Source organism: Lissotriton vulgaris, unplaced genomic scaffold (assembly GCF_964263255.1).
Source record: "Lissotriton vulgaris unplaced genomic scaffold, aLisVul1.2 SCAFFOLD_557, whole genome shotgun sequence".
NCBI lineage: Eukaryota > Metazoa > Chordata > Amphibia > Caudata > Salamandridae > Lissotriton > Lissotriton vulgaris.
Window position 1 is genome coordinate 710,884 of NW_028254212.1, and position 72,089 is coordinate 782,972.

At 47.4% G+C, this 72,089-nt stretch overlaps 1 protein-coding gene across 1 annotated transcript; it reads right to left on the bottom strand.

Annotated features, from left to right (window-relative positions):
- Positions 1 to 23,814: 23,814 nt before the first annotated feature.
- LOC147659631 (uncharacterized) lies at positions 23,815 to 51,111 on the bottom strand. The gene is made up of 2 exons (XM_086951591.1): positions 50,778 to 51,111; positions 23,815 to 26,449 (listed from the first exon to the last, which is right to left on the bottom strand). The coding sequence occupies exon 2, from the start codon at positions 25,743 to 25,745 to the stop codon at positions 24,501 to 24,503; it is 1,245 nt and encodes a 414-aa protein (XP_086807717.1). The 5' UTR covers positions 25,746 to 26,449; positions 50,778 to 51,111; the 3' UTR covers positions 23,815 to 24,500.
- Between the last annotated feature and the right edge of the window lie 20,978 nt (positions 51,112 to 72,089).

Genomic DNA, 72,089 nt, shown 5'->3' on the forward strand with positions numbered 1-72,089 from the left:
AAATATCTAAAATCTTGAAGTACGAGTCCTGCAGCCACACCTTGTTAAGTTATTTCACAAGTGCAATATAGGGATTTGCGAGATAGACCACATTAATAGGGATAATATTCTCATGGATTAGAGTTCTCTTAAGAAGATCAACATCACTTAAGACTTTGTGGTACCCATTTCACAGCAATAGCTATAAAAGTCAAGTGTGTACGCTTAGATATGACTTTACAATATGTAGTTTTGCAGATTTCAGTTCTAGTTGTAAATCCTGCTGACACCGTATCCGTGACTAGAGTTGGAATAATGTCCCTGCAGTGACTTCGGATTAAGAGCTGGTGTAAATAATGGCAGCTGTGAAATATTTCCATTATTGTATCATTTGAGGTGTTGAGACATTTGGTGAGAGTTGAAATACTGAGACTTCTGGAAATGATCAAGAAACCTGTGTGTGCGGAGAACAGTCGAACTCTGGACACCAATGACCACATCAAAAGTATAACAGAGCCAGTGAGCCTGGAGGCTTGAAAAGTTACGAACTACAAAAAACCTCTGATAAGGACTGTAGAAGAAGGCCAGAGAGACAAGACGTTACAGCATGGCAAGAAAGGAAGGTCCTGTGACCTGCTGGAATCAGAGAGCTCATCTTTGTGAAAATAAACCTGCAAAGGACCCAAGTGCAGTGCAATGAACAGGAGCAGGAAGACGTCCTGAGCAGGAAAACATACTGACCAGAACAGCTGATGACAACCAGCAGAACACTCCACCTGAGTACTCTCATGCATTAACTTGCAGGTGCAGGAGCTGGAGAAGCATTTTCTTGGGGTCTTGTGATCAGACTGTGGTGACGTGGCACTATTACAAACAGACACAGTGCTTTCAGGGACACCAATCCTACAGCACTTCATCTAAATAACCAGGTTACTTTCGTTGAGTAAATTAATCTCGAGGTAGTAAGGTCACGGAGTCAAGGAATGCTCTGGCACAGGTTAGAAATCATACACAGCACAACATAGTAAACCACACACAATACGGCCAATGTCCAACCACAGCTACAACATGAAAGAAGAATTTGACTGTCACCAAGAGGTACAAAAAAAGAGCAGCAAAAATATACAGAAGGTGCCGGGACCCTCTTGGGGAGATACAAAGTCAAAAACATTTACTGTCTGTAGGAGCACAAATTGGGGTCTCAAATAAAATTGAGTCATATGTCCAATGTTGATCTTGGGGATAGCGCTTGGATGTTCTCAATAGTCTTTAGGACTCAGTGTCTCTTCCTCCATTTTTAAACAAAACTAGTCAATAGGAAATTGTTGCCAATCAATCATGTCAATCGGTGTCTTTGTTCACCATAGGTTGGCAGGGTATGCTCAGACGTGAGTCCCTTGCTCACTTTGCCACTGGATTCAAGCTATCCTGGCTGAAGACAACTGGAATGCCAGAAACCGGTCCTAGGAAGCTTGTTTCCGGTCCAGGGAAGGCATGGCTTGGCAGTTCGGGCTGGACTGTTCCCACGAGGCACAGGGTCAGACTGATTTGCATTTGGCCATGTCTGAACTGGGGTGGCAGAGTGGGCTAAAGAACCGTGATGGATTAAACCCAAATCTGTTGACTGGGTGTGAGTGTTTGATTGTTTCAGATGTTCCGTCCATAACCACCCCCTTTTGTACCAAAGTGATAACTAGAGCAGAATGACTTTAAGCGTCTCTTGGAATCCTTCAAGTAGGCTTCTTATCCTAGCACAATCCTCATTAACACACTGTTGATGAGAGAGTGAAGCAACCCCTTGTAGCATTGTCATACAAGCAGCCCTGGGTGCTTGTGGGCAGTCACATATTTGAAAGTCGGGCTGAAGTCTCAGTCAAAGCTGCCTAATACTTCCAAACTATGGGGAAGAACTAGAACTTCACATGTGACTTTGCTCAGATATCTGCCATGTGCCGAGTAGTACCTGATTATTCTGCACAGAGCAGACCCTCTTACAGCAAGTGATCATAAAGATTTCGGTACAGACAGGAGAGGTCAAGAAGAGTGACTGACAGCCCCGCCAACATCTGCTAAGACAGACACACTTGAAAAAGACACACTGTGGATGAGCCTCATACACACACACAGAGCCTGCAAAGATAACTCTACCCTGTATTTCACTCATTTGAAACACACAAAAAAGTAATGCGTGTAGCGATGTGGGTTAACTTGTTACATCCACAAAGAGTGAATGAATGCAGGAAATAATTTGAGATGAATGTGTCTTCAGTGACTTCTTAGAGTTTCTTGTTGCTCAAATGGTTGTAATTTCTATTATTTATATGTTTTCCTATATGTTTAATTTGCTCGTGAGAAAGTGTCACTCATAGTCATTGAACTGTCACTCATAATTACACTGAAATTATGAAAATGTCACACACAGTCATATGAAACCTGTGCAGTGCACAGATCCTCTCCTTAAAACAAATGATGACACAAACAGCCCCAGGGCCGGACGGAAGGGCCCCCCCAGAGGTCCCCGGATAGAAGAGCCCGGATCCTGGCAGAGAGTTCTTTCAGGATCATTCCGTCTATTTCTACAAACACAGCACAAGGTGCTGGCAATCTCCTACCTGAGCAGAAACCTGTGCAGACATTTCCAGGCTCTCTCCTCCGTCTATGGCGGGGGTGGGGCAGGTGCAGATTTGGGGTCTGGAGAGGTGGTGGTGGGGGGGCTGTGAGGGTCTGAAGATGAAGATAACTGCACAGACAGACAGGGCGTCCTTCCTCCTCTGCAGCAGGCTGGACACAGAGGGAGAGGCAGGAAATGATGTCAAGATCCGTTTCTGGTGCTGTCTCTGCTACCGCTGACCTGGAACAGGAAACCCTTCTCCCTTTCACACAAAGTGCTCAGTGGACTTCATCAGCAGGCGAGGCGCGCCCTCTGCTGGCCACTTAAAGAACCAACACATCCAGTTGAGTGAAAATACACAAACATTTTGTGGCAGGAAATGCTTGGGTTTTTAGATGTCTCAGAAAGTATTTTACAGCTTCACTTCACATGAGTATCTTCAAAACACTGATGCAGAGGACTAAAGAGTATTTACAGAAAGTTATCAACTGGAAGTGACAGTTTATATTTCTTAAATATATGAGAATATGTGTTAGTGGTGCAATTAAACTGGACAGCTTATTAATTTTTCATGTAATTTTTTTAACACCTTATTTATCGGGTTTTTTAGAGGCACATCATGGTGCATAGCAAAGTAAATAGAAAAAAACATGCAATTTCATACACCAGACCAAATACAGTGTGGCCTTAAGTCATATGTCAAAGCGAAAATTAAAAGAACAGATTTTTTCTAATCTTCCTGTGTTTTTGGGTTATTCCTTATTAAGCATAGCTACCAAGGTTTCAGATTGCTATGAGTGACATTTCAATCACTATGAGTGACACTTTCTTGCCAGCATTCTTCATAGCTGCCAAGGTTTCAGATTGCTATGTGTGAAATTTTCATAATTTTAGAGCAATTATGAGTGGCATTTGAACGCCTATGAGTGACACTTAATCTCAAGTAAAATGAAGCAATGGGAAACCCATAAATATCATAAGCTGTATTATTTCTAAAAGACTTTTAGCTCACACTGCTAAAAATCATTAACATCTGAATGGCCGCCTAGGCCTAAAACGAGTTAGTGTGCACAAAACTACTGAGGGGGGACAATAACAAGCGAACACCGGCTCCTGGAGGGGTCGCAGTGCTCCGTAGCACGCCGGACTTACCTGCCAAAGCCACACAGCGCCGCTGGTTTCCTGACATTGTGTTCGCCCCCGATGCCGTGCAGCACCATCGCACGACCGCAGAGCGGGGCGGACCACAACTCCCAGCCTGCCTGGTTGAAACAACGCCCACTTCCTGCTCTGAGCGCCAGGAGGCGCACATAAGATGACAGCTCCCACAGTGGAGGGGGGTACAATAACAAGCGAACACCGGCTCCTGGAGGGGTCGCAGTGCTCCGTAGCACGCCGGACTTACCTGCCAAAGCCACACAGCGCCGCTGGGTTCCTGACGTTGTGGTCGCCCCCGCCGCCGTGCAGCACCATCGCACGACCGCAGAGCCGGGCGGACCACAACTCCCAGCCTGCCTGGTTGAAACAACGCCCACTTCCTGCTCTCAGCGCCAGGAGGCGCACATAAGGAGACAGCTCCCACAGTGGAGCGGGGGACAATAACAAGCGAACACCGGCTCCTGGAGGGGTCGCAGTGCTCCGTAGCACGCCAGACTTACCTGCCAAAGCCACACAGCGCCGCTGGGTTCCTGACGTTGTGGTCGCACCCGCCGCCGTGCAGCACCATCGCACGACCGCAGAGCGGGGCGGACCACAACTCCCAGCCTGCCTGGTTGAAATAACGCCCACTTCCTGCTCTCAGCGCCAGGAGGCGCACATAAGGAGACAGCTCCCACAGTGGAGCGGGGGACAATAACAAGCGAACACCGGCTCCTGGAGGGGTCGCAGTGCTCCATAGCACGCCGGACTTACCTGCCAAAGCCACACAGCGCCGCTGGGTTCCTGACGTTGTGGTCGCCCCCGCCGCCGTGCAGCACCATCGCACGACCGCAGAGCGGGGCGGACCACAACTCCCAGCCTGCCTGGTTGAAACAACGCCCACTTCCTGCTCTTAGCGCCAGGAGGCGCACATAAGGAGACAGCTTCCTCCGCGTCGCGGACGCGCGTGGACGGCGCCTGGCGGAGCCCGGGCAGAGGGCAGGCCGTCTTAGGCCGTCTAAGGACTTCGAAACGGTACACAAAATGGGTAAGCGCAAACTACAAACCTCCTCCACCGGGGGTCCAGTGAAAGCCAAAGTAGCACGCAAAACCATTGCATCAGCCAGCATTATGTCTTATTTAACTACCGCTGTGGGTAAACTGAACAAGGAAATCGCTGCGAAAGAACGTGAACTGGGCCTAGAACAGATAATTCTGGACAGCCAATTATCCCCTACAGTAAATAGTCTAAATAATCTTCCAGTTCCACTGGAGCCAGTAATACTTGTTGAAAATCGGTCTGGTAATGGCCAACAAGGCCCGACAAATATCACTGCACAAGAGGGTCCAATTAACACGAACCCGGACATCCAACAACCTGAAATTATCTGCACTCAGGTACAAACACCCCACATTGCTAAACGGACTAAACGGGTAATTCAAAGACCGAACAAACAAGGATTATATTCACGGAAAAAGGTCTCTCACCCGTTAACTGTTATTGAATCCTCATTGCAAGACATGGTGGAGAAGATACTTGTGGACAAAATTGAAGCGACACTTGTGCAGATTTCTAATGACATAATAGAAACCTTAAAGGATTGTGTGTCAGATATACTTGGGAAATGTGAAAGGATTAATACATTTTTGGCTTCTAATCTTAGTAGACCGTGTACATGCACTACAAATAATGCACCACAGCCATCTTCTAATCCAAATATACAAACACAATCCCCTATGGAACTAGGAAATGAAGTACAACAACTCCCAACACCGACTGCCCCGCTTCAAGTATCTGAGGGTAATGCTAAGCCTCAAACTGACACCAGTATAGCTAGGGGGCAGTTGTCAAGTAAAACCTGCCCTGCTCAAATTACACCTAGAGTACCTGTAACGGTAAATTCAAACTTACCAGGGCCTAGAACCCGACGTACAAGACCACCGGTACACCTTCCTCCGGAGGCAACACCTTTTGTTGCTATTCTGGTGAATGTACCAGTACTGAAAAATGGGGAATGTGAGTCAGATATTGCACAGTTAAACAATATTAAGATGTGGTGGGACGCAAACTGTACTGGCCCGAACAATATTTCGGAGTACATTCAAACAGGCAGAAGGGTCGATTGGGTGGGGTATACGCCCAAGAAACTTGAAGGTGACTGCATGATTGTCAATTTTAATAGACCCCATGAGGCCCAACGGTTATTCTGGGATGCTACCGAAGTAAGGGAAGACGGGATTAGAGTGGTACCGCTAGGCTTCTTTTATCCCCGACCTACAATACATAAGTTCCAACCTGGGAGGGTCATTCACAGTGCAATACCTAGACACACTCCCTGTCCAAGTGCCTGGGCCACACAGAAAACAGGCATGTTACCAAAAACTAGTCATATACAGGGAGATGAAGCCAGAAATGGTCTTGTGCTAACAAATAGGTTTGCTGCCCTCTCCAACCTAGAGGAAAATGATTGACTAACCTCCCCAGGTAGGACCACAAATCAGCCACAACCCCCCTCCCTAATTGTAATTGAAAAGGGACACACAGTAAATCTGATGACCATCCATGATAATGCCCTCCCTCCATCTCAACACACTCAGCCACAAATCACCGACAAGGGTAGTAGAGTGAAAATGATGAGCTGGAACATTGCAGGATTACTCTCCAAAAGGGGCGATATAAGATGGTTGGACCTGCTAAAAAAATGTGATGTGGTGGCCCTGCAGGAAACCTGGGATAGGGATTGTGATTTCTGGCTAGATGGATATACCTCTTATTTTTTAGCTGCTCAGACATCAAGCTCAGGCCGAAATAAAGGGGGCTTGTTGTTTTTAATATCTGTAAATGTGAAGGGCACTGTGAAGGTATTAAACACATCATCCCAAAACTATTTAGTTTTAGAGGTTACAATGCCTAATAGTTATAAATGTGTTTACATTAACTTTTATAATACCATACAAAGTATAGTGCCAAATGCAAACATTAACTCGTTGATGGAGTTTTTATGTAAATATAAGGAGGGTCAAACCACTTTTGTATATTTTTTCCTGATGGGAGATTTTAACACTCATTTATGTATGCAGAACTGCCACGTCATAGATACTATTAACACTGATATGTTACAGTTACCACACTTTGAGCACTCAGAAAAGGGGTCTGCCTTAGAAGAACTCCTCTTAGAGAATGACTTATATGAACCAGAGTTCTTCGATAGAAAAGAGCGGGTGCCAACTTATAGTGCTAGGGACAGCAATACAATAATTGACTATATATTTATCTCACCGGGATTGTTACAGAATGTATTGTTTTATAATGCTGTACAGACGACAATTAGCGACCACAATCCTGTAATACTAGAAGTAGATGATAACATTTTGTGTTTATTTACAAAAGGAACAAACATAGATACAAATATAGCAGGTTATAAAGAATTGACCGTTAAGGACCAGGGGAGGCGGATCAAATGGAGCAATATCATCCCTGAGGACTTTCTCTATACACTAAACTTAAAGATGGGCAAAGAAATCAACATCTGTATGGACCCAACTAGGTTTGAAGGGAACATAGTTGAGTCCTTTGAAATGATTTGCAGCCAAGTATCGGACGATTTAAAAAGTAACACGAAAAAGAAAGAGAAAAGGGCTATGGGGTGGTTTGACAAAGAATGCTCCAAATCCCATTGTGAACTATATAAAGCATTAAAAAAGATACCATGGGATAAACAGGAAGTGGCCAGCTTAAGGCAAAGGTACAAGGCAAATACTCTAAGGAGGAAAAATGAAATAAAAAGACAGGCATGGGAAGACCTATACGAGAAGGCCACGTTGAGGGACAGTGCTAAATTTTGGAAAATTGTTAATACCCCGTTATTTAACGGGATTGAAAATGCACCGCTAGAAGTAAATATTCCAGAACGAGACTGGTTGGATCATTTTCAAAACATCTATGGTAGCAATCTCATTGCAGACCCCCTAGATCAACCGCTGACTGAAACAGAAGAGGTTTTAGCCAGCTTCACTATTAAAGAGGTGCAGAAGGCAATTGAGGACACGGCAGGAAAGAAGGCTCCTGGCCCAGACGGCTTACCAGCCGACATGTTTAAATCAAACCTGGGCATGTGGGCAGTGGTCCTCACTAATGTCTTTAATGTGATTAGCCAGGAAAAGACAAAAGCCCCAACATCATGGTCACAGTCCGTTATAATCCCCATTTTTAAGAAGGGCCAAAGGGGAGACCCTAGATGCTACAGGCCCATATCCTTGTTAGATTCTTCCTTTAAAATATTGGGTAAGGTCATACTGGAAAGAATCTCAACTTGGGCAACAAAAAATGACATCCTCTGTGAAGCTCAGTATGGCTTTCGAGCCGGGAGAGGCACAGAGGATCAATGCCTAAACTTACACCTCATCCTGGGCAAATACATGGTAGCATCAAAGGGGATGATATATTTGGCTTTTATGGATTTTTCCACAGCTTTTGACCTAGTTAATAGGTCAAAGCTGTGGACAATACTTTTGGAACTGGGTTTAGACCAAGCACTAGTGAATTTTCTGGCTCGAATTCATAGTGATCTGAGGGCGACTATACACATGTCCCAAGAGGGAAATTGTATTGCCTTTTTCAAATCAGGAAGGGGGGTGCGCCAAGGGTGCATTCTGGCACCAATGCTATTCTCGCTGTATATTAATTCACTGGGAAAGACTCTGGAGTCGGCCTCCATTGATGTACCACGTATGGGTGACTCTTTAACGCCGGTTTTATTATATGCCGACGATACGGTACTGTTGTCAAAAACCCCTAATGGTCTACAACGTCTTTTAAATTCTTTTGGGGCTTTTATGCAAAGCTTGGATTTATTAGTTAATATTAAGAAATCCCATGTTATGGCAGTAGGTAAATGTAAGAACAGCATTAAAACCCTTACCTGTAATGGTGCAGTGTTATCCAAAGTGAAAGTTTTTACTTACTTAGGTGTGGTGTTCGATGAGAAGGGGACATGGGCACCACAAATTACAAGCAAAGCAGCGGCAGTAAAAAGATCGGCTGCTGCCATTCTAGGCTTTGCAAAAAGATTGGGAGGCAAACCACCTGAGGCAATATTAGCAATTTATAGAGCCAAAACCCTGTCAATTGCGAGGTATGGGGCAACGATATGGGGTTATAAAAATCTGGCCCATATACAAAGAGAGGAGAACTTATTTTTGCGATCCCTACTGGGCCTTCCTAAATCCACCCCAGCTTTCTCCGTACACATGGAATTGGGGATAGGGTACATTGAAGACTCATTGTCTTTGGCCCCACTACTGTCATGGATTAGGACATGGCTTAATCCAGCTTTAATTTTAAATCATGTGATCATTAGGGATTGTATGGGGAGGGAAAATGCGGCTAAGATTGGTTGGCTACATTACATTAAAACCATAGCAGCATACTTAGGCCGACCAGAGCTATATACAAACCCCGAGAGACTGATGAGAGAGGATATCGACTGGGTGAAGAAAAACTTCATAGGGAAGAAGGAAGCAGAGAGAGAGGCTAGCGAAATTTTAAAACCAACTGTCAGGGCCCACTATATGATTATTACTTCGTTAACAACTCAACCTTATCTGACGATAGTAAACAACCCTTTTCATAGGTGGGTCCTCACAAAATTCCGATTTAACCAAGCTCACCTTCTGCTAGGAGATTATGAAAAATGGTGTAAACCCGATGAATGTGCTCCCTGCAGATGTGATCACTTCTCAGATCAGGATATATTACATTTTGTATTCTTCTGCCCCTTTTATAAGGAGGGGAGGGAAAGATACATTAAACCAATTCTGAGAGGTTTAGATTTTATGCAGGTTAGACCAGCCTTATTGTATCTGCAGCTCATGGAAACTACAGTAGTAATGTATGGGGTAGCCAACTTCCTGACAATGTCAATCCGATCAAAACAAAAAAGATTAAGTTTGAATAATTAAAGTTGATTGATTGCTGGAACTAAATAATAGGTCAATGTTTTCTGTAATTCTGACCCGTGTTAAATATGAACTCATGATCCGCACGTTTTGCACTTTTTACCCAGGCTGCTAGCACTTTGTACATAGAACTGTATAGATATTCTTGTTTGCTAATATCTTAAACTTTGTATACAGTTAAGGCCTTATAAGATTGATATTATTGTTAATGTGATGGTAATAATGTTTTTATATATTTTTTTTTCTTTTTAATATTAACTTTTAGCACGATTTTAATAACTTGTCTGTATGATTGAAAGTGGTCCTGTAGCATACTTTTATGATTTTAAAACAATCGAATAAAGTGTTTTTGACTCTGACTCTGACTCTACTGAGGCGGACTGCAAGACTGGACAGTTCTCAGTAACACGGCTGCAGGCAGCTCCAGATCATGACTGGGCTTTTAAAAGCCATAGTGAACTTAAGTATTACAGTTAGGAGAATTAAGCACATCAACTTACTTCTATGGAGCAACAGGCGGAAACCGTTCCCGCTCACACTCGTGGACTTCCGTTGCAACCAATGCCACATCACATTCTGGCGCACAGACTGACTGGACTCAGAGAAACCACTTCTGCAGCCGCCGCGGTCCGTTCTTCATACTTCGTGACCCTCAGCCTGCTGGCCACCTGTGCCGAGTGGGTTGCGTCAATACCATTCCTTAGCATAATTAATTAATAAATACCGCCGATGTGCGAGTTGCTCTTTCATGTTGCCAGCATGAGGTACTTTCACGAGCAGTCTGCCCTGGAAAGTTCGGGATAATTATCATGCTTCAAAAGAGTTCACACTTCTGCTTCAAGCCCTTGTGGGAGCCCCCTGTTCTCGGGGCGTGCTGCACCACAGCACCCACCACACCGTTCGATTGTAGGGGCTGAGCAAAATTATCTATTTTATTTCTTTGGGCTGTCTTTGTCTGTTATCTTTAGCCATGCTGGACCTTCAATACTTTGTCCCTAGCAGACAGTCTGTAGTCTGCAAGCGCCTTAATCCACGTGGTGCCCTGAGTAGCCATCTCCAATAGGGCCCCACAAGGACTCGACACAGCTCAATGTTCAATACAGTTAGGGGGCCCCCCTGTCAGCCCCCGGCCGCCACACCATGGCCCTGTCTCGGGGGCCCTGCCAAGTCCCAGCACTCCCACCTCTCAGGTCCCATGGCCCGGTTTCAGTGCTGGTCAGACTTACTGTGGATCCGGAGCATAAAATATTTGCCCCAGTTGAGGCCTAGTGACCTGTACATGGGTCATATTCAATTGGTTTAGCCACCGTGCTTCATTCAGGCTATGTGGGACCCACCTCGGGCGGGGCACTCTCTCGCCTCCGGGTGCCGCTTTGCTGTCCTGATACTCCTTTCGACAGCCCCACCCACCCGTGCTCACAATCCATAGGAATCAGGGATCACCAGCGGCGGCCCGAGGCTCTCGTTTAACGACGGCCCGCGGTGCCTCCATCGGGCTCCACTTCCGTCCGTAACTTAGGAAGGCTCAGTCCAGCATCCTCGTGGTCCATGTGTTATTTGCGCAAAACATTCATGACGTTCAGTTTTAAAATGTCTGCGCTGCGGTGCAAGCGTTAGTGTCACACCTGATGCGTGATACTTGACAGGACTGATACATAGGCGAAGAAGAAGAGGAAAGCATATGAATATCAGAAATTACACCCATCTGAGCAACAAAAACTAAAACGTTAAGTGCTGCAAAGCACCAGAAATGAAAGGGAACTAAACTTGTGCACTTGTGCAGTCAGAGGCACAACACTACTGTTAACTGCTGCAACTATTTAAAATACCTCAAACACTCCTAAAACAATTCATAAGCAATAGCTGTGTCACCTATGTTTTCACCATTCCTTTTCGCCATGCGTGCCATGATGTAAAGCTGTTTCTGTGATATCGACTGATAGAGCAAAATCTGTCTATTTCTGTATTACACATTCAGCACAAATGGTGTAATTCATAAGGATTCATGCGGACTGCTGTGATTTCTGTCTCGAATCAGGAGGCACGCTGGACGTGAGATGAGCTCTCTGAACAGGTGGATGTCACCAGCTTCAAAGTACTAGTGTTGCCAGGAGACAGCAACAATTCCAGGGGCCCAGGCAGGTAAGAAATTGAACCAGGGACATGTTGCCACACCCTCGGATACCTGCTGGAGGATGGGCCGGTGTTCTACGGGCACAAAAAGACGGGGAGCTCAAATCAACGTTACACCCTCAGAAAAGCAATTAGTCATTCCAGCTTTCACCAGCCTTAGTACACCCACTGGGCCCTAGGCTTTTTTGCTGACAATCAATCAAGGCAAAGGAGGAACATCACTGGCAAGGCGGCTCTCTCTGTCCCACGCAGGATTCGGGTCCAGTCTTGTAGGATGTGAGAGGCCAGACACAGATTTCCGCTGCCTCACCCTTCATAATTATAGTCCACTAACAGGAGTCAGGTCACAGCCTGGCAGGCTGCTGAATTTCAAAAAACACTCACTGACAATGTACAGAAGCAAAATAAAAAAAATTCACTATAACTGAAATTCTGACTGCCACGTGAGCCGGGATACCACACCCATGACCTCAGTTTAGTTGCATCGGTATGGCCAGCCCTGCCACGTACCATGCATCAGGCATTAGACTAACGCATTTCAGTGTGGTGGTCCGCATCACCGCACTGAAATGTGAAGTCATGCATTATAGCGCCTCCTCAGTTGCTATAATATACCATGACTGAGTGGCAATGCATGTTGGCGCTGTTCCCGCTAGGTTTCAGGTGCGTGCTCATGATCTGCTCCTCGCAGCTCTCTACTTTGTTACAATGCATTGGGACTGGACACACCACGGGCTGATACCACGCCGCATCACTGAGGAGTCACTACCCAATGGCTTGGCTACTTAGACACTTAAAATATGATTGTGAAGCCTTGAGACATTTTATTAAGTGGCGGGCTGAGTCACGGGGTAACCCTGCAGTGCTGCCGGCCCTCGCTACCTGCAGCGTTGCGAGTGTGTGGCATTTCAGGAAGTGTTCACTGACACTTGTCAGTGTGTTAGGTAAATAAAAGGTAGCACAGGTCCTCTTCGCCGCTCGCACCACGGTACTGTGGATGAGGATCGATTCCCGGACCCAGAGTTGGCCACGCCTGACTTGCCATTTTGGTGAAGCTGGTCAGCATTGCCATATGCACACCAGCCCAGAGGTAGGGATTCCGTGAGTTACCATGTCACACACAGCTGAGTTCACCAGAGCTGGCAAAAGAGCTGATGCCAGTCCGAGTCAGCAGCCTGCCGCCTTGCCAGAGTGAGTACTGCCCCCGCAACACACACAAAGGAGTAGGAAAGTGGATAATAAAACTTTACACGCACTCAGTGAGAAAAAAACGCCCTCACTCACAAAAAAGTGACATGCTTCATCATTGGGCCTGCTTACTAACAACCTTGTGTTCCATGATGTCCCCTTGCCCCATGAGCATCTATCTGTGAATAAAACTAAATAAAATATGAGAAATACAAACAACTGAACATGCTGTGTGGCTATAGAAAAAACTTGATGAACAAAAACGTAGGAGAGACACAAGTTATTGCGAACCTTAGTTGAAACCACACAGAAGTACCATTAGGAACCAGAAATCAAAAAACAAAGTTTTCTACACACTACCTAGAGGAACACCACACAGTAAATGACCTATCCTCGATGGTGCTGGACTAACCCAGAATCAGACCATCTACAGAGGATAAAAAGAGATGACTCCTGATGAGGGAACAGAAGTGTGTGTACAGACTAAAAAGCCAGGTGTTGGGATTGAATGATGATATCCCTTGGAACACCCTGAATATATACAGTTGACCACTATATAGACTCCAGTTTTGATTAGTGGCCCCCTTGACTCCTACCTCCCTCACATTGCTGGAACTTTTCCCGTCTTAGGGTAGGAGGAGGACAGCAACTCGCCACCTACATAGAAAGAGTTGGAGAATGTCCAGGAAGAGTACCCACCTTGATGAAGTAAGGAGCTAGGGGTAGGATTCTGTGGGATGGAACATCTACAAGATGTGGACATAGATTACGATACTGGGTGTGTAGATGCACAGACAAAGTAAATACGTGATGGCTTACTTTGATTATGACTATGTGTGGTAGTATGCACGTGTATATCATGAACTGGAGCATTTCCACGGTAATCTAGGCATTTTTTCAGCATCATGACCCTTATGACTGTGTGAAATGACACTATGAGTTGCTTCCGAATTAATTTATTTTCCACATTTATACTGGGTGTGCAGTTACACCCACAAAGTATAAAAGTGATCACTTACTTTAATTTTGACTATGTGTGGTGGTATACACATTTATATTGTGAACTGGAGCATTTCCACTCTAATTTAGGCATTTTTTCCAAGTCATGACCCTTAGAACTGTGTCAAATGGCACTACGAGTTGCTTCCAGATTTATTGATTTTCCCCATTTAAACATATCTGAAACACACTGGTGGGCTTTTAGTAGGGTTTTTGTCACACATTAAATAAAGGCATTTTTTGCTTAAAAAACCATGAGTATTCCACCAGAATCAGGTCTGTCTATAGTTATGTGTCTGTTCATTGGTCAGCGCATTCTGCCATGTCGTCTTCCGTTAATTTCAACCTTCCTTGAAGCATGCCATGGTACTTGTGTGTCCGTCCACTGTTTGGGTTGTGGGATCTACTTTTCCCTGCTCCCTTGATGTCTGCTTACAAACACTTTTAGCCTCACAGGGATACTCTGTGTGAATGTATTTAGTTACCAGAGGCTTTATTTCTCTTTTTAATAATTCATTTCATAGTTTTCTTTTAATGATATTCATGCATATATTTTAATCTTGCCTTGTAACTAGCCCTTAGCAGATGCACATCCAGACCGCATACTTTAAATACTTTGCTCAACATTCTTTGTTTAAGTCTTAATTTCAATCACACGAACACTTTAAACTCTCCCTGTGACTAAATGTCATTGACAGATGCACATCCTGGACGCATACATTTCTGTCAACCATTTAAAATAAATGTTCCTATTATATATTTTTACGGACTTAAATTGCAACAGATTTTTACTTTTAAATATATCTACTTACACAGCTAACCAGGCTTATAATGCTACATCTTACCCCAACACCCATACTACCAACCTGCTGTACGAAAATACAGAGCTATAACGCAGCCAGTGCTTGCCACGTCAGAGCGCTTCTTTCCTAACTGTACTATTTAGTTTCGTTTTTCGTGAAATCGGTTGATGTTTGCATACATTCGATTCAACAGCGTTGTGTAATAAAAGTGTTTTTCATAAACTGATATATGGTTTCTTTGCTGCTATATGATAACTTACATTTGTTTGACGAACTCAATATATTTTCAAAAGCTCAAAAAGTATTGCAATCTGTTCTTTCACAACCTTTTCCTTTCATTATTTTAACTGACCTTACTGCTGCAAAGAACCAGAAATATAAGTAAGGGCACTCGTGAGAGGCCCCTGCGGTGAGCGGGCCTGAGCCAGCTTTATGAAACTGAACAGAAGTCAACTAGTTGTGCAGACAGTCAGTGACTGCAGAGCTCTGAGCTGTGTAACTTTCCCAATTACGTTAGGAGCTCCCAGCTGTGAAGTTACTTTGTGCAGCTGCCTGCAAGCAAGGAAATGTAGAGCAGCCTCTCAGCTAAACTAGCACTTATGGGCGGAATGAAGAAGTGGATTTGGCATCCGGTGCTGCAGGAGACAGTACGGGCTACAAATCAGGTTGAAGATGCAGTCCCTCCTCCAGCAGACAACAGGTCTCCTGGGATTTGTAGTCACTTTACCAGGCAGCTAGAGTGGTTTGGCGTCCCGCGCTGTGGGACATAGTCCAGCGCTATGTAGCTCGTTGAAGATATGGTCCCTTCTCCTCCCCCCAGCAGACAACAGGTCTCCTCGGATTTGTACCCTTTACCAAGCAGCTGCAGGGGCGTGGCGTCCAGCGCTGCATTTGTTAGTCCGGCACTATATAGCATGTAGAAGATATGCAGTTCTCCTGGGACTAACAGTCTCTTTAGCAGGCAGTCTGTTGACAGTGTGCATGGCTCTTTGTTGATAATTAATGCTTGCCACAGTGGGGCGCTCTCCAGACCAGGCCGAACAGGGCTTTACTGGTGGTCAGTCATAGCTCCGATCCTGTGCTTTCCTTTCTCCTTTGATTCCGTACTCTTGCATGGACACATATTGACTGGGTTACTACTTTGTCCCTTTACCACAGAAAGCACAGTCGCTAGAGACTGCCTGTCCCTAGGGGGATAGCCAAGCTAAGGTGTCAAGCACAGGAAATACATGACTATAAGAAACACTTTGCTTCGGGGGCGTTCTGACCACTGGTCCAAGGGTTCATTTGCTATCAGTCCACTCTCTCAAACTCAAATGCCTTTTTCGGCACCTTATGTACTACAGCTGCCTCAAGGCCTCCTTCCTGTCATGCGGGTTCTCTCTCTTCCCACAATGTAGGATACAGACTTGGTATACATAATAACCTACCAAGTGTCTTTTCAGACACTGAAAGTCTCAGTCTTATTAAAGACAGCATTACTACTCCACTAACGTGACTTACAGTCGTAATGCGGTCCTTGTTGTTCAGAAAGAAAGACTTGATAATAATTCTGTGTTCGTCGTAAGACTGCACACGTTATCCTGACAATAAATGCGTACATTAAATAAAGGTATACTTATCTACACTAATCATAGGCTGAGACAAAATGCAATAATTAATTATACACAATATAAGTTTGAGACTCTTACAATAATTCAGGACAAGTATTGTCAATTAAATTAACCTATAGGAAACAGGTATAGAATTTCTCTTTTAGCAGAGTTTACATTTTTTCTCTAGAAGTTAGGAGTAGGAATTAATTTTTAAGATTCAAAGACCTCTGTTTTTAATGTGATAAATTAACAAAATTAAACTGTTCCGTTTTATAGAACTTGCATCGCTACTCTAAAGAGGTAGTGGATATTTAGGGATTGAGCAAACTATATTATTGTTTAAGTCAATTGCTTTTATTGTTATTGTTATTGTATTTCTTATATAGCGCCAGAATCGACCCCCGAAGGGGTATCTCCGCACTTGACTTGGGAACCCGTCCTGGTTTTTCCCTGTGAAATAGCCCCTACAGGGCATCCCCAAGGTGAAAGCCAGGCATCCCGCCGCGGGGGGACCGTTGTGGAGATTAAGCAAGTTTAATGCCCAGAGTTGCAAGGTGTGAACCCATGATTAGGTCAGACACCGAAGCGAGAATTATCGAGTCCGTGGACATTTGAGCGCAACACCCTGCCGCGTCGGGAATCAAACCCTGGTCCCGGGTCTGACCTCTGCTTCAGGGTCTGCCTGCTCTAACCAGTGAGCCACACTTCTCTTTATGGAGAAATATTAAATACGAATGGCTATATATTCAACAGAAACAAATCCTGTGACATAACCTTTAGTGTCATATTGTACTAAGAAAATAATTAAATTAAATGTGCACAGGTTTAAAAGAATATCATTTAAGTGATCAATATAATCGTGTGGAAATTTATTGTGAAGTTATACTACATATTTGTGATGTCATTCTCATTTACAATTGTTTTGATATCTTGAATGGTTTTCATTTTCCCTTTTTTGAGTGATAATTGATGTTTTAATTATAAAATGTTTTGTTTGCGTATATATTATGGTATTGAAGATTCGGTCTTATGTGAAGTAAGGTAAAACATTATGATAACTGTTTATCTATATTTTTTGGGATAGAAAATATTGATTATGATAACCCAATAAACATGTAAACAATATTGTTGTTTTGCATAAACTAGGGCTATGGCCAAGCTCAATAGGCTTTGGCTTTCCTACCCACGAGGGCCTGGACTAAGTTCAGTGCTTGATCGCTTAAACTGAATTCCAAGTTTTTGTACCGCCCACACAACCCCACTGGGCATACATGCCGCTGTGGTGTCTGTGCTTTCTGTGTTACTAACAGTTCTGCAAAGGGGTCAGGGATGCAGCGGTAATTCAAACCCAATTTTGTTCTTTAGAATAGCACTCACAAGTACTGTACTAAGAAAAGACACTATATATGTTTAAAAATGTTTATTTCAACTGTCTAAGCCTGTTGCTTAGTATATGAGTAATAACCAGACAGAATATAATTAGAACAGCACTCATGTATGTTACTAGCAGCAAGAATAATATGAACATTTGTAACAAGAGTGGGATGTTCATTGGAGCTTAGCAACTGGAAGACTACTTCTATGTGCTACGCTATGAGAGTTTGGAGTAGCTAACTTGCCTCTAAAGTTTCTTGGGACTCCGCACACTGCATACCTGTTCACATTGGAGAAGCTGTGACTATCACACTGAAGTCGAGTAAGAGTGTTTCCTTGAAAGAAAAACACATTCAGCTGGACTTAGCTCTGCTCCTCTCTGATCAGCTCTCGGCATAGGAAAAGATGCTGCAGCTGTCTGGCAAGAGCTCTTGCAATAAACTAGGGCGAAGGCCTCCCTAATTCAGTGGTCAATTAATGAGGTACATTTAGTGTTAACCACTGACTTTTACTCTACATTGGATGACGTCCCATTAATCCGAGACATAACTGCTATGAACCAGCATGATGAAAATATGTCAAACGAGACTACATGTATATTTTTCACAATTACTGTCAGACCTTGAAAGGCAGATATCATGGAGCTGGTAGCAGACTTGTGTCGCCTTGTGTGGTAGCAAAGTTACTGTTTGGATAAATTCAAACTTTCATGACATGCTGCATATTGACCAAACACAGACAGGGTAATGTGTTGGGAGTTCACACCATTTGTGCGTCTAGTTATCTATTTGGGAAAATAATATTGTCTGTGATAACCATATATTCATGTAAACAATGTGTAGGTAATATATGTATTTGTATTTTCGTGATTGAAGATTGTTCTAATGAAATATATGTGCTTTCAGAATGCTATCTATTACGTTTTCTCTGTAAATTGGACCTTACATTGTGAAGAACGTAAATAAAACAAAATGGACTCGCCCAAAAATACTTTCGAATTTTTTTTAAGGCTCCAACAATAGATGTAATACTGTTTGGAACAAGACAGTAGGGTTAAACTGGCTGGGTTGATTGAAGTATACATGCACATCACTGGCTCTGCCAGTCTGTCTGTTTCTTTCATTTCCCTAAATAGCCTGTTTTCTGAGTGAAATGTTAGAACAATACATTAGACCAGCGGTTCTTCACCTTTTCAATTCTGAAGCCCCCCACTGAATGATTACTGCAATCCAGTCATTATTGGAAGCCAGAGATCCTCGGCCTAAGCTTTTTATTTGACTCGGACCTCAAAACAATACTCAAAAATATAGACACAGGACTACATGAAACAAGTTCGCAAATGTTGAAATCTTTTGTTTAATTCACAATAAAATATTGAAAAAGGTTCACAATTTTCATTTTTGCGTCTTCATTCAAACATACTTTATTAATTTTTATTTATTAATTTTAATATTATTTAATTTTGTACAAACTTTTGCAGACCCCCAGAGTAAGCCTTGGAGACCTCCAGAGGTCCTTGGATCACAGGTTAAGAACCACTGCATCAGAGAACTAATTAGTGAGGGACAATATATATAAAAACCACTATCCACAAAATTAAAAATAGTGAGGTAGTTTCAGTTCCCTTGGAATAAGGGGGGAGTGCCATCACACTCACCCAAGGCCCCGCCTGACCGGCTGTGGAGTCTGTGTCTGCCCACAGGAGCGGGCAGACCAGAATGAAAGGCAAGCGTGCAGGCCATTTGAGAAGCCAGCAAGAACAGCTGAGGATGGGCACCAGAGCTGCTCTCCAACTTAACTGGATGCAAGGTGCCCGTGTGAGAATGGGCCCCCAAGAAAGTGGAAACGGGGCATGAGGCCACCATCGGAGTCTGTGTGGCTCTCCCCGGGAGAGCCGCTGCTCAGATATGCATGTGATGGGGTGGAAAGCGTTCCATATAGCCTTGCAGGGTCTGGCAAAGCCTGAAGTGAAAACCTGCTAGTATTCAGTGCACTGTGGCACCAGGAAGATGGGGTCACCACTATTTGTTGGCAAAGGTGCAGGGGAGCTGCAGAAGCAACGCAGACTCCCCCAGCACAAAATTAGAACATCCCCACCCTCAGTCTCGGGGAATTGAAGCAAAGAACCCCTCAAGGGTTATTCATGTTTCATCAAGCCTACCTAATGCTGGAACTGAACATTCTATCAAAAACGCAAATAAGAATTATATCAGCCAAACCAATGGTCCACCCACCAGCCCTGTTTAGAGGTGGACGGATTGTCAGCCTTTAATCAGATATCCCATTGGTTATGTCGATGGAAAACTTCTTCTGAAGGAGAAAGGGCTTTAGATAAAGCGGTGCTATATAAGACTCCTGCTGAAACCAGTCATGCTATCGAAATCAGTTGACTACTCTACGGCCAAATAAACTAGGCTCTTTGCTGACATCACAAATTATCTTTATAGTTTGGGAAATACATCAAGTTTCAGATCTCCTACACAATCAACAGTCAAATACCATGAATTCAAATAAATGTGTTGTTTTATACATATCAAAAACATACATTTCTTTGTAATAAGTAAAATCTAGTCATCACATTTCATAGCATCATGATTGTTCCTACTGTATCATAGTTTAGTTCATGTTAATGTTAAAGTAAATCCTGGTACACACCTCTGTAGTGTGGTTTCAAAAAGGCTCTTGGATGTCCATACATGGGTGGTGTTTGGATGTTTGGTTATGTATCATTAACACAGATGTATAAAGTATTGGGTTTCAAATTTATTAGGCCACTAATGGCCATACAAACCACTTGTTCCTAAATATAAATTGTCCAGTTTAGAACTTGTTGCTGTGAACGTTAAACTAAATTGAGTTTGACCCTGGAGCAAACCCCTGTGTTATGTATAGGATGGGTGTGCTGAAGAGCAGTCTCGTTGCTGTTCCTCACTGCTTGGGTGGTGGTGGTGATGATGGTCGGCAGCAGGAAGAACGTCCCGGACTCAGCACTTTGTTAAAATGAACTCAGTGGAAAGCATTCGTTCTACTATCTTTGGCTACTGAAGATGTATCCTTCTTCTGATGTGCATATTATATCGGTGAACTCCTTCCTCTAAGCAAGGCTGGGCTTTGAGAACACTGTGTACCTTACAGATGATTCAGAATGCTACGATCTATATTATTTGTGGTCTGAAGACGTCCCAACTTCATTACAAAGTTTCACTGCTCACGAGGCAGCACATACTTTTTATATCCATTCATTCACTAACAGTTTATAAAACAAGAGTTTCTTTTTGCTTGTTATGTTATGCTGAGGGGTTTTATAAAGCGCTCAGTTGCCACAACAACGGGCATAACAGCGCTAAAATGTCACTGCCATAAGCAAGCCAAGAACACCCAGGAGGCAATTATGCAGGGAAGAGGTGAGTTTTGATGTTTTACGGAAAAGAGAATGTTTTTGAATGTTTCTAATATGTGTAGGAAGGGAGTTCCAAAGCTTAACCGAGGAACAACCGCCAGATGCTGGTCCTTGGAGCGCAGCTGACGGGTAGGTCTATAGGATGCCATGAGGCTAGCCAGAATAGCAGGAGATTAGAGAATCATGAGTCTGTGGGCAATACAGAGAGTCTCGGATGCATTTCTCCACCGGCAGCCAATGTAGTTTGCGGATGGAACTAGCGATGAAGCAGATTCTCGGCAGACCAAGGATGGCCCGGGCTGCTACATTTTGTGCCTTCTATAAACGCAGTATCTCTGCCCTATTGGCCCCGATATATAGGGAGCTTGCATAGTTCAGTCTAGAGAGTACTGTGGCCTGAATGATTACCTGACGGATGGTAGGGTCGAAGAAACCCAGGAAAGGATTAAGCACACATAGGCGCCCGAAACAAACTCCGGCTACTACCTTAGTCTGGCTTTGAAAAGAAAGTCTATCCAGACCCCTAGATTTTTTACTGCCATTTTAGGAGCCGGCGGAGGGCCCAAAGAGGACGGCTACCAGAGGTCACTCCACAGATGGATATCTTTGCCCACGACCAAGATCTCCGATTTGTTGCCATTGAGCTGAAGACAGTTGGCCGTCACCCAATCTACAATAACTGCCCAGAGTTGTCAGATAAAGCCACGACCAGCTGTGTGTCATTTGCGTAAGATACCACAGCTAATCCTCTGCTCCTGGCCACTGCTGCCAGAGTTTGTATATAGATGTTAAAAAGGGTCAGTATTATTTGTGTTCCTTTACTTATGAATCCAGATTTCTGTTTCAGTGCCAAGGATCAAGAAATGTAAAGCAGCGAGTCGATATTTCTGGATTCCAAGAGCTGAATTATTTACTGTTAAAGGTTCAATCTTTACCTAATCGTCAAGCTTTCAGAAACCTATTAAAAACTACACTTTTCAACTGCTTTCTCTCCGATCAATAATTTTGCCATCATGCACGGATTTTGTCCTTTCACCAGTTAGGAGTTGGTTGGGTGATTCTCTGTAAATAAGAAAGGTCTCAAATATATTCATATACAATTAATCTGGCCGTGAATCATTTATAGTCAGTGTTGAGCCAGCAAATTTCCCAAGGATCCAGCTTATTATTATTATTATTAATGGCAATTTGTATACAAAAGCGCAACTAAACCCATAGGCATCAAGGCGCTGAAGATGGACACCAGAGAGCTCAGATATCAACCAGAGGGGGGAATTAGAGATAAGCTGCTAGGAATAGCCAAGTCTTAAGTGCCTTGCGGAACTGAAGGTGAGAGGAGATCAACTTGAGGTCACTAGGGAGCGTATTCCAAAGTCTGGGCGCAAGGAAGCGAAAAGACCTTCCTCCCCACCTGGCCTTGGATATACGAAGAACCACAAGCAGGTTTTTGTTGGAAGAGCGGAGTGCTCTCCCAGGGACATATTGGGCCACCAGGGCATGAATAGCCTCCGGTCCAGATTCATTAAGGGCACGATGAGTAAGGCATAAAGCCTTAAAGTTGATCCTTGCCTGCATGGGGAGCCAATGCAGGTCTTTTCTGATGGTAGTGCCCGATGAACGTTTAGGAGCACCTACAACAAACCGGGCAGCCGCATTCTGCACGGTCTGGAGGCGCTGAATAAGACCACTGCTAATGCCAAGGTATAGGGCATTGCAATAGTCCAGTCTGGAGGCAATGACCGCTATTGCTACCTGTTTGCGTGCCTCAGGGGAAAGGTAGTGAGAGATCTTTCTTAAAATCCTCAGGGCATTACAGCAAGTGGACACCGTCCTACTGACCTGCTTATCCAGAGAAAGAGAGATGTCCAATATGATCTCAAGGTTACGGGCAGAAAATGTGGGCGTAGGACAGGCCCCAAGGACAGACGGCCACCAATCCATGATATTGATATTGGACACCTCTTGATCCACATTCAGTCCATCACTTGTTGTTTTTGCAATTGCCGCCCTAAGTGCGCTGGGGATGCCCAGACGTCGGTCCCAGGCACTCCACACCACTTGGAGTCAAGCTAGCCGGGCTGATGAGAGGTGTTACCTCGAAACCGGTCCGGTCCTCGGATGCTTGATTCCGTTCTGGGAAGGACATGGCTTTTGTAGTTCGGACTGGACTGTTCCCATGGGGCAACAGGGTCAGAGCTGATTTGTATATCGCCATTGTCTAACCCAGGGTGGTGTGGAGTGCAAAAAAACGATGGATTTGGGCCCAGATCTTTTGACTGGGGGAGTGTGTGACATTGATCCACATTCAGTCCATCACTTGTTGTTTTTGCAATTGCCACATCTGGAGAAGTGCCACTATGGTGGGTGCAATTAACAGATGCATGTGATGACGGAAATGATCATCATTTGCCCCGCGTCAGGGCTTTGGATGTAAATGTTGTGCACTGTAAGCATGATCTCACAGTTACAGGTCACACTTTCCTACTTTTACTTCTTCGGCCTTTGAAGGTTGTTCTCTAGCAGCTGTCATTGAACCGGTTGTTGCACAAAAGGTCCAACCACCAAAATCAGCTAGAAATATTCTCCAGTCTGTGCTTGTTAAACTTATTCAAGTGTGTTGTGTTTATGGGTTTTATCACTAATCCCTGAAGTTTGTTGAAAATCCTTCCCACAACTACTTCCAAATCCACTGCAATGGTATGGTTTCTCCCCAGTATGTGCTTGCTGATGTCTTCGGAGAATTGATAATCGACTAAAGCTCTTCGCGCATTCAGTGCACTTGAATGGCGTTTCCCCTAAGTGTGTTCACTGATGATTTCTTAATGTTGAAGGGTCACTAAAACTACTTTCACATTGTAAATTGTAAATTGATACTTGTATAGCGCACTACTCACCCGCAAGGGTATCAAGGCGCTTGTACGAATACCGCTGTGGAACCCATCCTGGCTTTCCCTGTGAGGCGTCCACTCCTGGGCACCCCTAAGGTGGAGGCAAGGCATCCTTAGCGTTGTGGGGGCTGTTGTGGAAATTAAGCAAGCTATTGCCCAGAGTTGCAGAGTGGGACTCCATGACTGAAACAGGCACAGAGGCGAGAATTATCAGGTCGGTGGAATTTTGAGCCCAAGACCCGCCGAGGCGGGGAATTGAACCCTGGTCCCGGGTTAAACCTCTGCATCAGGGTCTGCCGGTCTAACCATTGAGCCACACTTCTCCAGTGCATTCAATGCAATTATATGGGTTTTCCCAATATGTGTTTGCTGATGTCTTTGTAGATTTTCTAATCAACTAAATCTCTTCACACTTTCCCTGCACTTAAATGGCTTTTAAACTGTGTGTGTTCGCTGATGACATTGTAGCTGTGATAACCAATTAAAGAGCTTTGCACATTCACTACACTTGAATGGCTTTTCCCCAGTGTGTGTTCGCTGATGTGTTTGGAGTTGTGATAACTGACTGAAGCTCTTCACACATTCACTGCACTGGAATGGTTTTTTCCCTGTGTGTCTTCGCTGATGATTCCTGAGAGTTGAGGAATCACTAAAACAACTTCCACATTCACTGCACTTGTATGGTTTTTCCCCTGTGTGTGTTCGCTGGTGGCTCCGGAGGGTTGATAACTGACTGAATTTCTTCACACATTCACTGCACTTGTATGGTTTTTCCCCAGTGTGTGTTCGATTATGTTTTTGTAGGTCTATTAACCATCTGAAGCTCTTCACACATTCACTGCACTGGAATGGTTTTTCCCCAGTATGTGTTAGCTGATGTGATTGGAGATGTGATAACCGGCTGAAGCTCTTCACACATTCACTGCACTGGAATGGCTTTTCCCCTGTGTGTGTTCGCTGATGAATCCTGAGATTTGAGGAATCATTAAAACTACTTCCACATTCATTGCAATGGTATGCTTTTTCCCTAGTGTGTGCTCGCTGATGTCTTTGGAATTGTGATAACCGACTGAAGCTCTTCACACATTCAGAGCAATGGTATGGTTTTTCCCCAGTATGTATTCGCTGATGTGTTTGGAGATGTGATAACCGACTGAAGCTCTTCACACATTCACTGCACTGGAATGGCTTTTCCCCTGTGTGTGTTCGCTGATGAATCCTGAGATTTGAGGAATCACTAAAACTACTTCCACATTCATTGCAGTGGTACGGTTTTTCCCCTGTGTGTGTTCGCTGATGTCTTTGGAGTTGTGATAACTGACTGAAGCTCTTCACACATTCATTGCAATGATGCGATTTTTCTCCTATGTGTGTTCGCTGATGTCTTTGGAGTTGTGATAACTGACTGAAGCTCTTCACACATTCATTGCAATGGTGAGATTTTTCTCCTGTGTGTGTTCGCTGATGTCTTTGTAGTTGTGATAACTGACTAAAGTTCTTCACACATTTATTGCAATTGCACGTTGCTTCTCCTGTGTGTGTTTGCTGATGGTTCTTTAGTAGCGATGACAAACTAAAGCTCTTGCTGCATGTGTATGATTCTTCTTTCTTGGTTCGTTTCTCTGGGTCGGGTTTACATTTGTCTGCATCCCATGACTGCGTTTCCTGAGGAGCTAACATGGTTGATAAAGCACGTGTTATTCTCACATTCCCGGTATGTGTGTGGTACTTTGGATGCTTGATTTCAGATTTCACAATGAAATACAAAACTCACCAACTACATATATTATAATGCGGCAAGTAAAGCTTCTTTGTAGTTGGTTATGTCTTTAGATTGTGGAATGGTTTCGCATGTTCATGAGTGAAGATCAGTCTTCCTTCAGGTCGATGCAATTGGAACAGTCTGTTGTAGATCAGAGACTCTCTCTTTCCTTTACCCTTCAGTTGTCTGGCTCCACTCCATTGTGCTTTTCTCTTGTTCCTGTGGTTTGGCCTGAAAGAGTTTACAATACACCTAGCGCACTGAACAGTAATCTGCCATCATTACAGGAAGCAGAGCAATGCTGTATCTACCTAATACCGAACACATGATCAAAGCTGGTGGTGGAGACCTGTTTACTCAGGAGGTAGTTTGTCAGTGTTGTTGCATTAATTTTCTAGAGGTCATTTCTTAGTCCTGTTGAGTGGAGGTGCACAGCTCAGACTCTTGCATCCACTGATATGCTCTTGACTGCTTCTTCCAGGATCTATCAGTTTATGTTCAGGTTCCTCAGTCTCTGACTGTGAAGATCTTTTACCAAATATTGGAGCTCATTATTTTCTAACCGCTTTTTTTTAGATTACTGTCGTTATTCACGATCATTTGTGCATTCAAAGCTAGTTTCCTATGGGATGTAAAGAGATTTAAAATCACTAAATGGAAATGTAAGAGAATGTGAACACACAATATTTAACTAGTTGTAAAAGACATCTCTTCTTTACCATTTTTTAAAGTTACCAAGGGCTTATTCACCATGCATAGATATTTAACTAAATCTTCCATTGAACATGTCACTCTTACCTAATTCAGAAAAGTAGGTGATTTTCCGGTGTTAACAGAGTAACTTAGTACAGAAAGAGCACTCACTGAGCACCCTCTTGCTAGAGGTACAGCTTTAGGAAGAAGCACATGGCTAAGATTTCATTTAAACAAGAAGGGATTGCGGAAAAAGAGATGGATCAGGATGTGCTGCTGTCACTTCAGTTTCAAGAAGTGTAGAACAACAGTAACCCTTTCAAAAACTAAATGACAAGGAAAACCCTTCATGAAGTATATAATAAAGGCAACGCTTCAGGAAGTATATAATAAAGGTAACTGTTGCGGGGGTGAAGGGGGTGAAGGAAGGGCACGGAGACCAGACCTTGGTAAGTAGGGTTTTATTTTTATAAAAGTTTTCTTTTTTCGTTGCGAGAGTCTTTCTCTGGCCAATATCGTTGGGTTGACTCCGCCTGCACTCGTTTGGGGTCTTCTATTTTCGTTCTTTGGGTCCTCTGCTATCCACTCCTCCTCGGTTGCACCACCGTAGGACATGTGTGGGGAAGAAATGAGGACCAGTTAGGTATTGTCCTTCTTATGCTGTTCCCATGGGTAAACCAGGTGCGTTGGGGCACCGTGAACTGTGTATGTTACAAGTATTTACACAGGGTGAGGGTACTGTGAGGAGAGGATGTGTAAGGATTCAGGGATAGAAAAGGGAGGGGAGCACACAGAGTATTTACAATGCCTGAAGTACAGGCAGTACTCTGCAACAAACTCTTTTTACTTCTGAAGGGCTCCTCCCTCCTCCCCAGCCAGCCTGATACGCGCTGCGGTACTTGGTTAAGCCACACTCCCCTGTGAGTGTGGCTGGGCGAATCACAGTGACGGTGGCCTCCTGGCTCTGGAACCTCCTCTTGTCGACCCTCGTCTCGTCCTTCTACCGTCCCCTCTTCCCGATACGATTCTTCTCCCGACTCTCCTGGAACTCGACTCCAGTCCAAATGCGCTCTCCCGGTGTCATCACACGCCGGTCTTCTTGCTTCCTCCATTTTGACCAATCCCGCGGAGTAAACGTCATTCTGGGGCGTGACTTCATCCTCGACATACGCCAAATTAAAGGAACCCTCCTGTTCTTCGTCGATGTTTTCTTTCCATAGGGACTGGGAGTCCGAACTCCAATCATTCTGATGTGAATGAAAAGAGGGAGGGGCAGTCATGTCAGTGACCCACCAGTCCAAATTTGGGGCCACCCCTTCTGTCTGCATGTTCTCCCCGCTACATTAACACTCTAGGAAGTATATAATAATGGAAACGCTTCAGGAAGTATATAACAAATGTAGCTCCATTCACACTCTTCTTGACAGTACTTTCCAGTTCAAACTGGAGCAGCTGAAGTTCCAACTCCTGTCTTTACTTTTCTGTTTGTAAGTTATCTTTGCCACATTCCTAGGGATTGTTCAAGCATATGTTGGACGATTGCAGCATTTATTATAGAGATTCCATCACAGGCAGCAATATACCTGCGATATCTCTGCTGCCAATACGTGTCTGCTTTTTGCCTTTTTCTACCTTACCATGGTTTCTGACAATGTTTTGCGTTTGGTGCCAGCATGCTTCTCTGTCGGTGGATGGAGCATTGGCAGAGTGGGACAAGATGTCCGTTGCTTGAGGGTGAGTGCAGCATTTACACCGGTGCACATTTCTTACATTCAGCTTTACCTTATCCCTGTTCATCACCTTCCATACTCCCTTATGTCAGTGTACTCGCTCAACAGGGTTCATTGACAGCTAAAGCAGGGGAGTGACTCGATGCACACAGCAGACATCAGGTAATGGTCTGGTAGTCAAATGCCATGGCTGGCAGTACAAGGATCACAAGCGTAATTAGAGAAGCTCGCCCAGGGCATACAAACGGAGGACGTGCACAGGTAGATGCATATGTGGTACAAACAGAGGAGGCGAACATGTAGGTACACGCTCCTTCATTTGGGTCTGTTTCAGACCTTTACTGGGCTGGGTATTGGTGTGCACTGTCTCTTATTTTAGGCCTCACGATTAAGGCCAGTAAGTGCCAAATCGGGAAAGGGTCAGTGATGTACTTGGGACACCAGGTAGGGAGCGCCAGGTGGCACCCCTACAGACCAAGATCAACACCATTCTGGCTTGGGAGCCCCCCAAGACCCAGACCGAGGTGAGGGCCTTCTTAGTACTCACCGGATACAACCGGAGTATTGTTAAGGGATATGGTATAGGGATATAACTGAGCTGACTTCCATGAATCAGCCGAAAAAGGTGATCTGGACCGAGTCCTGCCAGAAAGCATTTGATACCCTGAAGGCCGCCATGTGCACGGCCCCCGTGCTCAAGGCCCCCGACTTCTCCAAAATAATTGTTGTGCAGACCGACACATCAGAGCATGGAGTGGGAGCAGTGCTCTCACAACTGAACGAAGAGGGCCTAGACCAGCCAGAAGTCTTCCGTAAAAGAAGACTACTCCCAAGGGAGCAAAGGTGCAGTGACATAGAAAGGGATGCTTTCACAGTGGTCTCGGCACTGAAGAAGCTGAGGCCCTACCTGTTTGGTACTCACTTCCAAGTTCAGCCCGACCACAGCCCCTCAGATGATTAATGCAGATGAGGGGGGAGAATCCAAAACTGCTGAGGGGGTCCATCTCCCTACAGGGAATGAACTTCACGGTGGAATACCGTCCTGGGACAGAACACGCCAACGCAGATGGCCTGTCCCGATTCTTCCGCCTTAGTGAGGAAAACTCCCAGGAGTGTGGGTAGTTCCCCCTACATTCAGCTGGAGGGGACGTGTGTTAGACTTGGCATCTTTTGGCGTGTTCCCCCGAGGTTTTGCTTTCTGCCCTCCCAGTTTTGACTCCGTTTTTGGTGGTATAACATTTCTGCATGCTTTTCGCACTGCTGATCAGTGGGAAAATGCTGGAGCTCCTGTGGTAAATTGTGTTATGATTGAATGTGTGACTTGCTTGTCAGTCCCCAGTAACGAGCACTGCGTGTACCGGGGCTTGTGAGTCCACCGATACTCGTGGGCCTGCAGCTCGGATTGTGTCACCCACGTACGTAGCGCGAGAAAGGTATAGGTGAAGGAAGTTTGGTAGGCCTGGACTCAGCGTCTAAAGATGCAGCCTTTAGCGAGGGTGCCCTTTTCATTCTGAGTTCATCAAGGCCACTTTTAGAAAGTGGGTATTATTTTACTCGGTCATCCGGCTTGCCTCTGCTGGAATGTGGATTGCCTGCCTGGTTTTGGGACGACAGATGGCTAGGGAGCAGGGTGGCTCCTGATAGTCTAGGTAGGTCACGAAAGGGCTGAATAGACCAGGGCTGTGATAGGGGAAGAGGGAGGAGATTTCCTTGCACCTCGAAGGGCCTGGTCTGCCTCTGACAAAGCCGTCTCCATCTCCTGCCAGGAATTCACGCCAGAGAAGGCCCAACTGGTTCTGGCCGGACACAAACACCCTCTGCCTGGAAGATCAAAAGATTTTTGAGTACAAATGCTGGGTTTAGAACTCAACAAGATCAAGAAGACTGCACAGAAGGAGAGCCAGAGAAACTGCTGAAAGGACCGATTGCTTTGCTGCGGGCTTTGCTGGGCTGACCTGAAGTGGCTGCTTCTGTTTTGGGCAGTGAAAGGCCTGGACTGGACTTTCTGCAACCAAATTGGTGAGACTCTCTAAGGGCTTGAGGTAGAGCCTGTAGGAGAGTAGGGTCTGCAATCCCATGATGACCCCAGATGTTTGCTGTTAGACCCGGGACCCTGGCCGGCCAAGACTCGCGTCGAGGTCAGTCAGGGATCGCCAGTTCTAAGTGTCAGGGCAAGGGAGTCACACGCCAAGATAACCCCTCACTCGCCCTCTAGGTAACGTGGCGCGAGCAGTCAAGGCTAAACTTGGAGGCGATGTAAGTTAAGTATTTGCGCACGCACCCCAGCAACAACACCCAAGGCCCACCACAAAGAAACACTCCACACAAGGTTATGTAAAAATAGCCTTTGTATTATAAAAATATACATCAGATACAACACACATCTTATTACACGGTGCCAACAGGCACGGGCGGAATTTACAAGGGATATTTGTACAGGACAGGGCCACTTGGACCACTGTCACGGGTATCAGCACTTTTAGAAATAATTACTGTAGCACAAAAATATAACAGTAGAGCATACAACCAGTAATCACTGGTAACAGGACCTCTCTAGCACCACCTGTACTAGGGAGAAAACAACCACCTACATGTCACAATACCTATAGGGGTGCAAGGATAAAACACATGATGTATCAACATTCAGAGGTGTACAGGCACATGACGCATAAGCAATACATTCAGCGGTGCAGACTCAACAACCATTACCCCATACTCACAAGTCACCACCTGTGACTGTCCCGGTGTCCCAATGTCAGGGCCTAAACGTGGCAGTTGTCCACTAAGTGCTGGACAACTGGAGCAGGGAAAGTTAGCACAAAGTTGGAGCCTCTCTGGGCTCAAAGAACCACCACTGTGGCACTGGTGAGCCTCTCTTAGGCTCTCTCACCAGTGAGGGGGGGGGGCTGCTGAGCCTCTCAGGGCTCCAGCAATGAAAAGGTGCAGCCTCGCTGGGCTGGGGGGGTCCCTCGCTCTGGGGACCCAGGAACACTTAGGGCGCTCTGAGCCTCTCTCAGGCTCTCGACAAAAGTGCGGCGCTTCTCTTGGGGGAGTCCCCCCTCTGGGGACTCGAAGGGAAGGTGGGGCGCTCAGAGCCTCTCAGGGCTCGTGAAATAATTGCCCCCAATGAGCCTCTCGGGCTCCAACAACCAAATGCTGCCTTTCCGAGCCTCTCTGGGCTCTACGCGAAATGCCACCGAGCCTCTCTGGGCTCCCAACACGCGGGCGCGAGGTCGCGCTACAGAGAGGGGGCGGGGCGGACACCGGCAATGTGTCCCGACGCTCCCCCCCTCCTCTGCAGGCACCTGCACTCACCGGCTGGTCTTCAACGGAGGCGGGTCTCTCCCGCTGGTCCCGGGGCTCTCCTTCCCTCTCGGGGAGCCTCGGCAGGCTCTCTCTCGGCTCGGCGAGGGAGGCGGGACTTCCGGTCGGCCTTTCCGGGGCCGCGCTCTGATTGGCCGGCAATCCCTTCACTTCCGGGTCGCCGCGGGCAGCGCGGCGGCTCGCTTTAGGTAGGCAGGCGGGCTCCTAGCTGATCCGAGGAGTGGGCTCCCTCGTAGATCACTCGAAACCGGGCAAAACAATACGGCAATGAGCGGGGTGGCACCCGCGCCGTCAAACCACCACACAGGGCGGGCAAAATGTAGCGCTCACAGCGCTCGGGCACAATCCAGCGCTCTCCAAGCGCCAGGCAGGCGATCTCAGCGCTCCCAGCGCTGAAGGGCAGAGAGCAGCGCACTTAGGCTGCAGACAACGAAGTCCTCAGTGCTCCCCAGCACTGGAGGACAGGACAAGGCTCCAGCAGGGCTGGAGGCAGGCAGGGGGGGCAAGGCTGGGCCAGAGCCAGCACACTGGGTCTCCAGGCAGGGAGACTCCCCAAGTGGCGGTCCTTCTGGCCCCAGCAGCGGCACAAGCCCCCTCTGGCAGGATTCCAAAGTAGAACAAATTCAGTGGGGACACAGCCCCTTCTTATACCAACAAATCCTTTGTTACAATGTGCAGGGTGGGGGAAAAACCAGTCGCAGCTGGTTCTGGAGCACTCTTGATGGCCCAACCACCCATTCCTTTCACTGGGGAGGCTAGGGTCATTAGACACACCACAGGGGGGCGGAGCCAGCATTGTGTGGGGAAAACCCAGCCCATCCAGGACACAGGTACACTCCTCCCACACATCACTCATGCTAATCTCCCACTCACCACCGGGCAGACCCATCCAGACTTCCTGGAGCCTGGCATGCCAGCCAGCTCCAGCCAATCACGCTCCAGCACCCTCACTGTACACATATCTCAATGTCCAGAAGTAGCACTTCCCAACTAGACACATACATGCCGCAGACACCATCTTGCAGCATTCACTCTCACGAGTTCAGGCATACCAAACTCGAGCCTGCACTCCCCACGCATCAGGAACTACTAGGGACACACACATTCCCCATGCATTCCTATGGGAGGGCAGGCCAGCCATACTTCACGCACGCACTTTCACTCTGGGACTCAGGGGAAAGTGCGCAGAGACCCAAAAATCACTAGCACAGGGTCACAAATAAGGCAAAAAGTCTAGGGGTGAACCTGCCCTGCGGGCCAAGTCCAACATTTGCTTTTTGCTTCACTGGTTTACGACTTCCCTGGCTGTGGGCCTGCTAATCAGACCCACAGCCTAGCTGTTCTCTCACTAAATTGACACGTGTACCTTAGGTGCATTTACCAATTGGTACTGGGCCACCTTATCAGACCCTGTAACTCAGGGCATAGGTGTACCCAGGGCCTACCAGGGGCTGCAGCATGTATTATGCCACCCCTGGCTGGCCATCTAAATCTGACACAACTGGCTGCACGACAGCTGGGGCAAGGTGGTGTAATCACCCTTTGCTTTAGATATAGTATGCCTATATCTAACCCTAAAATGGACACAGAGACTCCTATCAGTCACTCCTATGGCAGGCCTTGACAATCCTGAAGGCAGAGGGCTTGGAATCATGTGAGATGGTGCTCTGGCATGAGCTGAGCCCGTTTGCAGCTTGCGGAACCAAGTCCTAATAGCTGTTCCATGATAACGCATACCATATACTCTTAAGTGCATTATAATCCTCGCGGTTATATGCCAACTCTGGTATCGCTTTATCAAAACATGTGGAGTAAGATGTCATACGAATTGGAATACTAACCCCTCGCCAATTCTGGCGACGGGGTTAGCATTCCACCCTTCTAGAGGGACACGACATGTATGTAACTGTGAACCCCGGTTAAAGTTAACTCGAGCCTCAGGATCACAAAATGGATGCTGCCACCACAGACACAAGTCTGACCTCCTGCTGCTGGGAGTCCTTCCAGCGAGGAGAGCTTGGACAAAGAGTTTCCTGTCAGGGGCGGTGCTAGCACCATCCCAAACAGGGTTTTGTGTATCCTGGGTAGGCAGGGCTGAATAGGAAGGTGACTGCAAGTGGCACCCCGGTGCTCACTATGCATAGGCCGGCTAGAACCAGTTCCAGGGGCACACCAGCCCCTGAGCTGGGGAAAGTCCGGCATGGGAGAGGGGTGTAACCACCCCCCTTCCTGGTCCCACCCATGGGCAGGACCTAGTCCCGTACCAGCCCCTTTCTTTAGTATAAAGGTGGGAGCGGGGACCCTTCCAAATTAGATCATCTTTGAATCCTGAAACTACTTTCTACGAAAGGAACTCAAGACTTCTTCCTAAGATTTCTCCCTTGTGACTAAGGAGTAGTCACCCTGCATCTGCGGGCACCAACTAAGTAACCTGCGGTTTGCTGCACGTCCTTCCTCCGGAATCAGACCGACCAGCACGACGAGACCCGGCTTCCCTGGTACCTCTGGCCTCTACCTGCATCATCAGCCCAGCTGAGATTCGTGGGTGTGACGAGACCTCGAGGGGCCGGCCATCTTCAGAACTGCACTATGCTTATCCAGCACGACCACCGAGGGATCCTCGAGTGAGTGCTTTGGGGTTTGAGAAGCCCTAACCCTGAGCAGCTCCAGCACCGAAGTCCAGCCCCCCAGCATTCACGAGATCTGCGTGGGGCCCTTCTGCTCTTTTCTGCTCACCGCGTTGTCCGGCCACTTGCCTGCTGGCTTGTAGCCCTCTTGACGACGAACGACGACATCTCCATCGCTGGTCTGGTTGCTCAGGCTGGGCCTTGCTTCCCTCCAACAGAGGAGCACCCCGGACCCTCCTGGTCCACTCCAGATGCCATTTTGAGTCCACCGCGTGGGCTTGCATTTGCCAAGAGTTGTTGCCCCGATCCTGGGTCCAGCATCGCCGACAGCAGATACCTTCGTGGGACAGCTCGCACCTCCATCCTGGTCGCCGACAACGCCTCCTGGTCGAGAGACTGCAGAGCCCAGCGTCGCCCACTCACCTGGTCGAGGTGACTCCATCCGGTGCCATCCTGGTGCCCATCTAATCACTGGCTAGTGATTCAGAACTTGGTCCCCTCTGCTTACAGGTACTCTCTTCAGCTGATCCAGTCCTTGGATCGGCCCGGAACATCTTCACTGGTCGCCTGCCAGCAACTTCACTTCAGGCTCCTGGTTCGTCAACGAGGATTCCCGACGACACTTGAACCCTATGCAGCCGCAGCCCCTGGGCTAGGTAAACCGAGTACCACGGTGCTCCAGCGTAGTCCAACTCTCTAAGTGTCTAGATCCACTTTCGTTTTTGACCTACCTAGTCGGGTTCGCCCGAGAACACTAACTTTGTAATTTCTAGCAACCATAGACTTTGTCCCGCATTACGCGTGAGAGTTTCCTCTCTGCACACGACGTCCCTAGGCCGCCTGCTTCTAATCTAAGGGTTCAGCATTGTAGGTCCAGCGTTTCTAAAGTCTATGAGAGTAGTACTTACATGCTAGTAATTTCGCATTCCACTTGTAGAGTATATGGTTTTTCGTGCCCCTCAGGCATTGGTGTAAATTGTGCAACTTTCAGTATTTCTTTAAGAGCTTTGTATTGTGCTTAGCACCCTGTCCTCATAAAGAGTCCAGGGCTGTTGTGTTATAATAAACATCCTTTTATTTTATTATTATTATTATTATTATATTTATTGAGCGCACAGCTACCCGGAGATTTCCCGGCGCTTGCCTTGGGAACCCGTCCTGGCTTTTCCCTGTGAGATAGCCCCTACAGGGCATCCCCAAGGTGAAAGCCAGGCATCCCGCCGCAGGGGGGCCGTTGTGGAGATTAAGCAAGCTTAATGCCCAGAGTTGCAGAGTGAGAACCCATGATTAGAGCAGGCACCGAAGCGAGAATTATCGAGTCCGTGGACATTTGAGCTCAAGACCCTGCCGCGTCGGGAATTGAACCCTGGTCCCGGGTCTGACCTCAGCTTCCGGGTCTGCCTGCTCTACACCGTGAGCCACACTTCTCCCAGTTCATAACAACTTGTGTGGTATCCTTTCACTTGGTGTTCAAGGGGTATATGTGATGGTATAACAGCTGGCTTAACACGCCCTCTAGAGTTTAGCCTAAAGACTGCTCTTGTCCATGCTACTAGGATAGCTGGTCTATAAGGTTGACTTACAACCAATCATCAATAAGGGTTGTGGACTGATACATAGTGATCACTAGAATAGTGAGCACTGCATATAAGGCCAACTTCTCACATTGGTGAGCAGTGGTTGGGATGGCGCCAGCGCTCTGGATCCCATCAGAAAGGTGTTCGACCTGCAACACGAGTGACTTCAAGGCCCTCATCAGCCTGCATCTCTGAAAGGTACTGTTTGCGGGTCTTACCGACCCCGTAGTTGGCCTGCGACCTCGCTGTCAGCCAGAACTGTTTTTGGATTTATTGTTCACGACATCGTGATAGCCCCGGATGGACTTTTTTAAGGCAGATTTGGATAAGTGACAATTTTGAAGTATAGTATTGTGAATTTTTATCGTATTTCGTCTAGTCTTAAGTATATAAAAATTTGATATTTTTCTAAACTGGTGTGGTGTCCTTCTGTAGTGGGTACACTGTTTTACTGTTGGTTATGTGCAAAAGCTTTACACACTGCCTCTAAGATAAGCATTACTGCTTGTGCTAAGCTACCAAGGGGGTGAGCAGGGGTTATTTTACAAGTGTAACTCCTTTATCCTGACTAGAGTGGTGGTTTCTGCCTCGCTTTGGAGCAAGTCTGAGATAGCCAGAAATCCCATTTCTAACACAAAGTTTTTTGATTTGGCACCAGTGCCTGTCGACTGCTGATAGGGAAATAATTAGCTGAACATACAACACTAGTGAGATATTCCAAAAGATTTCACTACCTCCGCTAGAGGTCTGACGGAAATATTAAAAAGGGCAGGACTGAGCTCCGAACCCAGAGGGATGCCAGGAGCCTGTCCTCTTTGGGATGAGGCAAAGGGAGGGGTGTGGGGCATACATTGAAAGGGTCCACTCCTTTAATAAGGGGGTAAACCAGGCCAGACCTTTGCCCTGTACCCCCAGGTCAGTGAGAGAAGTTAATATCATTACATGTGAGACAGTGTCTAAGGTCGCACTTAAATCCAGGAGGTACAGAGCCTGGGATTTACCAGCATCTGCCGTACTGCAAAGGGATTCAATAACTGTTAAAAGAGCAATTTCGGAGCTGTGTGACCTAAATCCATTTTGCGAACAATCTAATATTTGATTATGTTAAAAAATTTTGGTTAAAAGATTGTTTACATGTTTCTCCACAACCTTGGACAGAAACAACAGAACAAAAATGGGTCGATAGTTTTCTGGCTGAGTGGCATCTAGCGAAGACTTTTTTAGAAAAGCGATAACCTTGGCATGTTTCCATGATATTGTTACTTATTCAGTGCTCAGCAAGAGTTTGGCTAATTCTAGAAATATGGGTGTGACGCTCGACTGAAATTAAAAAATATTATCAGGTTTAAATGGGTCATCCGGAGATCCAGATTTCACTTCACGCATTAGGGTGGAAATAGAATCTGCGTCAAGTAGAGCCAATTGGTCCAAGGTAGCCAATTGGGAGTAGTAGGTCTCTGTCTCAAGAGAGACAGGTTTGACTGTTTTCTCACTCCTGTTAAAGTAAAGATAAAGATCATTGACCAAGCTTGTTGCAGTGGCTGTTAGAAGCTTCCGCTAATCCAGGACTGGAGGTGGGTTTAATCAGGTTGTTCACAATAGAGAAGATTTCCTTAGAAGGCTTACAGCTGTTTTTGATTTGTCTGCAAATAATTCGACATGGGCTCTTTCAATCAGTTTCTTGTAGCATTTAATAGCTCTCATGTATTGCATTCACGCTGCAGCATCATAGGATTTATGCCAAGGGCGCTCTCGTACTTTGAATCCTAAGGGCGTTGCCACAACAGATCCAAGGTTCATTTGTTATCAGTCCACTCTCTCAAACTCAGATTCCCTTTCCAGTGCCTCTGGGACTACAGCTGCTTCTAGGCCCCCATCCTGTAATGCTGGTTGTTAGATTTGGGGGTCTCTAGTTGGCGCAGGTAGGTACCTTTGATCAAATAGGGACCCTTGCGTCTAGACACTCCCAAAATAACCCCTGCTCACCTCCTTGGTAGTTTTGCACGAGCAGGCAGGCTTATCTCAGAGGTAGTGAGTAAAGCATTTGTGAACACATACAGTAGTACAATGACAACGCTACAGATGGACACCACACAGGATGTATATCAAAAATAAGTATATTTATATAGACTTAACACAAGACCAAAAATGACAAAAATCCACAATACCGTATTTTAGAATGGTAGAAATAGCTTAGTTCTCTTTAGATGGTAAATGCAACACTTTACGTTATGTTCAATGTACCTTTGGATGCGTAATGCTATACACAAAAGAGTGGCAGGGAAGGAGATGCGTTGGTTTCCTTACACACAAGAACAGTGATGCGTCGGTTCCCTACTGCTGCGTAGGGGACGGTGATGCGTTGGTTCTTATCTGCGTGGGGAGGTGATGCGTCGGATTCTCACTGAGCTTTTGTGGCGATGCGACCCGCAATGCCATGAGCCATGATGCGATGAGGATCCGATGCAATGAAACAAAATGTGTCTTCTTCTTGATGCAACAACAGTGAGGCGATGTGTGCATGCCCGACAGCCGTGCGTCAACTCAGTGAATCGTCTGAGCTGCGACAGGCCCTGCGACACGCTTCTCTGGTGATGAGACGGAGTCTGTTGCAACGGCGACACTCTTCTCCGTTGATGCGAGGCACTTCGGTGATGCAATAAGGCAATGGCAGACGCGGCACCCTTCTTCAGGGATGTGACGACAGCGGCGGCGACACGCTTCTCCTGTGATGCGAGGCGCTTCGGTGATGTGATGCGACAGCAGCGGCACCCTGCTTCAGTGATGCGAAGACAGCGTCTGTGGCGGAATCACGCTTCTTTTCCACGCTTCCAGCTCCCTGCAACACGCAGTCTCTCAGAAGGCCCAGCACAACAGCAGGCACTTCAAATTCCCAACAAGGGAACTCAGGGGAGCTGGATGGTGAAGTATGTTATCCCAGAGACTTTAGCAGGAGGCAAGCTCAATTTCCAAGCCCTTGGAGATCCTTTACAAGTTGAAGAAAGTAGCACAAAGTTCCTTTCTACTTTATTTGGCAGTCAGGCAACCACTGCATACCAATCCCCCAAACAGCACTCAGCGTAGGGATAGTCTTCTACTTCAGTTTCTCCCTGGTTCCTCTCCTCAGCAAAGGTTCTTCTTGTTTCCCAAAAGTGATCTACATTTCTGTACTCTGAGACCCCTCTTTTATACACCTATTCTCTTTGTTCTCTGAAGGCAGAGAGTGTCTGTACCTAGTCCAAACCAGTTCTGGTCAGTCCTGAAGCACTTTGTTGACAAGACTTCTTTCCTTTGACATTGTGGGCCACGGACATCAGACGCACCACAGGAGGTGGAGCCAGCATTGTGGAAGACAGGCACAGCCCTATTCAGGCCCCAGGTTCTCCCTTCCCTCACTCTACATGCAGATGGGTCTATTCAGCCCTGTGCTGACTCACCCTGTCTCCTGGAATCCTCCAGCCCCTGTCACTCAAGCTCCAGACAAGGAATACACAACCTAGCAGAGGCAGGCTTGGATAGTTAGGCAAGAAAATACCTACTTTCTAAAAGAGGTATTTTCAAATACAGAATGTTAAAACCAACTTCACTAAAAGGTGTATTTTATCATTCTGAGTTCAGGCATACTAAACTCGAAATTCTACCTACTTCCCTGAGTCAGTTAGGATTACAAAATGTTATAATCAAACTGCCCATTCTGGCCTATGGGGAACAGGTAGCCTTGCAATAGTGAAAAACGAAAACGGTTGTAATTCACTATTAGGACATGCCACACATATCAGGGCATGTCATACCTTTTACCTACAATCCACCCTGGCTTAAGACCTACCATAAGGGTGACTAATATGCAGAAAAGAGAAGGTGTAAGGGCTGGCAAGTGGGTGCACTTGCCAGTCAACATGGCAGTACCAGACTGCACACAGGTTCTGCAATGGCAGGCCCAAGGCACACTTAACAGGCTGCTTCTGTGGGTGGCACAACCAGTGCTGCAAGCCCACCAGCAGCAATTGACTTACAAGCCTGGGCCCACGCAGTGCACTGTACCAGGGTCTGACAAGTAAACCAAGTAAGCCAATCATGGAGTAACTAGTCCATACATCAATTTATAATAGGGAGAGCATATGCGTTTTAGCACTGATCAGCAGTGGTAAAGTGCCCAGAGTCATAAAACCAACAAAAACAGGTCAGACAAAATACAGGAGGAAGGCAAAAAGTTCAGGTATGACCCTGCAAAAAGGACCAAGTCCAACACTGGTTCTCTCTGCTACAACATTGGTTGCAGACTTGAAGATTGATTTGGATTTTAGCAAACTGGTTATTGTATCACAAATGTGACAGATATCCCAGTCCATCTTACTACAATTGTCACTGGATTAAATGCACTACTAATGTGGCGGGCGGGACACTCGTCATGCTTGTGATGGAGTAACCTGTCCACCAAAATCTAAATGAGACCCTTGGTGTACATCATGTCCAGTGTCATTTAAGTGTCAGGCCAAGCAGAGACCACCATCTAACCGCCCCCCTTTCAGCTAGTCACTGGTAGATCAATTCTGAAGCCAATACCTTAGAGCAGAGCCAAACTAAGCGCAGAGTCCAGCTCCCAGGCCTTAGGTAATTAAATGTATCTTTATTTGATATTTTGATATTTATTAAAATTTGAATAGCGCGACTATCGCTCCGGAAGGAGCATCTTGGCGCTGAGCACACAGAGAACCAGCAATGGAGAGCGAGGATCAGATAGCTGCGAGGACCGATGAGTCAGACTGAGAGAAAATCCAGGTCTTCAGAAGTTTCCTAAAAAGGCTTTCTGAGGGGGCATGCCTAAGGTTGGGGGGGAGACAATTCCATGCCTTGGAAGCCAGAAATGAAAAGGTCCTTCCACCTTTAGTTTTTAGTTTTATTCGGGGTACAGTAACTAAATTAGCTCCTGACGACCTCAGGCAACGAGTTGGAATGTAACGCGAAAAGCGCTTAGTCAGGTAAGATGGGCCAGTATTCCTGGTGGCTTTGAAGACTGTGACAAGAAGCTTAAATAGAATTCTCTTATGGAGGGGCAGCCAATGGAGAGTGTTAAGGGCTGCAGAGGCCGGGGACCTGCGGGGGAGTTTCAAAACAAGCCTGGCTGCTGCGTGTTGAACACTTTGCAATTTCTTAAGGGACGATCTCTTTATGCCTGCTAAGAGGCCATTACAATAATCCAGCCGGGAGAGAATAAGAGCCACCGCGACTGATTTCCTGGCTGAGATGGGCAGAAAGTCAAAAAATTTCTTTAGCTGCCTGATCAGGCTAAAACAGCACCCCGCAGTAATGCGCACATGCTCGTCAAAGCTGAGGGACGAGTCAAATTGGACTCCAAGATTGCGGGCTGAGGAGACCGCGCTCGGGGGTGCTTCGGAGTTATGAGGCCACCAGTCTTTAGGGGAAAAGAGGATGCCTTTGCCTAGGGGTATTATTTCGGTTTTGGCACTGTTACATTTAAGATGATTCAGGTTCAGCCAGGAAAAAAGGCAGTTTTGAAATCTAAGGGCAGCGTCAGGGTGTCTTTTGTCAATGGTGACGACAAGCTGGGTGTCGTCAGCATAAGAAGTCACGAGGATCCCGTGGGATTCAATCAACGTGAGAAGGGGAGCCATATATATATTAAAAAAGAGAGGGCTCAGTATGGATCCCTGGGGCACACCTGAGATGGTGGGTCTTTCGCCAGAAAGAAAGGGGCCTAAGGAGACAGTTTGCGATCGATTGGATAGGAATGATGTTATCCAGGCCAGGGCGGAACCCGCAACACCAATCTCACGCATTCTGTTGATGAGAATGGCATGTGAGATGGTGTCGAAGGCCGCGGTTAAGTCGAGCAGGATGAGAACAGCCTGTCTGCCCTCCTCCTGCAAGAACTTAATGGTGTCCGATAATTCGATCAGTGCAGTTTCTGTGGAGTTGCCAGGGCGAAAGCCGGATTGCTGTGGGTGCAAGATGCGTTTATTTTCCACGAAGATTTTTAGTTCCTCGTGAACTAACTGCTCGGTGATTTTGCCTAATGCTGGGAGAAGGGAGATTGGGCGCATGTTGGATAAATCAGTTGGGGATTTATTTTGTTTCTTCATGAGGGGCTTAACTATGGCCTTCTTCCATTCAGCGGGGACAATGCCGGAGTTAAGGGATTCATTAACAATGGCATTGATTGACGGGTTGACGACCTCGATAAGATGGTGTAGAATAATCGGGGGACAGGAATCCGTAGGGGCTCCTGATCTACAGGTCAAAATGGCCTTTTGTGTTTGTGCCAGGGAGACTGCTGTAAAGTTATTCAAAGAGGGGATAGTTGTGTGGGTATCTTGTGTGAGAGTTGGTGGCGGGGGGAAATCCTTATGAATGTTATTGATTTTTTCAATGAAGAAGTCTGCTATTTGGTCGCAGAGGGTTTGTGATGGGGGGATTTCGAGTGCCAGTGCCTTTGGGTGGGTAAAGGACTTTACTATATTAAAGATAGTTTGCTGTTTCTGTTTGGCTGCGTCTATAGCTGAAGTGAAGAATACCTTTTTTGCTTTTTTATGTTAGAGAGGTATTGTTTCCTCTGAAGGATGTATATGGATCTGGATGTGGGATCGTAAGTTTTCCTCCACTCTCTTTCCAGGACCCTACACTTTAGGTGACAATCGGTGAGGGCCTGAGTGTACCAGGGAGCATTGGGCTTCCTTTTGCCTTGACCTGATTTTTGGTTGGTGGGGTTGGAGTTGGCGGAGACCACTCCGTCAATCCACAAATGAAAGTTTATGGAGTCTTGTGATGCCTCTCCCATGATAGGAGGGGGGGGGGGGGCAGAGAGCTGGGGGTTCAGCTTGATGCGCTCGGCTACTTTCTTCCAATTGATGGGAAAGGGGGTGGGAGGGTATTTGATGTGCGGTAACAAAGGGGGTTTAGTCTTAATGGAGAAGGGAATAAAACAGTGGTCTGTCCATATTTGCGGTAATGGGGGAGAGACATCTAAGGAAGCCAGGTTTGTGCAAATGCCGTCCAGTGTGTGCCCGGCCCGGTGGGTAGGATGGGAGACAGATTGGGAAAGGCCAAAGATCTCAAGTGAGTGTAGGAAGTTAAAGGTGTAGGGGTCTGTGCAGGATTCCAGATGAAGATTGAAATCCCCGAGAAGGGTGAAAGTGGGATAGTGGGTCATGAGTGATCCCAAAGTCTCGTCGAGGGAGTCCAAGAATGGTGTGGCGTTCCCAGGGGGACGATAGACGAGTCCTCCAGATAGGGAGGAGGAGGGGTTAATGTGGATCACAAAGCCAATGCTCTCACAGTCCTTGAGAGAGGCCAAATCGAATGTGTGGCACCTGAAGAGTTTCTTAACGATGATGGCCAGCCCGCCTCCCCGACCGCTGGGCCTATCCCGCCTGAGGATGGTAAAATCAGGAGGGAGGGCGGTTGCCAGGTCGGGGTTAGAAGCATCGTGTAGCCAGGATTCAGTAATGAATAAGGCGTCAAGACCGTGTGACAGAATTAGGTCATGGATGTCTTGTCCGTGACAAGCTAGACATCTGGCATTAATGAGACCGCAGTTAAAGGAGACCAACTTATGAAGGGGAGGGGGAGGAATGGGAGGAATAGGGCTGGCCAATCCCAGGGATGACCATCCGCATGAGCGGCAGGAAAAAGGGCCCCAGAGGCGGTCTGTGGGGGGGTGAGCATTACAATTGAGGCTAGCTATTGTCGGGCGCATAGAAAGCAGCGCGTTGGAGTCATACCTGAGAACTGGGAGGTTTAGGGCAGCATGGCCCGCGCCCGGCGCGATCCTGGCGCGGACGGGCGCAGACGGGCTTGGCTTAGGCGCGGCTTCGGCGCGCAACCGGCGCGCCCGCTGCGCCAGCCCGCTGCGCCGTCTGGGTGGATGACACATTATATAGGAAGGAGGGAGGGTGGGAGGACGGCGCGACTAGAGCGCTGACCTCACCTTCCTCACTCAAGATGGCGCCCACCGCCGAGTGATGTTGCTTAAAAGCGGCTGGGCTGAAAGAAGAGGAAGAGAAGGTGTAAGGAGTGTCATAGGGCCTGTATTCTCAATTCTCCTTAATCTAACAGCCCCCAAAGTTAAAATACGGTGGTTTTAAAATAGGTATAAAAACGCTCCAAATGTCATACAGGAAAGGCTAAAATCAATGCGCCTCAGATCGTTTATCTCTCTGAACCGACCAAAACTTGCAGACTCCTCTCTAAACAGGTTACCCAAAGGAAGGCGGTGCGCACCTCCATGGGCCTACTCTACACCATACCGCAGCCCAGGGACCGAGTCCTGATCCACAACTTTCATCACCAGTGGAAAGAAAGCATGTTTGAATGGCCGTAAAAAGTAGTCTTTTCAACTCCCAAAGCTGTCAAGGTCGAAGGGAAAGAGTCCAGGTACCACTTGTCAGATATTCGCTTGGACTCATCTCTACTTCAACCATCAAAGGAGTCACTATCACAAACTTTTTCTAATATGAACTATTTACACTTTGGGGACAGAAGGCCCTGTAGGGATTCCTCCGGACTTTGCGAATACTTTGCCTCTAGGAGCGCCCCAAGGGCTACCCCCAGACATTACATCGACTCTTTCATATCCTGACTAAAATATTCACTGTAGGAGAGCAGAATCTGCTTACTATGGTTACCCCCACTTTTAGCTGGAGTTTCACTGTTTCTCGACTTTAGTCTGGCTGGGGCCATGCCATTCAGGACCCCAGCCTAGATGCTTCCTCTCTAAAATGATTGCATGTACTTTAGGTACACCCCAGATTGGTTACTGGGTTACCCTTGTGAGACCCTAGTAAATGGTACCTTAGGTACCAAGGGCATAGGTACCCCAGAGGCCTACCAGGGGCTGAAGCATGTATTATGCCACCCTGGGAAGCCTTCCAAAATGGCACCACAGGTCTGCTACTGCAGCCTGGGTAAGGTGCTGCATGCACCCCTTACTAAGATATAGGCTACCGATATGTACCTTAAATCACTGACACATATAAACCTATCAGTCACTGATATGGCAGGCCTTATCAATCCTGCAGGCAGAGTGCTTGGTTGTGTGCGAGAGGGTGCCAATGCATGAGCTGGACCCCTCTGCAGCTTTCAGAGCCTATTCTCCGAGGCTGTTCTGTGATGCAGCCAGACCATATACTCTTAAGTGCATTATAACGTCACAGTAAATGCTAACTTTGGAATGGCTGCCTGGAAACATGTCGTGTTTGGTGTCAAACACTTTGGAATCCTACCCCCCCCCCACCCCCGGCCCCCTGCCAGTCCTGGCAGCGGGGGTACAATCCCACCCTTCTAGAGGGAGAGACATGTACACACCGCCCTAATCGGTAATAGTTTAAAAGAAGCCCAGCATCACAAAATGGATGCTGCAGCCACAGACACAGGTCTGACCTCCTGCGGCTGGCCGAAAATTCGGCAGGGGAGGCCTTGACAATATGTTTTTTATCACAGGGAGGTGTAACCACTTCCCAGACAGGGTTAAGTGTATTGAGGCAGGGTGGGTGCATTCAGAAAATGCTTTTCAGACAGTGCTGGGGGCACACTTGGTGTTCATGTGCATACCCCAGTTCAAACCGGTTGCAGGGGCACTCAGCCCCAGCTCTGGTGCGAAACTGGACAAAGGGAAAGGGGTGTAATTACCCCTCTTCCCAGACCCTCCCATAGGTGGGTCCCCAGAGTATGTCCAACCCCTATCTTTAGTATAAGTAAGGGACCCCTGGCAACAGGACTTTAAATTACACATGGATGAAACTCTGATACATATATCCTGGAATTTCGACATTCTACACGACTAGAAGACGGAAGAATCTCCCTTGGGATCAAGAAGTGACTCCCTTGTTCAAACAGGCACCAAGGAAGCATCTTGCCGGGCTGGTATTGCAGTTACATCGCAACTTTTACAACGGACTTCCATTACAACGCAACTTTTACAACGCTGGATCCATTACATTGCATGCCTTTACAACGCATGACATTACATATCAGATGATATTACAACGCATGCCATTACAACGTAAGTATAGGTAAGTATATAATTTTTTAAAATTTTATTTAATATTATTTAAGTAATTTAATTAATATTAATTATAGATAAATATATTTATTTGTGTTTTTTTATATTATAAATTAAATATATTAATTTAAGTAATTTTAAAAATAAGTATGAGTATAGGAGTATATGTTTTGGGGTACTGAGGTATATGTTTGGGGGTGTTTGGGTATTTTTAGGTTTCAGGGCTGGGTTTGGGTTTTGGGGTACAGGGGTATTTTTAGGTTTCATGGCTGGGTTTGGGTTTTGGGGTACAGGGGTATTTTTAGGTTTCAGGGTTGGGTTTGGGTTTTGGGGTACAGGGGTATTTTTAGGTTTCAGGGCTGGGTTTGGGTTTTTGGGGTACAGGGGTATTTTTAGGTTTCAGGGTTGGGTTTGGGTTTTGGGGACAGGGGTATTTTTAGGTTTCAGGGCTGGGTTTGGGTTTTGGGGTACAGGGGTATTTTTAGGTTTTAGGGCTGGGTTTGGGGTTTGGGGTACAGGGGTATTTTTAGGTTTCAGGGTTGGGTTTGGGTTTTGGGGTACAGGGGTATTTTTAGGTTTTAGGGCTGGGTTTGGGTTTTGGGGTACAGGGGTATTTTTAGGGTTCAGGTTTTTTTAAAAACGACTTTAATTAAATTAAATTAATTAAATTAAATTAATTAAATTATATTATTTTCGATTTATAAATTAGTTAAATTAAATTAATTACAATTTTAAAATTAATTAAATTAAATTAATTAAATTAAATTATATTAATTAAAATTTTTACTTTGTTTAAATTAAATTAAATGTATTAATATAATTTAATTTCAATTTTAAAATTAATTAAATTAAATTAATTAAATTATATTAATTAAATTAAATTAATTACAATTTTAAAATTAAGTAAATTAAATTAATTAAATTAAATTAATTATTTTAACTTAATTACATTTTTAAAAAAAGATATACTTACCTATACTTACGTTGTAATGGCATGCGTTGTAATAGCATCTGCTATGTAATGACATGCGTTGTAAAGGCATGCATTGTAATGGATCCTGCGTTGTAAAAATTGCGATGTAACGGTCTGCGTTGTAAAATAACGCGTTGTAACGTCATACATCCATCTTGCCGGTCTGCATTTCCGAAGCTCCTGCCGGACTCCGAAGTATTTGCGACTCAGGACATAGAGTTCCAGACTTCTCGGAGGCCGACACGAGATCCTAGTAAAGCTGAGAACAGCAGCCCTCACGAGTGACGTGAGACTGGAACTCCTGGACACCGTGGACATTTGCTAGTGCATCGACTTCCCGAGCTTTCCCGAAGTTTGCATTGGGCTACCTGTAGTCCTAGCCCAGAGTACCATCTGCATCGAAGATTGTGGGCCTACACTCCACAAGTGTTCCGTGAGCACGCTTCTAGCATCTCTGCTCGAGGCCGATTTGCGATCCCTGGTCGGTTGACTGGTGGGTCCCCATGATGGTAACTCTACTTACCTTTGGGCTTCCCAGGTTGCTCCAGACATACCCTGACTCCCCACCGAGTGGTGACTCCCTCACACCTTGCTTGTCAGCACCAAAGCCGAACTCTGTTATTTGCGTGGGTGGCTGTTGCCAAGGCTTGTTGGGTCCAATCCGGAAACCGACACCGCAGCACTCGACATCCTTCATGGGACAGCTCGAATCCAGTACCTTGTTGTTGTTGATGCCTCCTGGTCCTCGTGGCTGAAGATGCAAGCTTCACCTTCTTCACCTCCAAGTACCCGACATCGGTCGGCGTACGCTCATCGACTTTCTGGTCACTGGCAAGTGACCTAGACTCTGTCCCCTATGCTTTCAAGTTCTTCACATCTCCGATCCAGCCTTAGATCCACCCGGACACTTTCCACTTGGATGCCAGCAGCACTTTGCAGCAGATCGCCATTGAAATTGATGACGAAACCCAACACGAAAAGACACCCAAGCACCCGGCTTCCCTGGGTGAGGTAACTCGAGTACTCCGGTGCTCCTGTGAAGTTGACTCTAGAACCTACTAGTTCTAAAGGGGTTTGCTCCAAGTCCACTTCTAAGTGTCCATTATCGCTAAAATTCCAAAGGCGACTTTCCCCATAGAAGTTAATGGTGATTCGCTGCTGTGTTCATACACTGCACACGTCCCCCGTGGGTCCCCTGTGTCACTACCTTTGGTGGTTCCTGGTTTTCCCAGGAGTTCTACAGGCTCTACGCCTGGTCTCCATGGCAGTCGTGGTTCTTATACCACTTTCTTAATATATGGTTTGGTACGCCCCTAGGGCTCAAATTCTATTGTGCCAATTTACTGTGTGCTACTTAAGTTTACTGAATGTACTTTTGCCTCTAGCTTCATAAAGAGACTAGAGGGATGTGTTTAGAATAAATACATATATTTTAAATATATATACATGGTGTGGTTCTCCTTTCATTTGGTCATTCACAAGATTATAGACTGGTAAAAGAAGCTGCTTTACATTCCTTCAAGACTTAGCCCGAAGGCTGCTCTCCACAGCTACCACTAGGATAGCTTTCTATAAAGGTTGATTTAAACCTACCATCAATAAGGGTCCTTTGAACTGGTGCAAGGTGCCCACTAGAGTAGTGGACAGCATATGCGAGGCCAAATTCTCACATTCACTTGTGTATTGTTTTTTGCCCTATGTGCTTTTATGTTTCTTCAGCTATGAGTCACAGTACAGGAACAGGACAAGTGTCAGCAAAGGAAACCAGGTAAAGTGGTCCAGCTTGTGCCCCAGGATCTAAACCCCTTAATATAGAACTTCACCACATACAACGATTACATAGCGCACTACTACAACACACCTGGTATCAACACATAATCTCAGTGGGGAGCAAAGCATCTCCCCAACTCCTGCTATGTTTGCTCATTCACACCCCATGAGTGGGTTCAGACTATACCTGTCCCAGGAGGTACCGCCCAACACAGCCTCATGCTGAATAAAAGCCAAACTCCAGCCCAACACTATAGCACCACAGGAAGTCACAGTGAACCTAGCCAAGTACGAAATCATACCTGAACTCCTTTACACCATGACACAGCAGGATGAGATCCAATCCAATGCAAGAGTATAACCGATAATAATGACATGCAGTGGGGCACCTCCCCCTTGATGGACTACTAATGGTAATGCAGCGACCACGCCTACACCCAGCTGGGCCCAGACTGGAGAGGGGTCTGCTCACTGGTCACCCTCTACATGCCAGCATTGGTCATACCTGCAGAAGATCTTTTGAGCTGCATCCCCACCGCATCAGCAAAGGCACCACGCTTCTACACCAAGTCTGCAAACAAAGGTCAGCAGAATACTTTGGATTAAGATTAAATCCTAGATCCAAAGCTATAAAGTTGGTTCAAGTATTGGTACCACTAAACAGCACATTACACCTATAACACTTGAAGACTTACATTCACGTCAAACTTAAATCAAATTTATAGCTCCTAAAATATAATTCAACTGTTGGCAATCTACAAATAATGTTCATTACATGTCTTTTCCCGGCCAACTTTTAGAAATCTCATTCCCTCCCGAACAATTTTCTTTCTTTCATATTTTGTCCGATATCTATTAATTACTTTTCTCCACCCTTCGTGTGTTTTCTCTCTGTATCCCTCTTATTTCTCTTCTCTGGCCTCTTCTTGCTTTTTCTGCTCGCTCATCTTGTTCTCCCCTTCCTGCTGAAGTGACAACTAGAGCAGAATGACTTCAAGAGTCTCTTGGAATCCTTCATGTAGGCTTCACATCATAGCACAATCCTCATCAACACACCGTTGATGAGAGAGTGAAGCAACCCCTTGTAGCATTGTCATACAAGTAGCCCTGGGTGCTTGTGGGCAGACACATATTTGGAAGTCGTGCTGAAGTCTCACTCAAAGCTACCTAATTCTTCCAAACTATGGGGAAGAACTAGAACTTCACACGTGACTTTGCTCAGACATCTGCCGTGTGCAGAGTAGTACCTGACTATTCTGCACAGAGCAGACCCTCTTACAGCAAGTGATCCTAAAGATTCCTGTACATAGAGGAGAGGCCAAGAAGAGTGACTGACAGTCGCCAACATCTGCTAAGACAGACGCCCTTTAAAAAGACACACTGTAGACATGTCTCAAACACACACACAGCTTGCAAAGACAACTCTACCCTGTTCAAATGCGCACACATCCAACCTGCAGATGTACATCAAAAACACAGACATGTATGTTCCACTGCTTGAAAGGACTCCTACCTGGCAGACCCAAGGTTAGTGCACACACACACAATCACTGCAGCAGACACATATTCTTTGCAGCAGATAATGCTATAAGCCAAACTATGCCGCTGGAATCTATTGCAATGACTGAGGTTTTACCTAGAATTATATAAAAACAGGGGCAAAGGGGCATGGGGCAGCACAGAAACCTTAACGCTCAGTTGCCTGGGGGACAAGCTTCTGACACAGGGGTACAGTTGGGCAAGTCAACAAATTGACAGCGAGAGCCGAGGAGAGAGTGTGGACAGATTTCTCATAGAGAGCTAAGATGCAGTGCAATGTGAACAGATTTTTCACTGTGCAGTAAGATGCAGTGCAGTGGCACAAATTCCTCATAGTGCATTAAAGTGCAGTGTGCACAGATCTGTCACAGTGCATTAAGATGCAGTGCAGCGTGCACAGATTCCTCTTAGTGCAGCAACTTGCAGTGCACAGATTCCTCACAGTGCATTAAGATGCAGTGCAGCATGCAAGGATTTCTCATAGTGCAGTGAAATGCAGTGCAGTGTGCACATATTTCTCACAGTGCATTAAGATGCAGTGCACAGATCCTCTCTTTAAAACAAATGAAGACCCCCAGGGCTGGGCGGAAGACCCCCAGAGGTCCCTGGATAGAAGAGCCCAGCTCCCAGCAGAGAGTTCTTTCAGGATCATTCAGTCCATTTCTCCAAACACAGCACAAGGTACAGACATTCTCCTACCTGAGCAGAAACCTGTGCAGACATTTCCTGGCTCTCTCCTCCTCCTATGGCTGGGGTGGGGCAGGTGCAGACTTGGTGTCTGGGAGAGGTGGTGGGGGGGGGGTCTACGAGGGTCTGAAGATGAAGATAACTGCACAGACAGACAGGGCGTCCTTCCTCCTCTGCAGCAGGTTGGACACAGAGGGAGAGGCAGGAAATTATGTCAACATCAGTTTCTGGTACTGTCTCTGCCACCGCTGACCTGGAACAGGAAACCCTTTTCCCTTTCATACAATGTGCTCAGTGGATTTGTCTCAGCAGGCGAGGCGCGCCCTCTGCTGGCCACTTAAAGAACCTTCACATCCAGTCCCTAGGAATGAATATACACAAATAAGCATTTTGTGGCAAGAAATGTTTTTAGATGTCACAGAAATAAATGTTTTTAAGAAACACACAGTCCTTGGTTGCTGCTTTAAAAAACAATTCACAGCTTCACTGTACATGAGCATCTTCAAAACACTGATGCAGATGACTAAAGAGTATTTATAGAAAGTTGTCAACTGGAAGTGAGTTTATATTTCATTAAATATATGAGAATATGTGTTAGTGGTGCAATTAAACTGGGCATCTTATTCATTTTTTCATTTTATTATTTAAAACGCTTTATATATTGGGTTTTTCAAATGCACAACATGATACATAGCAAAGTAAATAGAGAAAAATACCATTCTATTTAATGCACCAGACCAAATACAGCATGACATAAGTCATATGTCAAAGCGAAAATTAAAAGAACAGACTTTTTCTAATCTTCCTGTGTTTTTGGGTTATTCCTTATCATAGCTGCCAAGATCAACAAGAAACTAAAACGTTAAGTGCTGCAAAGTACCAGAAATGGAAGGGCACTAACCTAGTGCCCTTGTAAAGTCAGAGGCAAAACACTACTGTTAACTGCTGCAACTAGTTAAAATATCTAAAACACTCCTAAAACCATTCATAAGCAATAGCTGTGTCACCTATGGTTTCACCATTCCTTTCCGCCATGCGTGCCATGATGTAAAGCTGTTTCTGTGATATCGACTGATGGAGCTAAATCTGTTTGTCTATTTCTGTATTACACATGCAGCACAAATGCTGTAATTCATAAGGATTCATGCGGACTGCTGTGATTTCTGTCTCAAATCAGGAGGCACGCTGGACGCGAGAGGAGCTTTCTGAACAGGTGGATGTCACCAGCTTCAAAGTACTAGTGTTGCCAGACGACAGCAACAATTCCAGGCGCCCCGGCAGGTAGGAAGTTGAACCAGGGACATGTTGCCACAGCCTCGGATACCTGTTGGAGGACGGGCCTGTGTTCTATGGGCACAAAAAGATGGGGAGCTCAAAACAACGTTACAACCGCAGAAAAGCAATTAGTCATTCCAATGTTCATCAGCCGTAGTATACCCACTGAGCCCTAGGCTTTTTGCTGGCAATCAACCGAGGCAAACGAGGAACATCACTGGCCAGGGGGCTCTCTCCCGGGTCAGTCTTGTAGGATGTGAGAGGCCCGATACAGATTTCCGCTGCCTCACCCTTCATAATTATAGTCAGCTAACAGTAGTCTAGGTCACAGCCTGGCATGCTGCTGTATTTCAAAACACACTCACTGACAACTCAGAGTAGCAAAATAAAAATCACTCATTACAGCTGAGATTCTGACTGCCACGTGAGCCGGAGCGCCACGTGCCCACGACCTCAGTTTAGTTGCATCAGTATGACGAGCCCTGCCACGTACCACACATCAGGCATTAGACTAACTCATATCAGTGTGGTGGTCCGCATCACCGCACTGAAATCCGAAGTCCCACATTATAGCGCCTCCTCAGCTGCTATAATGCACCACGACTAAGTGGCAATGCATGTTGCGCGCTGTTCCCGGTTTCAGGGGCGTGCTCATGATCTGCTCCTCGCAGCTCTCTACTTTGTTACAATGGATTGGGACTGGACACACCACAGGCTGATACAATGCAGCATTACTGAGGAGTCACTACCCAATGACTTGACTACTTAGATACTTAAAATATAATTGTGAACCCTTGACACATTTTAATAAGTGGGGGGGTGAGTCACTGGGTAACCCTGCAGTGTAGCCGGCCCGCGCGACCCGCAGCGTTGCGAGTGCGTGGCATTTCAGGAAGTGTTTACTGACACTTGTCAGTGTGTTGGGCAAATTAATGGTAGCACAGGTCCTCTTCGCTGCTCGCACCATGGCATTGTGGATGAGGATCGATTCCCGGACCCAGAGTTGGCCCGCATGACTTGCCACTTTGGTGAATCTGGTCAGCATTGCCATATGCTCACCAGCCCAGCGGTATGGATTCCGTAAGTTACCATGTCACACACAAGCTGAGCCACCAGCAATAGAGCTGATGCCAGTCGAGTCAGCAGCCTGCCCCCCTGCCAGAGTGAATACTGTCCCAGCAACATACACAAAGGAATAGGAAAATGGATAATAAAAGTTGGCACGCGCTCAGTGAGAAAAGACTGCCCTCACTCACAAAATTGTGACATGCTTCATCATTGGTCTTGATTACTAACAACCCTGTGTTCCATGATGCCCCCTTGCCACATGAGCATCTATCTGTGAATAAAACTAAATAAAATACGAGAAATACAAAGAACTGAACATGCTGTGTGTCTGTAGATAAAACTTGATGAAGGAAAACGTAGGAGAGACACAAGTTAATGCGAACCTTAGGAGTAAGAACACAGAAGTACCATTAGATGCCAGAAATCCAACAACAAGTTTACTGCACACTACCTAGAGGAACACCACACCGTAAATGACCTATCCTGGACAGCGCTGGACTAACCCAGAATCAGACCATCTACAGGAGATAAAGAGAGATGACTCCTGATGAGGGAACAGAAGTGGGTGTACAGACTAAAAAGCCACATGTTGGGATTGAATGATGAGATTCCTTGGAACACCCTGAATATATAAAGTTGACCACTATATAGACTCCAGTTTTGATAAGTGGCCCCCATGGTCCATGAGCATCTATCTGTGAATAAAACTAAATAAAATATAAGAAATACAAACAACTGAACATGCTAGGTGGCCATAGAAAAAACTTGATGAAGGAAAATGTAGGAGAGATACGAGTTAATGCGAACCTTAGGTGTTAGAAGGTTCCCTACATTTAACATCTATATCTATACTAATATAATAAAGAGAGAGCCCAAACCTTTGAGGCGGGTAATCTCAGGAACCACAGCACCAATCACAACACCCAATACAGCGTTGGAAAGGGCAGTTGCAGCAGAAGGACATAGGCTATGCAGACGCCCACCATATACATTTAAAAGGTAAAAGAACCGTGCCAGCAAAGTAGTCCCTTGTGGGCGTGTCTGCGTTGTGCTGTGGGAGTGTGCTGGGGGCGTGACAAACGCTGGGGGCGTGTGGTACGTTCCGCCCTTCATGCAATGTCTCATATCGTGTGCTAATCCCACCCTGCTCCCTTTAAATACCCCTGCACCTCATAATCATAACCCACTCTTACTCATTAAAATACCCCAACACCCCCTATAAATATACCCTGTACAAAACCCAAACCTATCCCTAAACCCTAAAAATACCCCTGAACCCCAAAACCAAAACCTAGCCCTGAACCCTATAAATACCCCTGTACCTCAAAACCCAAACCTACCCCATAACCCTAAAAATACTCCTGTACCCCAAAACCCAAACCTAGCGCTGAACCCTAAACATACCACTGTACCCCAAAACCACCCCTGAACCCTAAAATACCCCAAAACCCAAACCTAGCCCTGAACCCTTAAAATACCCCTGTACCACAAAATCCAAACCTACCCCAGAACCCTAAAAATACCCCTGTACCCCAAAACCCAAACCTAACCCTGAACCCTAAAAAAAACCATGTACCCTAAAACCCAAACCTGGCCCTAAACACTAAAAATACCCCTGTACCCCAAACCCCAAACCTAGCCCTGAACCCTTAAAATACCCCTGTACCCCAAAACCCACACCTATGTCTAAACCCTAAAAATACCCCTGTACCCCAAAACCCAAACCTAGCCCTGAACCCTAAAAATACCACTGTACCCCAAAACCACCCCTGAATCCTAAAATACCCCTGTACCCCAAAACCCAAACCTAGCCCTGAACCCTAAAAAAAACCATGTACCCCAAAACCCAAACCTACTCCTGAAACCTAAAATACCCCTGTACCCCAAAACCCAAACCTGGCCCTGAACCCTTAAAATACTCCTGGACCCCAAAACCCAAACCTACGCCTGAACCCTAAAAAAACCCTATACCCCATAACCCAAACCTAGCCCTGAACCCTGTAAATACCCCTGTACCTCAAACCCCAAACCTACCCCTGAATCCTAAAAATATCCCTATACCCCAAAACCCAAACCTAGCCTTGAACCCTAAAAATACCACTGTACCCCAAAACCACCCCTGAACCCTAAAATACCCCTGTACCCCCAAACCTAGCCCTGAACCCTTAAAATACCCCTGTACCACAAAATCCAAACCTACCCTTGAACCCTAAAAATACCCCTGTACCCCAAAACCCAAACCTAGCCCTGAACCCTATAAATACCCCTGTACCTCAAAACCCAAACCTACCCCATAACCCTAAAAATACTCCTGTACCCCAAAACCCAAACCTAGCCCTGAACCCTAAACATACCACTGTACCCCAAAACCACCCCTGGACCCTAAAATACCCCAAAACCCAAACCTAGCCCTGAACCCTTAAAATACCCCTGTACCCCAAAATCCTAACCTACCCCAGAACCCTAAAAATACCCCTGTACCCCAAAACCCAAACCTAGCCCTGAACCCTAAAAAAAACCATGTACCCTAAAACCCAAACCTGGCCCTAAACACTAAAAATACCCCTGTACCCCAAACCCCAAACCTAGCCCTGAACCCTTAAAATACCCCTGTACCCCAAAACCCACACCTATGTCTAAACCCTAAAAATACCCCTGTACCCCAAAACCCAAACCTAGCCCTGAACCCTAAAAATACCACTGTACCCCAAAACCACCCCTGAATCCTAAAATACCCCTGTACCCCAAAACCCAAACCTAGCCCTGAACCCTAAAAAAAACCATGTACCCCAAAACCCAAACCTACTCCTGAAACCTAAAATACCCCTGTACCCCAAAACCCAAACCTGGCCCTGAACCCTTAAAATACCCCTGGACCCCAAAACCCAAACCTACGCCTGAACCCTAAAAAAAACCCTATACCCCATAACCCAAACCTAGCCCTGAACCCTGTAAATACCCCTGTACCTCAAACCCCAAACCTACCCCTGAATCCTAAAAATATCCCTATACCCCAAAACCCAAACCTAGCCTTGAACCCTAAAAATACCACTGTACCCCAAAACCACCCCTGAACCCTAAAATACCCCTGTACCCCCAAACCTAGCCCTGAACCCTTAAAATACCCCTGTACCACAAAATCCAAACCTACCCTTGAACCCTAAAAATACCCCTGTACCCCAAAACCCAAACCTAGCCCTGAACCCTAAAAAAACCATGTACCCCAAAACCCAAACCTGGCACTGAACACTAAAAATACCCCTGTACCCGAAACCCCAAACCTAGCCCTGAACCCTTAAAATACCCCTGTACCCCAAAACCCAAACCTACGCCTGAACCCTAAAAAAACCCTATACCCCAAAACCCAAACCTAGCCCTGAACCCTAAAAATACCCCTGTACCCCAAAATCCACACCTATCGCTAAACCCTAAAAATACCCCTGTACCCCAAAACCCAAACCTAGCCCTAAACCCTAAAAATACCACTGTACTCCAAAACCACCCCTGAATCCTAAAATACCCCTGTACCCCAAAACCCAACCTAACCCGGAACCCAAAAAATACCCCTGTACCCCAAAACCCAGACCTAGCCCTGAACCCTAAAAAAAACATGTACCCCAAAACCCAAACCTACTCCTGAACCCTAAAATACCCCTGTACCCCAAAACCCAAACCTGGCCCTGAACCCTAAAAATACCCCTGTACCCCAAACCCCAAACCTAGCCCTGAACCCTATAAATACCCCTGTACCTCAAAACCCAAACCTAGCCCTGAACCCTAAAAATATTCCTGTACCCCAAAACCCAAACCTAGCCCTGAACCCTAAAAATACCACTGTACCCCAAAACTACCCCTGAACCCTAAAATACCCCTGTACCCCAAAACCCAAACCTAGCCCTGAACCCTTAAAATACCCCTGTACCCCAAAATCAAAACCTACACCTGAACCCTAAAAATACCCCTGCACACCAAAACCCAAACCTTGCCCTGAACCCTAAAAAACCCATCTACCCCAAAACCCAAACCTACCCCTGAACCCTAAAATACCCCTGTACCCCAAAACCCAAACCTGGCCCTGAACCCCAAAAATACCCCTGTACCCCAAACCCCAAACCTAGCCCTGAACCCTTAAAATACCCCTGTACCCCAAAACCCAAACCTATGCCTGAACCCTAAAAAAACCCTATACCCCAAAACCCAAACCTAGCCCTGAACCCTAAAAATACCCCTGTACCCCAAAACCCATACCTATCCCTAAACCCTAAAACTACCCCTGTACCCCATAACCCAACACTATATCTGAACCCTTAAAATACCCCAAAACCCCAAAACATGTCCCTCAGTACCCCAAAACATATACCCCTATACCCATACTTACCTTATCCAAATATTTAAAAAAATGTTTTTACCATTCATGCATTTACAACGAATTTCATTGTAAATGTATGTATGGTAAAAGCATATAAAATGTAATGCCATTGCGGAGCCATGGTACTTTCGTAATGAAAGTATGCGGAGTGATGGTATGCGGAAAGAAAGTTGCGGAATAATGGGTGTTTACCCTCCCCAGGTAAGTACATTGGTGGCACGGCGGCCCACATCTCCAGCAACATACTCATATTTTTTCCCCACCCATTTGAAAAATGCACAGGTCTCTCTCATTGATGGCCAGCACCGACATACACTTTTAGACACACCTCCCACCACAAGTTCTAGAATTGCGAACTTTAGAGCTGGGGAGCTATGTTCAAATCTCGGCATCAGCTCAACATCCTGTGATTCCAGGCAAATCGCTTTGTCTCCCCGTGCCTACCACAAATTAATGTGTTTTTCTGTAATGTAAATTGTGCTCATGCCATGTTGTCGAGTTCGCGCTATATAATATTGCAAGGAAAAATTAAGTAGGGAAACTCGAGTTCACACACTACTGAATGCGCACTCTTAAGTGCATCAGCAGTGCAATTTGAATCGGAGCGTTTCACAGGCCTGTCACAGATAAGAAATGCTATCAAAACAAAATCCTACAAAACAATATACTACTGGCCGGCAGCAATTCATACCCGGACAACGTTGGGACGGGCTGCTAGTTATCTATATATTGTATCAGTTGTAGGAGAGTAGGATCTGTTTCTTATAGTTACCCCCACTTTTTGCTGATGTTTCACTGTTTTCGGCTTAGTCTGCCTGGGATCCTGCTATCCAGGACCCCAGCCTATCTGCTTTCTCCTCTAAATTGATTGCATGTACTTTAGATACACTCCAGATTGGATTCTGGGGTACCATTATAAGTCCCTAGTATATGGTTGTTGGACAGGCCTCGTGGAAGGCCCGATCCCTCCCCGCATGGTGGGTCGCGGACCCCTACACCTCCTGTGTCACGGACAAGAAGCACCCCTGCAACCCGTCGGGTCAAACCACGGCCCTTCCCCGACGGAACCCTGGCTCCTGAACACCACAGTATCGGCTGGCTCTGGTCCCTTCCAGAACCCCTGTCTCCGGCCCAGCCGACATTTTTGGACACTACCCGACCAGGCCCCGTGGCCTCGGGCCGACCTCGGCCTCGGGCCCAGCCAGGCCCCGACATCGAGGCACCACCATCCACCCAGGGGGTAAAGAGACTACTTGGCAGGTCAATGGAAGGAGGAGTGTCGATGGCTCCTCTCCGCCGGGTTTCGATCGCCCCCAGCCTCCCTGGGCGCTGGCTCCACCCCCCTGCTGGGTGTCTGGACTCCCTCATCCCGGACCTCCCGACCTCCAAGTGCGAGGGTCCGGACATCAAAGGGCGCCAGACCTATAACTGGGGCAGCTCCAAAGCAGGAAGGCAGTTGTATCCAGGAGTCGAGATACACCGAGACGAATTCATCCTTGGAGGCCTGCTGGCGCTGCCGCGGCTCCTCTTCGTGAACGCTCTTGAAGGCCTGCTGGCGCTGCCGCGGCTCATCATCCTTTCGTGAACCATCTTGAAGGCCTGCTGGCGCTGCCACGGCTCATCCTCCTTTCGTGAACCATCTTGAAGGCCTGCTGGCGCTGCCGCGGCCCATCCTCCTTTCGTGAACCATCTTGAAGGCCTGCTGGCGCTGCCGCGGCCCATCCTCCTTTTCGTGAACCATCTTGAAGGCCTGCTGGCGCTGCCGCGGCTCATCCTTTCGTGGACTATCTTGAAGGCCTGCTGGCGCTGCCGCGGCACCTCCTTTCGTGAACCATCTTGAAGGCCTGCTGGCGCTGCCGCGGCCCCTACTTGCGAACCCATCAGCTCGAGGATTGTGAGCTCCACACTGGCCATCCCCGTACCGGTCCGGTACTGAGACTGTCCCGCTACCCTTTTTCCCTATGAGACTAGAATTGACAGGATCCTCGTATCCTGGTCCTGCTGTACCGTCAGTTACCTTGCCTAAAGATACCTATAAAAGTGTACAGAACTCATCCTTGTGGGTGTCTATCTGTGGGGGGGAAGTTACTTGCCTGTACGATTACCGGAGAGGGCCCTCCCCGGGAGGCCTCTCCCCCTTTACTCGGCCGACCCTCCGGGTCCCCGTCTAACATTGGTGGCCAGCGGCGCGATCCGAGCCGAAGCATAATCGTACAGAGAGTAACTCACCCCACGACACGCAGCAGCCATGACGACAAAAGAGAGTGGAACAACCGAGAAATTCCAGATGGAAAAGCTGGAAGAATACAGCCACAAAGAACTAAGGCAATTCTGCATAGAACTGGGCATTGCTACCACGGGACTAAGCACGAAAGATGACCTCAAACACGCCTTGGAATCTTGGGCGGAGACGGAAACATCCCCACCCCAAAATCAAAGCCTCGAGACAACAGAAACAAATACCACTCCCGTGGAAGAAAGAAGAGCGGGCCTCTCGTCCGAAGAGGCCCGAGAACGGGAGAAAAGCCAGCTCCACGAGTTGGAGCTGGCTAGACTCCGCCTAGATGGGGAACTCAAACTGGCAGAACAAAAAATAAGCCTCGAACACTTACGGCTCAGGGAAGAACGAGAAGAGAAAAAGAGTCAGAGGGAGTTGGAAGAAAAAAAGACTAGCATACGAGCATGAGCGCAACTTGAAGGAGTTAGAAATTCGACGGCAGAACAAAGACCTCGGCGTCTCCGGGCACCAGAGCCCCACTTCCCCTACGGACCCCAAGGTCCACATCCCAAAGGACGTCGTCCGGGAATACTACCGGAACGATATTACAAAGCTATGCTCTCGCAACTACAATTAGGTGTTACAGAAAAAGTACAATGACCAATGTGAATCAATGAACAGAAGCAGATTCTTTTGTGTGTTTCTTGTCACAGCAAGATGATGGTTTATTGCATCCAGACTTGAGGATTGTCACAGTTAGCCGACACGTGTTTCGTCGTGCACAGTTGAGTCAACACGACTCTTCAGGGCTGGTGGTACAAAAATAATGTATGTATATTCAGTTATGCGTCATATCATTGTGACATACTGCACATGGTGACAGGAGTGCAAACTACATGCAGTAGTGACGTGCGTATCCATTCGCACATAGTGGGTGTGTTCGGTGATGACGCTCGAGATCTAGGAAGTGTGCCACTACAAGGATGTGAGTGGTTAACCTTGAGTGGTAGTGCAAAGGTGGTGAAGTTTGGTGATATAACGTCTGAGTGTGTGATCATTGTTCGCACGCACACAGTAGTCCTGCAAAACGAAGGTAAGTGAAGTGATGAAGCGTCCAAAGGAAAGCAATCTAAAGTGAAGTGATGTTTAAAATATTTGGTGATAGGTTTAAGTAGGAGCAAATAAGTGTGATTTAGCATCGAATTTGGGATGTGTCCGAAGTGAGTTAAAGGCAAACAAACTCTCTCTAAACGGTAAAAAAAAAAAAATTACCTTAAAATTCAACTCCAAATGTATGGGTTGAGACTAGTCTGGACCTCGTGGTTACGTTCTATGTGGGTAGGTTAGAGAGAGACTAGAGGAAGAAAGGAAAAAATTCGATCTTTTCTTGGGACCTCTAGTCAAGAACCTTCCTTCTTACATACAAGACTCCAAACATATACTGAATATCATGTCGGACATAGAATGGCAACAAGACACCATATTAGTAACCATGGATGTGGTGTCTCTCTACACCAGCATTAATCCCGAATTAGGCATTTCAGCAATTACCAAACTGCTATCCAACAGACCGGCTTCACTTTGGGCACACACCAACATGCTACTACACATGATGAAGATCATCCTAGAAAACAACTTCTTTATTTTCGATCGGAAATGGTATCGACAAAAAAAGGGAGTAGCTATGGGCTCCAAATTTTCACCATCCTTCGCTAATCTTTTCATGGGGGCTTTGGAGGCTGATTTAATTTGGGGCACCAAAGGAACACAATACGTCGACTCCATAGTCTTTTGGGGTCGATACATCGACGATTGTTTTCTCTTATGGTCAGGATCTGAGGAACTTCTTCTCTCTTTTTTTGACTATTTGAACACTAACACGTGGGAAATAAGTTTCACCATGCGACACAGCCTTACCAATATGGAATTCTTAGATCTAGAATTTTAGGTGAAGGACAACCAACTACATTCCAAATTATTCAGGAAACCTACTTCCTGTAACTCTATACTTCACGCCTCTAGTTTTCACCCTGAACACCAGTTACGTTCCATCCCATATGGAGAATTCCTAAGAGCTAGCCGTAACTGTAGCGAATCCAGTGAGTTTGACAATTGCATCTCCAATATGAGAGACAGATTTCGCAAGAGAGGGTACTCTAACACATCCCTCAAGAAAGCAGAACTAAGGACCAGATTCATCCCGAGACCAGATTGTTTAAAGACACGTACAGAGGTAGAGTCTTCTGGCCAACCAATCAGACTCATAACAGAATTCAATGCACTGAATCACACCACCAAAAAAAGCTTCAACAAACACTGGAAACTCTTAACAGATGATCCAGTACTCAAGGAATTTCTTCCAGACAGACCTTCCATCACATACAGAAAGGGCTTTACTCTGAGAAACAAATTGAGCCCCACAGTTCCCCCGAACACTACAGCTCGTGATTGGCTATCCACACGAGGCCTTGGATTTCACAAGTGTGGTTTCTGTTCGATGTGCATTTGGGGGAAACATGGCACCACAACTTTCAAGGGTCCGGAAGGGACAGTATACAAAATCAAACATAACATTACTTGCCTTACCAAATTCGTAGTGTACATAATTGAATGCCAATGCGGCAAGATTTATGTAGGTAGCACGATCAGGGCTCTCAAAGAAAGAATCTCAGAACACATAAGAGCAATTCAGAAAAGAGATCCAAGATACCCAGTAGCCCTACACATAGCAGAATGTCAACCTTTGGAGGATGACATCAAAGTACGTGTCTTTGGGATTGACATGATTCCCCTCAATATCAGAGGGGGTAACCGTGAATTGACACTCAGACGTAGAGAAGCCACATGGATCATGCGTTTACAAAGCGTGGAACATGAGCTAAACTACGATCCTGAGCTTCAATACTTTCTGGGTGACTAAAGAGTTACCCCTTGGGATCCTCTACTTGTAACATTTACTGCATTGTTGCTTTTAAGGATGAGCTAGTGAGTCACATAACAAACATAGACACTGCTAGAGATGCTTATAACTTTTTGAAAAGGGAATGATGCCACCGATTGCATGTACTATGTAATATAGAAATCAAAATGTACTTTGTAAATTAATGTTTGACCTGTACTGTGGTCCATCACATGTAATCAACTACACCGCTTGTCAATTTTCATTGAAATGAATTTATGTCGAGTACATTATAAGTGAACTCACGAATGAATGGTGATAATGGTGCACCTTCACCCTTGTGGCAGCTATGTCATCTAATCGCTCTCTTTATACCACACCGCGTCTATGAGCACCGGGCCATACCAGCTGATGGCATTTACTTCTTACGTATCACCTAAATCTAAAGGACACTGCAAAATCAGAACTTACTAGATTTTAAACAGAGGTAGACAAAGTAGCTTGACAGTCGCTAGATTTCAATTTTCCTCTACTTACAGCCGTGAGAATTTACTATTCTCCTAACAATAATTGGACTAATATTGCCCGTATATCCTGCTTCGGTACGCATCATTTGCCCTTCCATATAATTGTGGCACTGTTGCACACTTCTACTCGTTTATAAGAGAATAACAGGTCACGTGTCCGTACACGAGAGACGACGACCGGGAACCAACAGAGGAGGGATACCATACTACGGGTAAGTTGTTGGGCTTTCCCCACAACAACCATTTTCACCTTTTGTAATCAACTTTTGAAGCCCATACGACCAGGCTCACGCATGTCTAAAACGTGCGCATACGATCTTTTCACTTTCACAGCATACCGCTAAAGAGAAAACGTACCCGTTTTCTGAAGCAACTCTACACATGGATCCCCTCCCGGCTACTGCCTGATACGCACCCGTATTCAGGTACCGCTTTACTCCTAACCTATCTCTTTTTTCACCGCCAATATTATTACTGATGTTATTTGGAACGCTACGTGACACGGCAATTCAAGCCTGATAACTTTTGTATTCCATGCTTTTTTCTTTACCAGAGTGCTAATATTCGGAGATTTTTACCTACCTTATAAGACGGATTTAGCGGCAAGAAGTATAACTTGCACGTGACTCTACTGGATGCACCATTCCTACTAAGTCACAAATCTGATTCCTAATGACATAGTGGTAAGGACTCCTTCCACTCTGTCCCCTTTCAACTTTACCACCCCGATTTGTTTGCGAGACAAATAGATGTCCTTTAACATTCCCCATTTTATGCCTTCCTGATGAATTTTTTCCTTTCTTCCTCTAGTCTCTCTCTAACCTACCCACATAGAACGTAACCACGAGGTCCAGACTAGTCTCAACCCATACATTTGGAGTTGAATTTTAAGGTAAAACATTTTTTTTTACCGTTTAGAGAGAGTTTGTTTGCCTTTAACTCACTTCGGACACCGCCCAAATTCGATGCTAAATTACACTTATTTGCTCCTACTTAAACCTATCACCAAATATTTTAAACATCACTTCACTTTAGATTGCTTTCCTTTGGACGCTTCATCACTTCACTTACCTTCGTTTTGCAGGACTACTGTGTGCGTGCGAACAATGATCACACACTCAGACGTTGTATCACCAAACTTCACCACCTTTGCACTACCACTCAAGGTTAACCACTCACATCCTTGTAGTGGCACACTTCCTAGATCTCGAGCGTCATCACCGAACACATCCACTATGTGCGAATGGATACGCACGTCACTACTGCATGTAGTTTGCACTCCTGTCACCATATGCAGTATGTCACAATGATATGACGCATAACTGAATATACATACATTATTTTTGTACCACCAACCCTGAAGAGTCGTGTTGACTCAACTGTGCACGACGAAACACGTGTCGGCTAACTGTGACAATCCTCAAGTCTGGATGCAATAAACCATCATCTTGCTGTGACAAGAAACACACGAAAGAATCTGCTTCTGTTCATTGATTCACATTGGTCATTGTACTTTTTCTGTAACACCTAATTGTAGTTGCGAGAGCATAGCTTTGTAATGTTGTTTAGTCTTTGACTATCTCAGACGGTTAAGGGTGTTTTCCGCCTGCTCTTTACGCACTACACATCACCCATTTCATACAACACACTGTAACGTAGAAATTGAGGTAGTGCACCCTTGATATCTGAATTTCCTAAAAACCCCAGTTCAGTTCACTACCGGAACGATGATATCCAGCAATGGTTTAAGGCCTACGAGGTAGCAATGACCTCCCACCGAATCCCGCGAAGTGACTGGGGAGCCGGGTTATGGGGAAAATTCATCAACGAAGGAAGAGATGCCCTGCTGCAACTTCCCGACCACGAGATGACATCCTACGACCACATGAAGGCCGCCCTCCTCACTCGCTATGGGCTCACGCCCGAGATGTACCGGCAGCGATTCCGAGACTGTAAACGCATCCCTGGTACAACCTGGATGGAGTACGTGAACTTTTTTAGCAGAGCCTTCGAGGGATGGATCAAGGGCAGCCGGGTCACCACCTACGAGCAATTATTCAACCTTATTGTATGGGAGCACCTCTCCAATAATTGTTTCGTCGAACTCAGACAGCACCTCCTTGACAGTAAGCTGACCGAACCTCGGAAACTCGCCATCGAAGCAGACCGATGGGAGAGCACCCGAGTCCCTCGGAACTGGCCCAGCGAACAGAACAGAGCCACGCAAGGGCCTCACCGCCCACGGGGGGGAGGAGGAGGCCAGGGTCGTGGCCGGGACACCGTCACGGTGCCCCCCACTAGCAACCCTCCTCCCCCGGCCAGAAGAGGAAACCCTCCAACGCGACCAGGGTTCCACTCCAACGTTACCTGCCACAAGTGCCAGCGACCCGGCCACTACGCCAATGATCCCAACTGCCCGAAAAATCAGAGCCCCATGAACCGCCAGATCACCGCCGCCGCCCTGGGAGAAGAGCCGGGCCACGAAGAAGCCGAAGAGTACGAGCAGTACCAGCCCGAGTGGGAACCAGCCGCCATGTCCCTGGTCTGTCTAGGAGAGAGGGACATGGTCCCGCGGGCGCCCATCCCCGCCAACACGCAGAAATACAACCAGTGGGTCACCATCAATGGACGCCGGGCTGAAGCCCTCCGAGACAAAGGGGCCAGTGTGACCGCAGTCCGCTGCCATCTGGTGACCCCTGACCAGATCCTACCCAATGTACTTTGTCCCGTGCGGTCGGCAGACAACTCCGAGAGCCTGTGCCAAATGGCCCGCGTCCCCTTCGAGTGGGGGGGGGGGGGGTGTCCGGCATGCTAAAAGTGACTGTCCGCGACGATGCCCCGGTGGACTGCCTTCTGGGGAACGACCTCGAGAGCTCCCCCTGGTCAGCCGTTGAGCGAAGAGAGCACCTGGGGATGCTTGGTCTCCCTGAATGGGTCTGTGTAACGACCCGATCCATGGCCGCCCGCGCCATCTCCATCCCAGAGGAACCGGAGTGGCCCGAACCTCCTCCGCCAATCGTCACAGAAGAAACCACCCCTGAGCCTGGTCCTCCGGGGTCCGGCAACGAGGAACGGGATCAACTCCAAGCCCTCCCTGAGCTGGCCCAGTGGTGCCAAGAAGGTGGCCCCACTCAGGAACAGTTCCGCCAGGAACAAGGGGCATGTCCCTCCCTCGAGGGACTCCAACAACAAGCCATAACCCAGAGTGCAGGGGATGCCTCGGGGGCCCACTGGATCTACTGGGACAACGGGCTGCTCTACAGTGAGCAAAAGATTGCCGAGCTGGGAGCCAGCCGGGTGCTGGTGGTCCCCCTCCGCTTCAGAGACTTCCTATTGAACCTGGCACACGATGTGCCTCTTGCCGGGCACCTGGGACAGGACAAGACGTACAGCCGCCTGGTGACCCATTTCTACTGGCCAAAGATGCGGAATGATGTAGTGAACCACTGCCGGGCCTGCCCCACCTGCCAGGCCAGCGGGAAGAGCGGCCGAAAACTGAAAGTCCCCCTGCAACCCTTTCCCATTGTCACCACTCCCTTTGAGCGGGTGGGAATGGACATTGTGGGGCCCCTAGAGCCCCGGACAGCACAGGGACACCGGTTCATCCTTGTCCTGGTGGACCATGCCACCCGCTATCCCGAGGCCATACCTCTCCGGACCGTGACGGCGCCTGTGGTGGGCCGAGCCTTGATGGGGATCTTCTCACGGGTGGGCTTCCCCCGAGAAGTCGTCAGTGACAGGGGCACGAACTTTATCTCCAGGTACATGAAGTCCCTATGGCAACAGTGCGGGGTCACCTACAAATTCACGACCCCCTATCACCCGCAAGGGAACGGACTAGTAGAACGATTCAACTGCACCCTCATGGGGATGATCATGGGCCTGGAAAAACCCCTACGTCGCCAATGGGACGTGCTGATCCCATGCCTCCTGTTCGCTTATAGGGAGGTCCCCCAGAAATCCCTGGGCTTCAGTCCGTTCGAACTCTTGTATGGACACCCCGTCCGGGGCCCCCTCAGCCTGGTCAAAGAAGGGTGGGAGGTGGCCCCTCAGAAGACTCCCCCTGATGTATACAAGTACCTCTTGACCCTCCGTAACCAGACCCGGCGGTTCAGGCAACTTGCCAAGGCCAACCTCGAAGCCAGCCAAGAGGACATGAAGCGCTGGTATGATCAGAATGCCTCATCCATCGAGTTCGAGCCGGGACAACAGGTCTGGGTGATGTCCCCGGTTGAACTGTGCGCCCTCCAGGACAAATGGACGGGACCCTTCAAAGTGGTGGAGCGCAAGGGCCCCGTCACCTACCTGGTAGACATGGAGTCACCCCGAAACCCCCTACGGGTCCTCCACGCCAACCGACTCAAGCCCCACTTTGTGCGCTCTAAACTTAGCCTCCTGATGGCTACCGACAGCGGGGCTGAAGAAGACTCCAAGCCCCTCCCCGATCTCCTGAAAACGCTTGAGAAAGACGGCTCCATGGAGGGAGTCCACCTCTCAGATGCCCTGTCCCCAGCGCAGCGCCAAGACTGCCAAGATCTGCTACTACAATTTGCCAACCTGTTCTCCCTCATTCCGGGGGTCACACCCTGGTGCCTGCACGACGTTGACACCGGGGATAGCCCCCCTATCCGACACAGGGCGTACAGGGTGCCTGATCGAGTACGCACCTGCATCCAGTCGGAAGTCTCCCAGATGCTAGCTCTAGGAGTGATCGAGCCGTCCGACAGCCCCTGGGCCAGACCGGTTGTACTGGTCCCCAAGGCCGCCGCCCCTGAGCTCAGGTTTTGTGTAGACTATCGGGGTCTGAGCGCCGTCACCAGGACCAACGCTCACCCCATTCCCCGGGCAGATGAACTGATCGACCGCATGGGGGCCTCCCGCTACCTGAGCCTCTTTGATTTGACAGCGGGTTATTGGCAGATTGGCCTCACTCCCGGTGCCCAGGAGCGATCTGCCTTCTCCACCCCGGATGGCCACTACCACTTCAAGGTGATGCCATTCGGAATGAAAAACGCACCCGCCACCTTCCAGAGACTAGTGAACAAAGTCTTGGCGGGTCTGGAAGAATTCAGTGCCGCCTATCTGGACGATATTGCTGTGTACAGCCGCCACTGGGCAGAACACCTCCACCACCTCTGGGAGGTCCTGAACGCCCTCCGGCAGGCCGGGCTAACCATCAAGGCCAGCAAGTGCCAGATCGGCCAAGTGTCCGTGACCTACCTGGGGCACCAGGTGGGAAGTGGCCTGGTGGCCCCCCTCCAGCTCAAGATTGCCGCCATCCAGTCCTGGGAGCCCCCGGTCACACAAACAGAGGTCCGAGCCTTCCTGGGGCTCACCGGGTACTACCGGCGCTTTGTCAAAGACTATGGCAGCATTGTGGGGCCCCTCACAGAACTCACGTCCAAAAAGAACCCCCAGAAAGTCAACTGGACTCCTGAATGTCAGGCGGCCTTTGAGAACCTCAAGTCCGCCATGTGCACCGCCCCCGTGCTCCAAGCCCCCGACTACAGCCGGGAGTTCATAGTCCAGACGGACGCCTCAGATCATGGCGTTGGGCCCGTCCTCTCCCAGCTCAACACCGAGGGAGTCGATCAGCCAGTGGCCTTCATCAGCCGACGTCTGCTGGCCCGAGAACAGCGCTGGAGCACCATTGAGCTGGAGGCCTTCGCTGTAGTGTGGGCCCTCAAGAAGCTCCGGCCCTATCTCTTCGGTACCCACATCCGGGTGCAAACAGATCACCGACCCCTGCAATGGCTGATGCAGATGCAGGGAGGAAACCCGAAGCTGTTGCGTTGGTCCATCTCCCTGCAGGGGATGGATTTCACTGTGGAACATCGCCCCGGCCAAGACCACGCCAACGCAGACGGCCTGTCCCGCTTCTTCCGCCTCGGCGAGGAGAGTACCCAGGAGGATGGGTGACTCTCCCTGCCTTCAGCTGGGGGGGACGCATGTTGGACAGGCCTCGTGGAAGGCCCGATCCCTCCCCGCATGGCGGGTCGCGGACCCCTACACCTCCTGTGTCATGGACAAGAAGCACCCCTGCAACCCGTCGGGTCAAACCACGGCCCTTCCCCGACGGAACCCTGGCTCCTTAACACCACAGTATCGGCTGGCCCGGGTCCCTCCCAGAACCCCTGTCTCCGGCCCAGCCGACATTTTTGGACACTACCCGACCAGGCCGCGTGGCCTCTGGCTGACATCGGCCTCGGGCCCAGCCAGGCCCCGACATCGAGGCACCACCATCCATCCAGGGGGTAAAGAGACCACTTGGCAGGTCAATGGAAGGAGGAGTGTCGATGGCTCCTCTCCGCCGGGTTTCGATCGCCCCCAGCCTCCCTGGGCGCTGGCTCCACCCCCCTGCTGGGTGTCTGGACTCCCTCATCCCGGACCTCCCGACCTCCAAGTGCGAGGGTCCGGACATCAAAGGGCGCCAGACCTATAACTGGGGCAGCTAAAGAGCAGGAAGGCAGTTGTATCCTGGAGTCGAGAGACACCGAGACAAACTCATCCTTGGAGGCCTGCTGGCGCTGCCGCGGCTCCTCTTCGTGAACGCTCTTGAAGGCCTGCTGGCGCTGCTGCGGCTCATCATCCTTTCGTGAACCATCTTGAAGGCCTGCTGGCGCTGCCACGGCTCATCCTCCTTTTATGAACCATCTTGAAGGCCTGCTCGCGCTGCCGTGGCCCATCCTCCTTTTGTGAACCATCTTGAAGGCCTGCTGGCGCTGCCGCGGCTCATCCTTTCGTGGACTATCTTGAAGGTCTGCTGTCGCTGCCGCGGCTCCTCCTTTCGTGAACCATCTTGAAGGCCTGCTGCCGCGGCCCCTACTTGCGAACCCATCAGCTCGAGGATTGTGAGCTCCACACCGCCCATCCCCGTACCGGTCCGGTACTGAGACTGTCCCGCTACCCTTTTTCCCTAAGAGACTAGAATTGACAGGATCCTCGTATCCTGGTCCTGCTGTACCGTCAGTTACCTTGCCTAAAGATACCTATAAAAGTGTACAGAACTCATCCTTGTGTGGTGTCTATCTGTGGGGGGGAAGTTACTTGCCTGTACGATTACCGGAGAGGGCCCTCCCCGGGAGGCCTCTCCCCCTTTACTCGGCCGACCCTCCGGGTCCCTGTCTAACAATGGTATACTATATACCAAGGCATAGGTACCCCAGAGGCCTTTCGGGGGCTGCAGCATGTATTGTGCCACCCCTGAGAGACCACTCAAACTCACACCGTCCGTTTGCTACAGCAAACTGTGTAAACTGGCGCTTGCACCACTTACTATAGTATCCCTATATTGCTACTCATATCACTACACCTACAAACCTATCAGTCACCCCTATAGCAGGCCTTATCAATCCTGAAGGCAGGGTGCTTGTTTTTGTACGTGAGAGGGTGCTCCTGCATGGGCAGAGCCCCTCTGCAGTGCTCGAAGTCCATTTCCTGGTGCTGTCCGTGATGCAGCCTGGCATATAGGTTTAAACGCATTATATCTCTCGGGTAAAATGCAACTTTGGAATGGCTGCTCAGAAACATGCCGTGTTTGGTGTCAAACACCTTTGAATCATGCCTCCACCCCAGGACTGGGATGGGAGGCATGATTCCTCCATTCCACTGAGACATGCTTGGGCCACTGGTACACCCAGTACCAGCTTTCCAGAACCCTGCATCACAAAATGGATGCTGCCAGCCACAGACACGGCGAAGACATCACTGACTTCATCAGCCCACATGCCCTCGCCTCTGAGAACTACATTCTACTGGGAGACCTCAACTTCCACCTGGAAAAGAAAAACAACAGCAACACCACCACCCTTCTGGACAACCTGGCCAATCTCGGACTCAAACAACTTGTTGACACCCCCACCCATGTAGCCGGACATACGCTCGACCCTATCTTCACCTCCAGCAAGCACATCTCCTTCGATCGCACAACAGCTCTCCATTGGATGGACCACAGTTGTGTTCACTTCAGCTACAAAACTACCTCGACCCACAACCCCACACAACCTATTCCGCGAAGAAACTGGAACAAAATCACCACCGACCAACTCCTCACATCGCTCAACCAAAACCCTCCCGCCCTCACATCGGACCCAAACCAAGCTGCCACCAAATTCAAACAATGGATCACTCACAGCGTTGAAGAATTAGCACCCTTGAAAAACCACCAAACCAAACAGGGTAGCAAAAAGGCCCCTGGTTCAACGATGACCTTAAGAAATCAAAGAAACGATGCCGTACTCTCGAGAAAACATGGAGAAAAAACCCAATCACTGACAAACTGACCACCTTCAAGACAGCCACCCGCAAACACCACCAATTGATCCGATCCACCAAGAAATCAGCATTCAAGGATCGGCTCGACAACAACGCCCATAACAGCAAGGAACTATTCAACATCGTCAAAGAATTTACCAACCCCACCGCAGCCTCAAACGACATTACTCCCTCCCAAGACCTCTGCGATTCGTTATCCTCCTCCTTCTACAACAAAATCGCCGACATACATAACAGCTTTGAGAACATTTCCAAAGAACAGTCCACTCCACCCTCCTTCGAACCTAAACCGCCATCTAACAACCTTAGCGCCTGGAACCCAATCACCACTGAATACACCATCCACCTAATGAACTCCATCCATTCAGGTTCGCCAACCGACCCCTGTCCCCACCACATCTTCAACAAAGCAGACTCCATCATCGCACCCCATCTCTGTGATGTCATCAACTGCTCCTTCAACTCCTTAACCTTCCCAGAAAGCTGGAAACACGCCGAACTCAGCGCCCTCCTGAAGAAACCCACAGCAGACCCCTCTGAACTTAAGAACTACCGCCCCATCTCCCTCCTCCCATTCCCCGCCAAAGTCATTGAGAAAGCCGTCAATAGCCAGCTCGCCGCCTTCCTTGAATCCAACAACTCCCTCGACACCTCACAATCTGGCTTTCGAGCCAAACACAGCACCGAAACTGCC

What these genes read in the sequence shown, in the direction of transcription:
- LOC147659631 (XM_086951591.1), bottom strand. Translation starts at nt 25,745, where the DNA reads ATGTTAGCTCCTCAGGAAACGCAGTCATGGGATGCAGACAAATGTAAA.